This window comes from Talpa europaea, assembly GCF_964194135.1.
Source record: "Talpa europaea genome assembly, chromosome: 6".
In the NCBI taxonomy this organism is placed as follows: Eukaryota; Metazoa; Chordata; class Mammalia; order Eulipotyphla; family Talpidae; genus Talpa; species Talpa europaea.
Window position 1 is genome coordinate 69,547,242 of NC_140072.1, and position 70,968 is coordinate 69,618,209.

Genomic DNA, 70,968 nt, shown 5'->3' on the forward strand with positions numbered 1-70,968 from the left:
AATTTGCAGCAACATGGATGGAGGTGGAAGGGATCATGCTCAGTGATATAAGCCAGAAAGAAAAAGAAAAATACTGGATGGTCTCACTCATATCAGGGATTTAGAAAACCTAAATAAGAGACTAGGAAAAAGACTAATTATAATAAAGTAAAAATCAAAATCGACAAGCAACTATAAACCAGAGACACACTATGGGGAGGGAGAGAGGGGAGGAGGGAGTAGGGTCAAAATAAGGGGGGTGGGAATTGTATGAAGAATATAACCAAGATGAAAATGCATACACTGTGCAAAAAATAAAAAATGATGTAAAAATTTATAAAATTAAATAAAATTTAAAAAAGAAAAGAAAAGGGGCTTGGGTTTCAATGGGCAAAAAATTGTGGGACAGGAAAAGTAAGTTATTTAGAAGGGGTGGCATGTTACAGGGCACAAGTGGTTCAGTTCACTTGGATATCAAATGAGAAGGAGGAAAGAAACCAGAACAATAAAAAGAAATTGCTGAAGCTAAATAGAAAAGGAAATGTTTATAGTTTAGATTTTACCCTATAAATTAAAGACTTAGGAATCCATTGAAGATACTTAATTAGGATAGACACAATTAGATCTGGTAGAGAGAAATCTCTCTTGAGTAGGCTACATTCTTCCAAGAGAAGAAATTCTCACAGACCCCGTGTGTCTGCTCATACTTTGCATTATAATGTTACTTAAATTTATACAAATATATAACAAGATATAAACTTATTATTGTAGCTCTTAGTAATGAAACTAAAACAGATGTGCACACTGTCTATATAAAACTGCAAACCAAGTTAATTTTTAAATAAGACTAAGTTAATGTGATTATGTTTTACTTAAATGAAATTGCTATTCAAAGTGTGCAGTGGTATTAACTCCTGATACAGTTCACTGGAATTTAAGAAAAGAGGAAAGGAGATCTGAGACACTTTGCTGGAGATTTAAACTGGATCACCTTTAACGTCCTTCAAAAGTCATAGGGAAAGAAATTTCCTTTAAATTATATTTTGACTGTGTAGTCTAGGTTGTAACTTCTAGATAGAACTGCATGGATCATAGCTTTGGTAGTCAAAACCACAAGAATTTATCAATAGATTCTATTTTTGTTTCTATAATTAAAATGTTTAATATAAATGTATTCTGCATCATTTGCATGTCTAACTCATAACAAGATCTAAGGGCCCCCAACAGCTCCTGAACCTACCTTTTATTTAGTGCTTTACACTGTGATAAATATTTTTTGTTCTCTATCACATTTTATCTTGACAAAAGCTCCATCAGATTCTAAATTATAGCATTCCTCAATTCTACAATTGAGGAAACAGATTCAGAAAAATAGGGTCACATAGCTAGTAAGTAATAGAACCACGACTGGAACTACCCAGTACAAAGATTCTAGACAGACTGGATTAAGAGGTGGGAGAAATTTGCCTAATCACTAAAAATTTATCAAATTCCAATTTCAGGAACTTTTTTTCCTTTTCCAAAGCATTTTTCTAATACTACCGGCATTTTGCCTTATAGGGTTGGTTTAGAAAATATTAACATTTGACCAAAAATGTAGAGAAATGAATTGCTAAATATTAACAATGGAAATGAACATGAATTAGGTATGACGATAAAAATATCTAAAATTATGATATTGTTGAATGAGAAATGAAATCAACAGAAATAAATTAACACAAATCTTTAGAGTATCACATTTTTGTTATGAAGTTTATGAAATAAAAACCAGGGAGAGCGAGCTCAGTCCATTACCCACCACACAAATTCTCCCAATTCTCAGTTACATAAGTACCTTTACTACATGACTTATTAAACACGTTACTTTAGGACTTTCGTTTAATTACGACAGCAATTTTTAAAAAGCATTATTTTCGAATTGTCTTTCATTGACACGCTCAGAATAAAAAGTCGCTACCGCGTTCACATAGGTTTGGCCCTCTCTGCACTTCGTAGAAAGCGTCCCTGGCGTCCTCTGCCCCGGCGTTCTCCACGGCACCGCGGAAACGAAACTGCCGCAGACTCCGCCCATTCTCTATAGAGAGCCAATCAGGAAGCAGCCCGGGCTGGTCGCGTGCTCCGTGTCATGGCGGCTTGCAGGCATTGTTGCTCGCGCCTCCGGCTCCGGCCGCCGGGCGATCGTCCAGGCCGCCTGCCCGGGAGGGCGCGGGTGCTCACTCCCCTGCAAGTGCGAGCACTGTGGGGTAGCGGCGGCTCGCGCGCGGTGGCGGTGGAATTAGGTAGCAGGTAAGGAACGGCGTTCTCTGTATTTCAGAAGGCGTCTGGTCCGGCCAGCCCGAATGAATACATTCATCTCCTGGGGTAGGAATTCGGCAAAATTGGTCTCTCCCCCTTTCCCCGCCCTTCCCAGCTGTCCCATAATTCCCATTCGCGGTTTGGAGGTCGTCTTCTGGCGCCCCCTTCCCCTTCGCGCGCCGTGTCGGCCTCCTGCCCTTTGCTTCTTGGTCGTCACTCTTGCCCTGTTCGGGGCTTCGTTCTTCCAACTGATCCTGGCCACCTGACTTTTATTTCTCTCTACTTCAGATCTCTCTACTTTGCTCTTTTGGGTTCTAAAATAGGAAGCATTCTACCCGGATAATGAATTGACTCTGGATCCGATCCAGTTGATTGACCAGTATGACGCTGGATGGGAAGGGAAGGTTAAAAGTCGGCTTCTTGAACTCCGGCTATGAACTGTTAATAAGAGCAGTAAAAGCATTACTACCCCCATTTCATAGTTAAGATAATAAAGGCTCAGAAAAGGTTAAGTAACTTTTTCCGAGACAACAGAGCTCGTAGTAGTATATAAAACTAAGTGGATTTTGAGTTTATTTTTCTGTTATCAAAGCCTGTACTTTTCCCAGAAGTCTGTTTGCCAGAATTCATGTCTAAAATCACTTTTTAAAAATTTCTACTTGAATTTTTTAGAATAAATAAAACTGCTAATGCTTATTTTATACACACGTACACTTAATACGTGTACTTTAAAAGAATTGATCCTGGTTCATATAAAATTGAAAAATCTGGCTTTGAATCCATGCCTTCTTCCTTAATTTAGTGAATGATTGATATTGAACAAGTTACTTTTGTTGCTAAGTGAGAAGACAGAACTAGATCAAGCGTTTTGCAAAGGGCTACACATTGTGTGTCACATATTTGTGTGTTTACAAACCCTTCTAAAATGTGAAAAGCATTCTTAGCTGAAAGGCTGTACAGAAACAACCTATGGTTTGTTGACCCCGACTAAATGATCTCTGAGGAACTTTGCTACCTCTAACATTCCATGATTTTCGTTTTTCCAAGAGGATGTTGCTTTTTCAAGGATTGACCTGAGGAAATGTCCCAGAACATTTCATTCATTTTACAACCTACCATGTGCTAGGCACTCGGGACTCAAAGCAATAACATCAGCCCCTGCCCTCCAGACTTTCCATAAATAATGTACTCTGAATCTTTCATTTGTTAACCTGGACCACTTTTGGAAAACAGTGATTTTTTTAGACCTGTGTCTTATGTTGTAAGAACTAGATTCATAAATAACACACCTGCTGGGCAAATAAGTTCTTCAGTATTTGTCTTAAGTTTGTTGTTTGTATCATTTATTAACTGATTACTATGTAGCATTCCATTTAATTTGTTATATTCTTTACAACTGCTCTAGAACATTGTATCCTTATGTGGTAGGTGTTTTTCAAATTGTGTTTTTAATACAGTAACTCTTGAGACAATATTTAATTTTCATTTAAAGAAATTTTATGGGGCCTCCCCTGTGGTTGAGTGCCGTGCTGTTGAAGCTGTCCACAGCCTCTGCAACATGGGTTCAATTCCCAGCCAGCCAGGGAGAAACCTACATTGCGTGGCAGACCTCTCCTGCCTCACCCGCTGCCCCCCTCAGCAGTGTCTTCTGTCCCTCTGCCTGTTCTGCTCCCCGCTCTGTCTCTGGCAAATTCTCTCACCCTCCCTGGCCTCTGGCCTGTATCCCAGTTCTTGTATAAATAAATAAATCTTTTTAAAAAAAAAAAAGATTTTTATGGAACATCTACTATGTACGGGGCACTGGAGATACAGAATCTGTTAAGAGGGTAAGAACAACACATGTTTACTGGTGGTTCTCCACCAGTAAAAGTCATTGTGGAAGAGATTGGATAGGGTACCAAGGGAGTACAGAGGCTTATTTATCCTACCCTACAGCTTGCCATTGAAGGTGAATCTTGAAAGTCAAGAAGAAAGTCACAGAGAAAGTTGCAAGTGCAATTACAGAGAGGTGAGAGTCCTTTTGGGTAGCTACAAATAGCTTACTGTGTAGGGAGCAAAAGATGGCATGTGAATTTAGCAACAAAGACAAGGTCAAATGACATGAGCAGAGGCCAATATTATAAAGGTTGTTTTTACTTAATTGGTTTTTTTTTTTTTTTTGAGAGGCATGGTATTATTTATTTATTTGTTTGTTTTGTTTTGTTTGTTTATACAAGCACTGGGTACAGTCAGAAGCGCGGGAGGGTGAGAGAATTCACCAGAGCCAGAGTGGGGAGCAGAGCAGGCAGAAGGACCGAAGTACACTGCTGAGAGGAGCAGCTGCTGAGGGGAGCAGCGGGCTGCAGGAGAGGTCTGCGGGCCATGTGGGACCCTCCTCCGGTGGCTGGGGAGCAGCCGGGGATCGAACCGTCACCGCAGAGGCCGCGGGCAGCTTGGCAACCCAGCGCTCAATCGCTGCACCACTGGGGGGTTGTTTTTTTTTTTTTTTAAGTTTTATGTTACTGAATATTTCTTGGTGGAAGTTGAAGGAAAGTAGTTATATTCTGTTTCATTCTGCAAATGTTTCTAAAGATGTTCTTTAAGCATCTCTACTCCCTGTGACAAAGGATTTCTTCCTCAGTTATCTCTTCCCATTTTTCTCTGCACTAATAGGGTCTGTGTATCCACTTTATTACTTTTTGTCCAAAGGTATTTTTTGAGTAAGTATCACTCACATGCATTTTGAAAGTAAAAAAATTTTTACAAAGTTCAATGGCCACCCAGTTCCAAAGGCTGGAGACCACTGATGTGTTGTCAGTCTTGTATTTATTTTATGTATAAAATATTGTAGAGAAAATTGGTAAGAGGTAAAATCAACTATTGATAACATGAATAATTACAGGTTTGTACCAAAAACAGAACTAAAAATACCTGGACAAGAAAAAATTACATAGGTCAGTGTTGACACCAGCTGAAATCATGAGATAGGAAATTAACCCCCTGGTTCACTGCATAATATAAATTACGCACACGTGCGTAAAAAAGTAGTTTGAATTAGGTCAAGCACCAAGGCATGGCCATAGGACTATCTGGTGGATAGCCAGTGTAGGACCTTTACAGAAGAAACAGGGTAGACTAAACAGACATGAAGAAAGCAGAAGCATTTGGTGTTTGAATAAATATCTAAATCCAAGCATGCACATTTGAGAATATCTGGGGTACTACAGACCTGTTGTTTTGTTCCCCCCTCACTGATTCGATCAGTCCCAACTGTAGCTATGTTTGGAAGCCTTATAACCTCCCTGGCTCCATTTCTCAGCCTATTGATACAATTGGGGGAACTGGTTCTTAGCACCCCTTGACTCATGTCTGTGGTGCATGTGCTCTCTTCTTTAGCATACTACTGGTACCTACATCCAGGTGGAGCTATAGGACTGGTTTTCACCGGAGAAATGAGAAATCATGTTATCTGTGTGCTGAAATGGTCCCTTTCCAATGAAATCTACTATTACTCAGAGAAAACCTATGTTTTTAACCTTTGTACTCTGGTACCTTCTCTTGGACTCCTTTATAAATCATATAATCCACCATTAAAGAATAACGATTAGCTATCTCTTAAAATATTCTACAGAACATTTCAACAAAGGCAGTCTCCAAAATTCTGGGGCAATATCCCCATTAGCAAAATAGAACTATAAACTTTTACAGCTCTGTGTCTTGGACCCACTTAGATCTGTCTAAAAATACTTCCATCCCTTTACAGGGTTTGCTCGGGTCCTTATTTGCAGGGAAAGATTTCTAAGACCTGCAGTAGATGCCTGAAAATGGATAGTACCGTAACTTGTATATACACTATGTTTTATGACAAAGTTTAACTTTTGTATTAGGCACAGTAAGAGATTAGCAATAGTAATAAATGAGACAATTATTATGCTGTAATAAAATTACAAGGATGATTTTTCTCTGACAAAGTATCTTACTGGACCTAATATTCTTTTTTTTAAAATTTATTTATTTATTTATGCATACAAGAACTAGGATATAGGCCAGAGATGTGTGGGGTGAGAGGATTCACCAGAAACAGAGTAGGGAACAGAACAGGCACACTGACTGAAATACACTGCTGAGGGGAGCAGCAGGTGAGGTAGCAGAGGTCTGCTGCCCCATATGGGTAGCTCCTGGCCGGCCGGGGATCGAACTCATGCAGCAGAGGCTGCAGATAGCTTCACAGTGTGGTGCTTAACCCCTTGCGCCACCAGGGAGCTAATATTTTCTAACTCAAACAGAAAACTGAAGCTGCAGAAAGCAAAACAGTGGATGGGGGACACTGCTATAACCAGAATTCACATTAGTAGATGAAATGCCAATATTTCTTGAGAAGTATTTGTAGCATAGTGTTATTCAGGATTAAACAAAGCTTAAAGGTCATAAATTTACATTTTTCCAGATAAAATGTTAATACTGATTTCAGGTTTGGGTTGGTGGGGGTTTGCTTGATACTGTGGAGTACTACCTATTTCGACTATCATATTTTCTCCACCTACTATTCCAATTCCAGCCTCATCTCTGTACCTCATTATTTCTTCTGTCAGGGGAAACCTGTTTTATTAAACATTGTCATCATAACATCTACATTAAGCAATAACCCAAGTAGATTTTCTCAATATTTCATATAGTTAAAAGAAATCCTTATAATATTTTAAGGTTACAGTTAATAGTACAGATATTCTTGCTTTTTTGTAACTTTTCAAATTTAACAAAAAGAAGCCTCTGGTGAAAGTATTTAATGGGTAGAAATATTAAAGATTATCTTTTCATCCGCTGACATATGAAGGACAAACTGTCATCACTTAGGGCAGGGATGTGTGTGTGTGTGTGTGTGTGTGTGTGTGTGTGTGTGTGTGTGTGGCTGCTATTTTTCCAGCAATAAACTTTGATAGAGTGTTTTTGAGACTGAACTTATAGAACATAAGATCTCAGTATCTTCAAGAGTCACTAAATGAGCCTCATACCCTTTCATGAATCTTGGGCTCTTAGAAAAAAAGTTTTGCTGGTCTGTTTCATGCCCTCAATAAATTCTTTTTCACTTTCACAGAAACTGGGAATAAGACTGACAGTGATGTGTATTTAATAATATATATCAACTTATTAGATTATAGTTCATATGCTACTTAGAATGTATAATTTAATGATTATTAAATTATAATTCATACACTTAGAATGTGCAATTCAATGTTTTTTAATATAGTCACAGAGTTTTGCAAGTATTATCACTATCAATTTTAGAACATTTTTATCACTCCAAAAGGAATCCTGGGACCCATTAATAATTACTTTCCATGTCTTCATCTTCCATAGCCCAGGCAATTACTAATCTACTCTCTGTCTTTGGGTTTGTCTATTCTGTGCATTTCTTATAAATGGAGCATAAGAAATGTGGCCTTTTGTGATTGACTTCTGTCACTCACCATGTTTCCAAGACTTCACTATGTTGTAACTTATATCAGTACATCACTCTCTCTGATGGCTGAGTAATATTCCATTGTATGGATTACACCAAATTCTGTATATTCATTCATCAGTCAACAGACCTTTTCGATTGTTTTCACTTGGGGGTTGTTTTGAATAGTGCTACTATGAATATTCATATACAAATTTTTGCATGGACTTTTCATTTCTTAGGTATACAACCAAGTGTGGAATTGCTGGGTAATAAGGTACTTCTTTGTTTATCCTTTTGAAGGAAGAATTATCAGATTATTTCCCAAAGAAATTTACCCCTTTGACATTGCCATCAATAGTGATGTGGTTCCAATTTTTTTGCACCTTCATCCATACTTGTTTTTTTTTTTTTTTTAAGATTTATTTATTTAAACAAGAACTGGGGTACAGTCAGAGGTGCAGGAGGGTGAGAGGATTCACCAGAGCCAGAGTGGGGAGCAGAACAGGCAGACGGACTGAAGACACTGCTGAGGGGAGCAGCGGGCGAGACTGGAGAGGTCTGCTGTGCCATGTGGGAATCTCCCTGGCCAGCCGGAAATCGAACCCTCGCTGCAGAGCCTGCAGACAGCTTCGCAGTGCTGCGCACAAACACTGCGCCACCAGGGAGGCCCCAGTACTTGTTATTATCAGTATTTTTTGTTATCACTTTTTAGTTATGAACTAATATTTCATTATTATTTTGATTTGCATTTTCCCGGTAGCCTATTTCCATGTATTTATTGGCCATTTTTAGTTCTTCTTTGGAGAGACATCTATTCAAGTCCTTTGCAAAATTTTTTTTATTGGGTTAGTTGTCCTTTTGTTGTTGAATTGTAAGAATTCTTTACATAAGCTAGATATCAGTCCTTTATTAGATATATATCTTGTAAATATTTTCTCCTGTAGGTTTTCTTTTACTTTCTATGAAGTATGAAAGTTTTTAATTTGATGGTTCAATTTATATTTTTGTCACCTATGCTTTTGATGTCATAAATAAGACTTCATCTCACTCAAGTTTATGAAGATTTACTCATCTGTTTTTTCCTAAAAATTTTATTGTTTTAAACTTACCGTTAGGTCAATAATCCACTGAGTTAATTTTCATTAATATGAGGAAGAGGCTCAGATGTATTAATTTTTTTCTATATCTTGTTGTCCAAGCACTATTAAAAAGATTCTTCTTGGGCCTCCCCTGGTGGTGCAGCAGTTGAGCGCTGGGCTGTGAGGCTGCCTGCAGCCTCTGCAGCGCCGGTTCGTTCCCCGGCCACCGGCAAGGGTCCCACCAAAAAAAATAAATAAATAAAAGATTCTTCTTTCCCCCATTCACTTGTCTTAGCACCATTATTGAACTTGGCAATAATATTTAGTTGTTTATATTTTGTCCTGAAAGCATCAGGGTAATTTTAGAGGATTTTACTTATTTATTTTTTTAAAGATTTACTCATCTATGCATACAAGAACTGGGGTACAGGCCAGAGATGTGGGGGATGAGAGGATTCACCAGAGACAGAGTGGGGAAGAGAACAGGTAGACCGACTGAAAAATACTGCTGAGGGGAGCAGCAGGCGAGACAGGAGAGGTCTGCCTCGCCATGTGTGTGGCTCCCTGGCTGGCCGGGGACCGAACTCGTGCTGCAGAAGCTGTGGAAACTCATGCTGCAGAGGCTGCAGATTGCTTTATAGTGCGGTGCTCAACCCCTTGCGCCACCAACGAGGCCCTTTAGAGGATTTTAAATGGAGAAAGAATTTAGCTTATTTGTTAAAATGTGACTTTAGTCAGCAAAGCAACTTGTCAGTGAAAAACAGCATTTAAGAAGACAGATTCTGCACCCCCAAAATAGTTTTGTCTCTCATTTGTATTAATGCTGTGCCTTCTTTCTCTTTTTCCTTAAGTGCTCTTAATTTCTCTTTGTACTTTGCATAGTGGCTGTAAATTTCTTTCTTTTTTTCTTTTTTTGCTGGGTGGAAATCTGGGGGGCTTACTGACCTTTTGCTCTTATATTAGAATCCCTGATTATTTTTACTAAACTGGCAATTGTACTGATGATCTAAGTCCATTTATATTGATTTTTTTATTTTTAAACAGAAAATTAGAACTATCCTCTGGAAAACTGGCCAGATTTGCAGATGGCTCTGCTGTAGTACAGGTAAAAAGAAATCCTGGTTTTAAATTTTTCATCTTAAACAATATGGAGACTGGTATTAAGTGTCTTTATAAAATATGTAACTTCTTAGAATTGTGGAGCTAGAAATTAATTCAGACCATTATTCTTGTCAGAACCATTCCAGACAACCAGGGGAGTCAAAGAACTGGATATATTAAATGATGTTTAAGAGTTCTTCCAAACGAGGGTTCTGATTTATTCTGTTAATAAATTCTATAATGCTTATCTAAAGTGTCTTACTATTTTCTTTAATCAGATATTTATCTTTATATACTACCTAAATTTCCTCATTAAAAAAATAGAAAATATAATTGGATGTGATTAAACTATATCAGTGAACATTTTATTTTATTTCTATTGCCTTTAAAAAGCTCAGTGACACAGACTGGTGAAGGACTTTGGGTGTTTCTGTGGTGGGAGTGCAATAGTGATTACACGAGGGGAAAAACCCTATACTGTGAAAACACTAGCAAGGATGTAAAATATGATATTTCAATAACAATTAAAAATAAATAAAAATTAAAAGCTCCATGAATATTCTTACACAGATAAGGATCAAGAAGAAGAAACCAAGATTGGACAGCTATGAATAATTATTGTCATTGTATCATGGAATAACAGTTCTCTTTTCTTGGATTTCACTGCAATAAGGAGTCTTTTCTGTTACTACATACGTGTTAATATCTGATTTTAAAGAAATTTACCTTTGTTGTTTATGTTTAAGTCAGGTGATACTGCAGTAATGGTCACAGCAGTCAGTAAAACAAAACCTTCACCTTCTCAGTTCATGCCTTTGGTGGTAAGTATTTGCTGACTTATCTCAACTATAACATAGCATAAATGTAGAATTTGTGATGTTTTTGTCCACTGTCTAGTGGGTGCAAATGTAAACTTCGCACTACAAAAATTTTCTTTAGTAGTGTGATACTAAGTCATCAGCAGATCTTAAACTGATCTCTTTGTAACCAATTCTAGCAGTAGTTAGCATACTTGAGGATATCTGGTTGTATAAGCTGACAAAAACAGCAACTGTATGTGATTACTTTAATGTTAAATTATCATAACTTACTGCTTTCATAGTTTTCCTTCAATGAAAATCTGCAGGTATATGTTTAGTGAAGAGTTCCCTAGGATTTTGTAGTTTCTTTCTCCTATGAAAAGGAAAATACAATTACCCCTAACAGTGTTGATACCCAAAAAAAAGCAATGTTTGACTTGACTAGAATAAGCTATTATGTAAAATAGTAAGGCTTGGTAGTAACCTGACAGCTAAGTAGGAGACTTTTTAAAATCAACATGTGGGGCCTCCCTGGTGGCGCAGGCGGTTGAGTGCTGCGCTGTGAAGCTGTCTGCAGCCTCTGCAGTGCCGGTTCGATCCCCGCCAGCCTCGGAGCAACCCACATGGCAATTAGACTTCTCCTGTCTCACCCGTGGCTCCCCTCAGCAGTGTATTTCGGTCCTTCTGACTGTTCTGTTCCCTGCTCTGTCTCTGGTGAATCCTCACCCTCCCATGCATCTGGCCTGTACCCCGGTTCTTGTATAAATAAAATAAATCTTTAAAAAATAAATAAAATAAAATAAATATGTGGAAACATATCTACCAGTTCTTTCTCCAAGAGATATAAAACACTGAAAATAAATAAAATGCTCTCTACTTCGTCTGGAATATGTTGTTAGCAACCTCACAAGAATGAGTATATATAATAGTTCTTGAGAAGTAGTTGCTACAAAAACAATTCTAACAAATTTCATTTTTATCCCTGCTTCCTCAGGTTGACTATAGACAGAAGGCCGCTGCAGCAGGTAGAATTCCCACAAACTATCTTAGAAGAGAGATTGGTTCTTCTGATAAAGAAATTCTTACTAGTCGTGTAATAGGTAAGATTAACCCAGAAGCGTTAACCCTCTCTGATAGGCTGGTGTTAGCATCTTTCTCTCTCATATGGCTTATACAGTTTCTTCAGATTTCCTTTGTGGCATTTATGCCTCCTGAGTGTAGTTACTTTCTGTAGCCCCTCACTCAAATGTGGGCTCCATGAGTGTAAAACTTTTTTGTTTGTTTACTGAATCCCCTATACCTGTTATACTGACCAGCACATAATCAGAATTCAATTTGTTGACTAAATGAGTAAATTGCAGTTCCATGGCCCATGATCCCATTATTGAATCTGTTCATAGTATTTTTCATTTTCATGTTCAGCATAGTAATTCCTGAAAGTATTATATTCATCAACTATTGATCTATCTATATTTAAAATCTTTCATGTCCTAATATATTACAGGATTGTTTATAGTTTATAGCTCTTCTACCCAGAAATTAGTAGTTTATGTATATTATATGCATTCATCATGTTCAGAATCCTCAGGAAAAGTTTTCTTTTGGTCTGTTCTCAGTCTTAAGTCTAATTCCTCTGCTTATCTATGTAAGTAAAGCCTGTGGGAAAAGAATGAAATGTTGCCTCCCAATTTCAGACTTGTGTGCTCCTACCTTGCTAATTTTTGTTAGGGCGTGATGTGTAATAATTAAAGCATTAACATTTGTCTATGTTGGGCCTCCCCGGTGGCGCAGCAGGTTGAGTGCAGCGCTGTGAAGCTGTCCGCAGCCTCTGCAGCGCGGGTTCGATTCCCGGCCAGCCAAGGAGATTCCCTCATGGCTCGGCAGATCTCTCCTCTCTGGCCCGCTGCTCCCCTCAGCAGTGTATTTCAGTTAGTCTGCCAGTTCTGTTCCCCACTCTGGTGAATCCTCTCACCGCACTCCCGCCTCTGGCCTGTACCCCCATTCTTGTATGCATAAATAAATCTTTTTAAAAAAAAATTGTCTATGTCCCTCTCGGTAAATCAGTCCAAGGGGAATTCTTTTCTTTTTTTGACATATTGAACAACTAGCAATATCAGTTTTTCAGCCTGATGTTTAATTGGGAAAAGCTTTTGAACTGTAAAGCAACTACTCTCTGTGCTGTTTAATGTCGTTGTTTCTGTTTTTTTTTTTCCTCTCTTTTGACAGATCGTTCAATTAGACCTCTCTTTCCAGCTGGCTACTTTTATGATACACAGGTAAGTTCTGCAGTAGATGGGTTTTTTTTTGTTTTTTTTTTTTAATTTTTAGATCAAGTGAAAATTATTTATTGGATCACTATTGTACTTCCTAAGCTAAACATAAAGAATACCAAAAAAATTCTTTTATGATGCTGTTGCATTTTACATTAATTTTAAGTGATGATGATAATAATCTTTAAAAGCTAACATTTATTCCATGTCATTTGAGCTGATAACTGAATTATAAGTAGGAGTTAACCAACCTAGGAATATGGGGGAAGCATTTCAGGTAATGGAATAGGAAGCACAAAAGCCTTGAGGCAGGAAAGAAATTGATGATTTTGAAAGATTAGAGTGATTGAGGTAGATGAAAACAGCTCAGGCTTGGCCTTATAACTGACTCTAGGACAATCAATACAACTAATCTTTATTACCTATTATATTACTAAGTCTTCTAAACCCCCATTATATTTCAGTACTTTCTGAATTTTTTTTTTTCAGAATAATTACCCATTACTTAAACAAGTAAACATTTTTATTTATTTGATAAAAATTAAAATGCCTTCCAAATATGCCTTTGCAAGGATGTCATAACCTCACAGGTTATTTTCCTTAGTACATAATATAGCCATTTTATTGCACTTTAAGGCAATTCATTGGTTTGTTTTGTCTATGCTTACAAACAAAAAACTGTTTTTATGTAATAGAAATAACTAATATTTACTGAATACTTTGAGCATGCTTAGTATTGTAAATGCTTCACATAGTATTTCCTGTAGTTTTCATATGAATCTTTTAAAGATGCTATTGTTTTTCTCTTTTAAAGATGAAAAAAATAAGTGCTTTGAATTTCCCTCCTATCAGGTCCTTTGTAATTTATTAGCAGTTGATGGTGTTAATGAGCCTGACATTCTAGCAATTAATGGTGGTAAGCATAATAATAAGGATTAAAATTATCACTTGATCTTTTTAAAGCAATGAAATATTTTTATTTCAGCGCTTATTTTTTTTTTCTTTTTTTAAGCTTCTGTAGCGCTCTCATTATCAGATATTCCTTGGAATGGACCTGTTGGTAAGTTAGGATTTGAAAATTAAAAACAGGTTTTTTGAGGACATACTAGTGAGCATTCTATAGCAATGGCATAGATTTACTGGCTCCTATTTATTACCTCTTAGGAAGTTGAATTAGGTTAACATTCTAAGACTGCTTTCAGGTCTATCAGACATTTTCATCCTTGTCTTAGGTTTTGTTTCTGATAGCAATATATTATGGTGTTAGAAACTTTATATCCCAAGGTATTTTGAATTCTTAGTTGCTTGTGCTTCAATTTTTGTTTTTCTTTTTAGACTGGGAGATCGTTATACATAATCTTTCAGGATAGAACAAATATATTTGTTACGTACAGCTCTTGTAAGTTTTAATCATGCGTTATAAAAAGGATTCATTAAGAAAATAATTGAGTGTCACTCAGTAATCTAGACACTGAAGGAACAAAAGTACTTAAAGAGTTATAGTCACTGGCAACAAAGATAAATGAGATAATTCTTGCTTTCAGCATAAGTAAGGGAAACAATTATTTATGAAGTATTATAAAGGTGTTCCCAAAATGCTAAGAAAATGATATGAAGGGTAGGCTAAGTTTTGTGAGGTCAGGGTGTCATAGAGTGCTTCGCAAAATACAGATGTGGGTCACTTAACTGTGAGGATATGTTTGGAGAAGTGTTTCAGTAGGTGATTTCATAATTGTGTGAAGTCATAGAATATATTTACACAAGCCTAAATGGTATGGCCTATTATACACATAGGCTATATGATTTAATGTATTGGATCTTTGTTGTATATGTGGCCCCTTGTTGGCTGAAATGTCATTAAGTGCACATAAGTATATTCAGATTTTAAGGTGAACCGTAGTAATATCAAATGGTAAGCATTTGCCTGGGAGAAAATAGAGTATAGACCAGGAGAAAAGCTTGAGTATGATCTTAAGTATGAAGAAATTATTTATTTAAGCAACCCAGAGTGGTCCATTGAGGCCAGAAGGTAGAGTGGAGTAGATAATCTCTGAGCCTTAAATTATCCATAGAAATATGGATTTTATGACAATCACAGTTGAAGATACGGGATTGAAGCCATTAGGAATAATGTCTTGAAAACTGACAGTTATATTAAACAATTGCCAATATTTTAATATATTTTAGGGGCAGTACGAATAGGAATGATTGATGGAGAATGTGTTGTTAACCCAACACGAAAAGAAATATCTTCTAGTACTTTAAATTTAGTGGTTGCTGGAGCACCTAGAAGTCAGATTGGTAAGTAATTTAAGTACTTACCAGTAATTTATTCTGGATTTTACTTATAAATTCTGGCTTCTTAAAAATGAGTTTAAATGTTTTTTTAATATAAGTATCTTTTTGCTAGCCATAAAGATTGTTTTGATTTATTGCTGCTCTATTTCTTACTTCATATTAGATGGTATTAAAATTATAGAATGTTATACAACTTCAATTGAAATATACAAAAATCTGTATTTATCAAGATAATTCTAGTAATTATTTTACTAATAAGGTAGCCTAAAAATTCAAGTTCTAAATCTGGTGATAAATGGCTTTTTTAGTTTATGTTAATATTGCTAATTCAGTCATTCTAAGCCTGCTTGATATACTCTTGAGAATGGGACAACCTATTTTGGTAGGTAAGAAACAATAAAGTCGAAGAAATGCACTGACCATGTGTCACCTTTATTCCTTGGAACAAAAATGTCATAATTGCATGAATGTAAATCAAGTCCTGGTTCTGCTTTAAGCAGCCAGAATAACTTGAGTTTGAAACCGAGCATGTATCACACAATTAGCCATGTGGCCTTGGACAAAGTAAGGTCTCATCATCAGTTTGTAATGCTACACATCATTTGATATCTGTGGCTGTGTGTGTGTGTGTGTGTGTCAGTGTATGTGTGACTTGCAACCTTCTGATATGGGAATATTTTGATGAAATGTAAACTAATAAATTTTTAATGCTTTTTTGTACAAATGTGTAAAACACCTCATTTCTAGTTTCTGCTTTTGGAATATTGGTCAGTACTGGACTTAGAGTTAAGTACTTTGTGGTAGGGGCCTCCATGGTAGCACAAGGGGTTAAGTCGCAGCCCTATGAAGCTATTGGCAGCCACTACAGCAGGACTTCAATCCCTGGCCAGGGAGCTAATCCACATGATCTCTCCTGTCTCTCCCCCTGCTCCCCTCAGCAGTGTATTTCAATCAGTCCACCTATTCTGTTCCCACTCTGTCTCTGGTGAATCCTCTCACCCCCACACCTTTTGCCTACACCCCAGTTCTTCTATGCATAAATAAATAAAATAAATCTTTAAAAAAAGAGAAGTACTCTATGGTGGACAAAGCACAAAAAAATTTGTATGTTATCAAAATAGATTTAAGGATTATGTTGTTTAATAACAAGGTCCAAACAGGATGGGAATTTAATTTTCTCTCAGATCAAAGAAATTCAGAGATGGTGAATCTGGGACAGTCCACGTCTATGATTATGATATCTTGATAAATCTAAATTCCTTCTAGCTTTTTTGCTTCTCTAGTCTTAAGATGTTGCCCTCATTTTCATGCTTATGAACTGGCTACTGAAGCTTTCGCCAATTTATCTGACCTATAGGCTACCTAAGTAGCAGCTGAGTGAGTCACCTTCTTATTTTCAGAAATCTCCATACAGCAGTTTCCACTTAATCTCATTGGGCAGGATTGTGAAATATGATGAGAGACGCAAGGAAATGGTTTTTGGATTCTACCTCCAGGATTCATACTTTAGGGAACTCTCATGATATAAAGAGAGTATTCCAGGGCCTCCCCTAGCAACGCAGAGGTTGAGCGCTGGGTTGCAAAGCTGCCCGCTGCCTCTGCAGCGCCGGTTCAGTCCCCAGCCACTGAGTGAGGGTCCCACATGGCTTGCAGACCTCTCCTGCAGCCTGCTGCTCCCCTCAGCAGTGTACTTCTTCAGTCTGCCTGCTCTGCTCTCCGCTCTGACTCTGGTGCATTCTGTCACCCTCCTGCATTTCTGACTGTACCCAGTGCTTGTATAAATAAATAAATAAATCTTTTTTTAAAAAAAATAGAGTATTCCAAAGATTTAGAGAAGTTATAAAAAACAGATGACCCTATTATCATATTTGAGCATCTCAGAAAAGGCCAAGTACTGGTTTCTATTTAAATTTCACTTGGTCAGCATCTGAATTTTCTTTTTCCTGAAGTTACAGTGTTCATTTATTTTCAATTAGTAAATTAATTGACTGCTTTACAGGATTGTGAAGATTAAGACACAGAAATGAACTTGTCTCTGGTCATATAACATCTATCATCCTTAGAATTCAAACTCTAAAGTAGACATTGAAAGAATAAACTAAGGAGCTTTATAGAATCTGTGGCATACCCTAGAAATTTCCAGATGGTTCTTCTCTAGATGGAAGAATGACACTAGATACTACATAAACCATTAGACAGTAGTCTTAGGGAGACTGAGAGTGATTCAGCACCAGCCTTTAAAGAGGCAGGTTTCAGAAATTACCAGCTTCCACTTTATGACTTTTGTATCACTTTTTCCATGAAGATACTCAACTTTTTGTATGTTAGTAAAGGTGCACTAAATATATGCTTTACCCTATGTTCATGTGTTAAAATTAATTTTGGGCCCATGTCAAACATAGAACCTCTGGGCTACAATATTCAAAAAAGTAATTGCCACCATTTCATTATTAAAATACATGGTGATATGAATCTTTAAAGTATGACCATTTAGGACAAGAATAATTTCATTGTGGGCCTCCCCCGTGGCTCCGCGGTTGAGCGCTGGGTTGCAAAGCTGCCCGCAGCCTCTGCAGCGCCGGTTCAATCCCCAGCCGCCAGGCAAGGGTCCCACATGGTGTCCAGACCTCTCCTGTCGCCCACTGCTCCCCTCAGCAGTGTACTTCGTCAGTCTGCCTGTTCTACTCTCCGCTCTGGCTCTGGTGAATTCTCTCACCCTCCCGTGCCTCTGACTGTACCCAGTGCTTGTATAAATAAATAAATAAATCTTTTTTAAAAAAAGAATAATTTCATTGTGCTATTAGATGTTAGATTACTTCAGCAATATTCTGCAGTGTCATTTATATCATTCATCTTTCTAGTAATAATGGGGGTATACCAGTGACAATTGTATCTAGAATTTGATACATTTGTATCTAGAATTGATAACATGAGCTAATCTCAGAATTCTTTATCTTCAACTACTAAAAATGGCTAAGAGTTTAGAGCAATCACTTGATAAGCTTTCGGTTTAAATTTTTAGCCTCAGTGTCAGTACTGTCTAGTAGAACTCTGCAGTTAAGAAAATGTTTTATATCTAAATATGTGGCTATTGTGTACTTTATGTACACAATAGATATGGCTAGAGTGACTGAGGAACTGAATTTTATTATTTTAAATAATTTTTAATTATTTAAAATCAAATAGCCAAATGAGGTTAGTAGTTCCATAGTGGACTACACAGGTCTTTACATTCAAAACTATAAGGAATTTTCTTATACAGCATTTTCAAAAAAATGAAATGCTTTGAATGAATAGGTGAAAAGTTTATTTGAATAATATTTTCCTTTTTTTTTAAGATTTATTTTTATTTTTATTTATACAAGCGCTGGGTACAGAAGTGCGGGAGGGTGAGAGAATTCACCAGAGCCAGAGCAGGGAGCAGAGCAGGCAGAAGGACCGAAGTACACTGCTGAGGGGAGCAGCGGGCGGCAGGAGAGGTCTGCCTGCCATGTGGGACCCTCTTCTGGGGTCGGGGAACAGCCGGGGATCGAACCAGCGCTGCAGAGGCTGCGGGCAGCTTCGCAACCCAGCGCTGCAGAGGCTGCTGGCAGCTTTGCAACCCAGCGCTCAACCGCTGTGCCACCAGGGAGGCCCTGAATAATATTTTCTTTACAATATTTTCATCTTTTTAAAATCAGTTTATTGAGGTATAATTTGCATACATTAGATACTTTTTTTTCTTAAATATCCAATTCAGTTTAATTTTGTAAAAGTGAAAGAGGATGTCATGGGAATACAGAAGAAAAAAGAATATAACCATCTCAGTATTATCAAAGGAAGCTTCTTGCTTCTTGTGAACTATTAAAACCTAACTCACTTGAAATATTAAAACCTAACTCTCTTCTTTTATGTTTTAATATTCTACACTTAGAACCATAATAGTTTTGCTTCAACCATCAAACCTAATTTAGAAAACTCAAGAGAAGGCAAGCATATTGAATTTATCCATATTTTTACTTAACATGTTCTTTTCCTTCCTTATCTTACATGGTTTCTTCCTTTGTTACTGTCTTTCTGTTTAGAGAACTGGCCATACTTTCAGGGTATGGGTGAGTGACCAATTTTCTTAGTTCCCCTTTGTCTAGAAGTCTTCATTTCTTCTTTATTCCTAAATATTTTCACTGGGTATAAGATTCTGGGTTGACAGATCTTTTCAGCATATGAAATCTGTTATGCCACTTCCTGGACATGCCATGATTTCTCCTAATCTGCTAATAGTAAATTGTTATTCCCTTGAAGTAAGGTGTTTTTCTCTGGGTGTTCCCAACTTTTTTTTAAGTTTAATTACTATATATCTTTCTTTGGTTTACTTGATACCTTGAATCTATAGATTTATGTTTCTGCCAAATTTGGGGAATTTTTAGGTATTTTTTTCCTTACTGCTTTTCTACCTTGCTGCCTTTCTCTTCTCTTTCCAGAACTCCAATGACAAATATGTTGTACCTTTTGTTGTTACAGTTTCACAGATCTACTTCATTTGGCAATGTAATTATCACATATAAAATACATAATGGGGGCCTCTCCGGTGGCGCAGCGGTTGAGCGCTGGGTTGCGAAGCTGCCAGCGACCTCTGCGGCGCAGCGGTTCGATCCCCAGCTGCTCCCTGGCCACCGGAGGAGGGTCCCACATGGCGTGCAGACCTCTCCTGCCGCCCGCTGCTCCCCTCAGCAGTGTATTTCGTCAGTCTGCCTGCTCTGCTCTCCGCTCTGACTCTGGTGAATTCTCTCGCCCTCCCGCGCTTCTGACTGTACCCAGTGCATGTATAAACAAAACAAACAAACAAATAAATAAATAAAAACATGCCTCTATAAATAAAAAAAAAATACATAATGGGATTTTTTTCTTCATTTTTATTTTTTTTAATATTCTTTTTTTTTAAATAATAAATTTTATTTTTATATTCCCCATACAATTGCAGCCCCCCCCCCATTCTGACTCCAATCCCTCCCCTCCCGCCCCCGCCCCCGCCCCCCTAAAAGTGTCTCTGGTTCATAGTTTTTTGTTGATTTTGATTTTCACTTTCTTATAGTTATTCATTTTCCTGGTCCCTTATTTAAGTTTTCTAGATTCCTGCTATGAGTGAGACCATCGGTATTTTTCTTTTTCTTTTTGGCTTATTTCGCTGAGCATGATCCCTTCCAGCGCCATCCATGTTGCTGCAAATTGCATGTGTTTATCTTTTTTGAATGCTGAGTAATATTCCATGGTATATATGTACCACATCTTCTTGATCCAGTCATCTATTTTTGGGCATTTGGGTTGTTTCCAAAGCTTAGCTATTGTAAACAGTGCTGCTATAAACATAGGGGTGCAGGTGTTCTTTGGAATTGATGTTTCTGTGTCCTTTGGGTAAATACCTAGGAGTGGAATTGCTGGATCTTTTTCTTCATTTTTAGATTACACCTAGAAGCCTTAGAAATGACAATCTAGATAATAATCTTAATGACAGCATAATGATCAAACTTGTCAGATATAATGGTAACTTAACGCATTCACATGATCTTCAACTTTGTACAAGTTGAAAAATGACACACAAATGAGCAGGAGTCTATCTTTTCAGCCTTGCAGAAAACAAAAAACAAAGCAGAATTGCAGATTTTATTAGATACCATGCTAGAACCCCTAATTTGTATCTTCCCTGCTTTACACAGCAGATTTACTAGTACAGAACCATAAAAGCAACTTTTTTTATGGTGGTAGATAAGGCTCTTGAGTTGGCTTACTTGAAACAGGATCACTTAAAAAGGTTACCCCACCTATGCAAGAATTAGACAACATGATGAGTCAGATTTAGGTGGGAGATCGTATAATTGTTAATCAGGAAACACTGGAAACCTACTGTGTTGCTTTTTTTTTTTTTTTTTGTATTTTTTTAAAAGATTTATTTATTTATTTATACAAGCACTGGGTACAGTCAGAAGCGCGGGAGGGTGAGAGAATTCGCCAGAGCAGGGAGCAGAACAGGCAGACGGACGAAGTACACTGCTGAGGGGAGCAGCGAGCGGCAGGAAAGGTCTGTGCACCATGTGGGACCCTCGCCCAGCAGCTGGGGATCGAACCGGTGCTGCAGAGGCTGCGGGCAGCTTCGCAACCCAGGGCTCAACCCCTGTGCCACTGGGGAGGCCCTGTTGCATTTTTTTTTAGTATCATAATAAAAACAATCTTATTTGAAAAAAGTCATTGCTCTTCAAGATGTAAATGTGCCTTTCTTTTATATTCTGATTTTATTTTTTTGTAAATTATTTTATATAATTCTTACATCATTTTTCACTTTTGCATAATGTATGCATTTTCATTTTGGTTATATTCCCCAAACAATTCCCACCCCCTTTTTCTGACCCTAATCTTTCTTTTCCTCACCCCATCCCCCACTGTAGTGTGTCTTTGGGTCTATAGTTGCTTGTTGATTTTTGATTTTTACTTTATTGTAATTAGTCTTTTTCCTGGCCCCTTATTTAGGCTTTCTAAATTGTGTTGCATATTTTTTTATTTCACTTATAGTACATATTACAAAGAAATATAGTTGTATAATTTAAGAGGTGAAATTTGTGGTATTTGAAATAATATCTCAATAAAACTGTTAACAAAACATAAGTATGCATGGTTTGTTTTTTTCATTTCTTAGAGAAATCCCTGATTTAAGAATTTAATAATAATAATCAAATTGCAGATATCAAGGTTTTATTCATTTACTGTTGTTTACATTTTGGAAGTGTTTCTGAGGAAAGAAATCAAAGAGACGTTGTGTATACTACTAGTAAATAAAATTGACTCATAGTATGTTTGTCATGTCATAGTATTTGAAAATGCTATATTGGTCAGTGGTTTCGATGGAAATCCTTTTTTTCTTTTTCTCTTTAAATAGTTATGTTGGAAGCCTCTGCAGAGAATATTTTACAGCAGGACTTTTGCCACGCTATCAAAGTGGGAGTGAAATATACCCAACAAATAATTCAGGGCATCCAGCAGTTGGTAAAAGAAATTGGTGTTACCAAGAGGACACCTCAGAAGTTATTTATCCCTTCACCAGAGATCATAAAACACACTCATAAGTAAGAATATATGTACAAAAAAAAATTGAAATTGTCATCACTTTTAATTTACTCTCAGAAAATTTTCCATGAAAACACAATTCATGCATTACTTCATAAATAACACCTCTCTGTTTGAAGAATCATTAACATCAATATTAATCTAATGCTTTAAAAAGGGTAAACCTGGGCCTCCCCTGGTGGCGCAACTGTTGAGCTCTGGGCTGCGAAGCTGCCCGTAGCCTCTGCAGCGCCAGTTCGATCCCCGGCTGCCGGTGAGGGTCCCACGTGGTGCGCAGACTTCTCCTGCCACCCGTTGCTCCCCTCAGCAGTGTATCATCACTCTGCCTGTTCTGTTTCCCACTCTGTCTCTGGTGAATTCTCTCACCCTCCTGCACTTCTGACTGTACCCAGTGCTTGTATAAATAAATAAATAAATAAATCTTTAAAAAAATAAAAAGGATAAACCTGCATACCTCTCAAGGGCCTAAGTTAGTTTTCAAATGAAAGAAAGAATGAATTTATTGGTCAAGATTCAGATAATCCACATATAGCTGTATGGCAGGGAAAGAGGATAAAGTATAAGATATTTGAATATCTAAGGAATCCGTTGAGGTTCTCAAAAAGAAATCAAATATAAACACTATACTGTATGCCCAGTGCTTAGAATACTGCCTGCACATGAGCAGGCACTTAGTAAATGTGAGTCCCCTGGAAATTACTATATTTGAAATATATTGAAAAAGTTTGTATTTTCCTTCAGTGTTAGTCTCATAACCATCAGTCAGAGATTAAATAAATATAAAAATAATTATAATTATTAAAATAATTATAAATTGCTCCCAGCAAAAGCATTTCCTATATAACAAAATGTATAAGACAAAAACAAGAAGTTTAAAGTATATGTGAGAAAAATCTGAAGTGAAATTAATTGAACAATTAAAACAAGAAGGGCCGACATAATACTGTGTGTAATTCCCCTGAGAAGTGGAGAGGAAGAAATTTGTGTCTTGTATCATAAATAGTAAACAGATTAGCAGTCTTTAGGAGCTATAAATACATATTTTTAATTTTTTATGAAATGTTTATAATAAATATTTTAGGTTATTATTAGATATTTCAAATTTATTTGTAATAGAAACTGCTTCCAGATACTGTTATACTGACATTTATTTTGTGTTTAAAATAGGCTCGCCATGGAAAGACTCTATGCAGTTTTTACAGATTATGAACATGATAAAGTAAGTATTCCTGAATTTTGTCTTAGATAATTGTTCTGGACATTCTTTTTTGTCACAACTCATGTAATTTTGTTTATAAATTAATCCCATTCTAATGAAAAATCTTTAAACAAAAAGTTTAAAAATATTTGCTTCTCTATTCTCTTTTTGTTCATTAATACAAATTATAGGAATGTGTGTAAACACATTGAATATTTTTTTTATAAGATTTATTTATTTATACAAGCACTGGGTACAGTCAGAAACGCGGGAGGGTGAGAAAATTCACCAGAGCCAGAGTGGGGAACAGAACAGGCAGACCAATGAAATACACTGCTGAGGGGAGCAGCAGGCGTGGCAGGAGAGGTCTGCACACCATGTGGGCCTCTCGCCAGCGGCCAGGGATCGAATCGGCATTGCAGAGACTGCAGGCAGCTTCGGGGCCCAGCGCTTAACCACTGCGCCACCAGGGGAGACCCTAAATACATTGAATTTAACAAGTAATTTTTTTGTGAATCAATGAACAGTTCTAGTCTTTAAAAAATAGCACCATTAGAGAAATCTCAGTATTCTTTTTTTTTATATTTTTTTAAATATTTATTTATTTATATTTATTTATTTATTTATACAAACACTGGGTACAGTCAGAAGCGCAGGAGGGTGAGAGAATTCACCAGAGCCAGAGCGGGGAGCAGAGCAGGCAGAAGGACCGAAGTACACTGCTGAGGGGAGCAGCGGGCGGCAGGAGAGGTCTGCGCGCCATGTGGGACCCTCCTCCGGTGGGCGGGGAGCAGCCGGGGATCGAATGGGCGCTGAAGAGGCTGCAGGCAACTTCGCAACCCAGCGCTCAACCGCTGCTCCACCGGACAGGCCCGAAATCTCAGTGTTCTTAAAATGTATTAATTGTGTAGTAATTTAAAAATAGAAGTGTTAAGTGTTGCTACCTATGTATAACTGTGTCTCAACTTTCTTTTAGATTTCCAGAGATGAAGCTGTTAACAAAATAAGATTAGATACAGAGGAACAGTTAAAAGGTAGCTTTTTTCTAATTTAAAAAGATTTAAAAGAAATAATATATTTTTAAACATTTCAGTTGTAAGAACTTACAGAAAACATTTTATTCTCTTTGCTCCTTAATATTCTTACTAAACTTGTGGTAATTTAGCACTAACTTGGGATGTATCACTAACTTCTATAAAATGTTTAAGTACTGTTCCTGACACACAGGGTGGTTGCTGGCCAATGTAGAATGTGAAATATTCCTGATCTTTTCTGTATTAGACTTTTACCTTCTAAGATGGGTAACGTTATAGGCTGTTATTTGAAAACATTAAAGATATTTTGTATTTTATTTTTGAGCTCTTAATCTGAGAAACTGCAGTAATCATGTGCTTGGCACATACAAAGTGTTCAGTTGCTGTTAATTGATGCTGTTCTTATTAATATCATGTGAAACTGTAAAATTTAGATTTTAGAGAATTTACCTCTCTAGAAATTATTAAGCAAAAGATTTTATTATATAATATCAATCACACAAACTGCATGTATACCAAGCCTGACATCAAATTCTTGTTATAACATTTTTCTAATAAACAAATACCTTTTCGGGCCTCCCTGGTGGCGCAGGCAGTTGAGCACTGCACTGTGAAGCTGTCCGCAGCCTCTGCAGTGCTGGTTCAATCCCAGCCGGCCAGGGAGAAGCCCACATGGTGAAGCAGACCTCTCCTGTCTCACCCACTACTCCCCTCAGCAGTGTATTTCTTCAGTATGCCTGTTCTGTTCCCATCTGTCTCTGGTGAATCCTCTCACCCTCCCACGCATCTGGCCTGTACCCGGGTTCTTGTATAAAATAAATAAATCTTTAAAAAAATAATATAATAAAAATACCTTCTCATCTGAGTACCTTAAGATTAAAAACTCTGCTTATTAGCATTGATATTAAGTCTGTAATAGCCACTGAAGAAAATTAATATTGTCATCATATTTCATCCAATTTATTAAGAATGAAAAGTCATGTAATATCTGTTGCCCTGCTTAAGAAAAGTGACTTTGTATTATACATAGTAAAAAATATAAGCTCTCTGCATTCATAAAATATTTTCATATTCCAGGTGCAACCCAGCTAAAAGCATAAAAGTTCATGTTAAAGTGTAATATTAAAAGTTATTCTTATCTGACAATGATACAGTATTTTATTATCTCTTTCATGGCCCTTATGGAAAGCTAATTTTAAAGCACTCTTGTTCCAGTAGAAAGTAAACTAAGTTCTCAGTAACAATCTCTTTGAAGTATTAAATACTTGGTGTGCCTCTCCTACTTGAGAACATTTGACTTAACTACATTGTTTTCCTGAGGACTAAATGTTCAGAATCAATTCCTTTGGTTTATCCCCCTAGTTAATTTATTTGATATTGTGAACTTAAGAGAAATCATCTCTTCCAGAGAAAAACCTTCATTTTTGTTCTTTCTTCCATAGAAAAATTTCCAGAGGCTGAACCATATGAAATAATAGAATCCTTCAATGTTGTTGCAAAGGAGGTTTTTAGAAGTATTATTTTGAATGAATACAAAAGGTAAACATGCACCTTTTTGATGGAATTAAACATATGCTCTCGCTGTAGTTTGCTATCAAAGTGGCAACTTGCTCAAAGCAAGAAACTGGCTTTTTTTCCAGTGACTGGTGAAGAATTATAACACTTATTTTATAAATGTGCACATATTGAAGAGTATGTGTATTGTGTGGAAGTGTGTGTGTCTCTGTATGGGCCTTGTGGGTAGAGTAATATTTTATATTGGGTTGTCGGAAAAGTCATGACTTTTTATGTTTTTTAAGGAAAAATGCCTCATGATTTTTCCAACGACCCAGTATATCTTTAACTGCACGTCAGAATTACCTGCAGAGCTTTTAAACAATACAGGTATATGGGTTACAGCCCTGGAATTCTGACTCAGTGAGACTTACCTTGAGGCCCATGTGTTTATATTATGATATGTAACGAGAGTTAATATGCAGTTTTTCTGATTTCCAACACTGCTTTAAATATTTATTTCCTTTATAGGTGTGATGGGCGGGATTTGACTTCACTTAGAAATATAAATTGTGAGGTAGACATGTTTAAAATTCTTCATGGATCAGCATTATTTCAAAGGGGACAAACACAGGTAATGTAAAAAAAACAATTATTTGCTGATTCTGGGTTGCTTAATTAGATCAAATATTGTATAACTGCTATAGGTTTTTATATGGAATGTATTATCTATTCACATTAATATTTGATACTTCAAAATATATTAATAGCTTTATTAAAGTATGACTGTCCTACAGAATACTACAAATATTTTTAAAGAGTCGATTTGATAAATGATCATGTGTGTACAATTGGCAAACTATCACCATAGTCAAGATAATGAGCATAACTATCATCCCCCAAAAGTTTCCTCATGCTCTGTAATTCCTTTTTTATGCCCCTTCCTTTTCCTCAGTCAACTATTGATCTGCTTTAGTCATTATAAACTAGTTTGCATTTTCTAGTGTTAGCTTGCTTTTTATTACATTATTCTTTAGTCTCAGGTACACAAAAATGAGTCAGTCATACTCCTCAGCTTATGGCATATTGTCATTGTTGGTCTATTTAAGGTACCCGTTTGTTTTCTCCATGTAGCCTGTACCTCAGTCCTTTTCCCTACGTAGTCACCACTTTGTTGTATTTAATATATATGTGTATCCATTGTTTTGTGTATAGTATTATACTCTATGCCTCTTTCTTTTTTATTCATTTTCTGAATCCGATTAGTATAAATTCGTGCATTATTGCTTTAATTTTTATTTCCCTGATCACTAGTGAAATTGAGCATCTCTTTATATAATAGCCAATCAAAATTGTCACTGGATATACAAACCATACCCTGGGAGACAGCACACCCCCAGAGCACTATTTTCATGTAAGGTGGTATCTCCTGGAATTCTATACTGTGATAGTGCTGGTTCAAGCTTGCTTTTTTGTGAATAACTGTACATATGCTTTGCCCAATTTTTTTTCTCTTTTTTTTTTTTTCCAGAGTCTCCAGCATTTTATTTATTTATTTTTTTTATAAATTTTATAGTTATATTCCCCATACAATTGCAGCCCCCCCCATTCTGACCCCAATCCCTCCCCTCCCGCCCCCGCCCCCCTAAAAGTGTCTCTGGTTCATAGTTTTTGTTGATTTTGATTTTTCACTTTCTTATATTCATTTTCCTGGTCCCTTATTTAAGTTTTCTAGATTGCTGCTATGAGTGAGACCATCCGGTATTTTTCTTTTTCTTTTTGGCTTATTTCGCTGAGCATGATCCCTTCCAGCGCCATCCATGTTGCTGCAAATTGCATGTCTTTATCTTTTTTGAATGCTGAGTAATATTCCATGGTATATATGTACCACATCTTCTTGATCCAGTCATCTATTTTTGGGCATTTGGGTTGTTTCCAAAGCTTAGCTATTGTAAACAGTGCTGCTATAAACATAGGGGTGCAGGTGTTCCTTGGAATTGATGTTTCTGTGTCCTTTGGGTAAATACCTAGGAGTGGAATTGCTGGATTCTATGTTTAGTACGTCCAGAAAGCTCCACACAGCTTTCCACAGTGGTTGGACCAGTTTGCACTCCCACCAACAGTGCAGAAGAGTTGCTTTTTCTCCACACCCTCGCCAACATTTGTTGTTGCTAGTTTTTTTAATATGTGCCATTCTCACTGGTGTAAGATGGTATCTCATGGTAGTTTTGATTTGCATTTCCCTGATGACAAGTGATGTTGAACATTTTTTCATATGCCTGTTGGCCATTTGCATTTCCTCTTCAGAGAAGTTTCTTTTTAGCTCTTCTGCCCATTTTTTGACTGGGTTATTTTCTTTGTTGTTGTTGAGTCTCATCAGCTCTTTGCAGATTTTTGTGATCAGTCCTTTATCATTAGTGTTGGGTGCAAAAATGTTCTCCCAGTTGGTGGGGTTTCTCTTTGTTTTTGTTATTGTCTCTTTTGCTGTGCAAAAGCTTTTTAATTTGATGTAGTCCCAGCTGTTTATCTTTGCCTTCACTATCACTGCTTTGGGTGATGTGTCTGTAAAGATGTCTTTCGGGTGCATGTCATGTAGTGTTTTGCCTATATTTCCTTCTATATATTTTATGGTTTCAGGTCTTATGTCTAGTTCTTTAATCCATTTTGAGTTGATTTTTGTGTATGGTGTGAGGTAGTGGTCAAGCTTCATTCTTTTGCATGTAGCGACCCAGTTTTCCCAGCACCATTTATTGAACAAACTTTCTTTGCTCCAATGCATATTCTTTGCTCCTTTGTCAAAGATTAGTTGACCATGAATCTGTGGGTTTATTTCTGGATTTTCTATTCGATTCCATTGGTCTGTATGTCTGTTCTTGTTCCAATACCATGCAGTTTTGATGATTATGGCTTTGTAGTATAGTTTGAAGTCTGGGAGTGTGATGCCTCCATTCCCTTCTTTTTTTTTCAGGAGAGCTTTGGCTATTCGGGGTTTTTTGTGATTCCATATGAATTTCATCAATAATTGTTCTATTTCTTTGAAGAATGACATTGAAATTTTGATTGGAATAGCATTGAATCTGTATATTGCTTTTGGAAGGATGGCCATTTTAATAATGTTTATTCTTCCAATCCATGAGCAGGGGATGTCTCTCCATTTCTTTGTGTCTTCTTCTATTTCTTTTAACAGTGTTTTATAGTTTTCTTTGTATAGGTCCTTTACCTCTTTTGTTAGATTTATTCCCAAATATTTGATTTTTTTTGTTTCAATAACAAAAGGGATGGCTTTTTTGATTTCTTCTTCTTCAGATTTATTGTTTGTGTATAGGAAGGCTACTGACTTTTGCGTGTTGATTTTGTATCCTGCCACTTTACTGAACTGATTGATGAGTTGAATTAGCTTTTCTGTGGAGTTTTTGGGGTTCTCTATGTATAATATCATATCGTCTGCAAATAGTGATAGTTTGACTTCTTCTTTTCCTATTTGGATTCCTTGGATGTCTATCTCTTGTCTTATTGCCCTGGCTAGGACTTTCAGTATTATATTGAACAGCAGTGGTGAGAGTGGACATCCTTGTCTTGTTCCAGATCTTAATGGAATTGCTTTCAGCTTTTCACCATTGAGAATGATACTGGCTGTTGGCTTGTCATAGATGGCCTTTATGATGTTGAGGTTTATTCCTTGTATCCCAAGAATTTCAAGGGCTTTTATCATGAATGGGTGTTGCACTTTGTCGAAAGCTTTCTCAGCATCTATTGATATTATCATATGGTTTTTATATTTCTTTTTGTTGATGTGTTGGATAACGTTGATTGATTTTCGGATGTTAAACCATCCTTGTGTCCCTGGAATGAATCCTACTTGGTCGTGGTGAATTATCTTATTGATACGTTGTTGGATTCTGATAGCTAAAATTTTATTGAGGATTTTTGCATCAGTGTTCATTAAGGAGATTGGCCTGTAGTTTTCCTTTTTTTGTGTTGTCCTTGTTCGGTTTTGGTATTAGTGTAATGTTGGCTTCATAAAACGTGTTTGGTATTGTCCCTTCCTTCTCAATTTTTTGGAAGAGTTTGTGAAGGATAGGCACTAATTCGTCTCTGAATGTTTGGTAGAATTCATTTGTAAATCCATCAGGTCCTGGGCTTTTGTTTTTGGGGAGGTTTTTGATTACCATTTCAATTTTGCTGCTTTTAATTGGTCTGTTTAGGTGTTCTATTTCGTCTTTATCTAGCTTTGGGTGATTGTAGAGTTGTAGGAATTTGTCCATCTCCTCTAGATTGTTAAACTTGTTTCCATATAACTGTTCATAGTAGTTACTGATTATTCTTTTGATTTCTGCTGTGTCCGTTGTGATTTCTCCTCTTTCATTGATGATCCTGTTTATTTGTGCTTTCTCCCTTTTTTCCTTTGTGAGCCTGGCTAGGGGTTTGTCTATTTTATTGATTTTTTCAAAGAACCAGCTCTTGGTTTCATTGATCTTTTGGATTGTTTTTTTAGTTTCAATTTCATTTATTTCTGCTTTGTTTTTTATTATTTCTTTTCTTCTACTGGTTTTGGGGTTTTTTTGTTGTTCTTTTTCTAGATCTTTGAGCTTCGAGTTTAGGTTGTTTTTTTGCGTTCTTTCTTGTTTCTTGATGTGAGCTTCTATTGCTATATATTTTCCTCTTATTACTGCTTTTGCTGCATCCCATACATTTAGGATATTGGTGTCCTCCTTGTCGTTCAATTCAAAAAATTTTTTAATTTCTTCTTTGATCTCCTCATTAGTCCAATGGTCTTCCAGTACTGTGGTTTTTAATCTCCATGAGGTAGGAAAGTTCCTTGCCTTCTTTTTATGGTTTATTTCTAGTTTGATGCCTTCATGGTCAGAAAAGATGGTTGATTTGATTTCAATCTTGGTGAATCTGTTGATGTTTGTCTTGTGCCCCAGTATGTGATCGATCCTGGAGAATGATCCGTGTGCGCTTGAGAAAAATGTGTACTCAGTTTTTTTGGGGTTTAGTGTTCTATAGATGTCTGTTAAGCCCAATTGCTCTAGGTCCTTATTTAGAGCTTTGGTTTCTTTACTTATTTTTTGTCTTGTTGATCTATCCATCGTTGATAGTGGTGTGTTGAAGTCTCCCACTATGTATGTGTTTTCTCTGATGTCTGTTTTCAGAGAGGACAACAGTTGTCTGATATATTTTGGTGCTCCTTCGTTTGGTGAGTATATGTTAATGAGTGTTATTTCTTTTTGAAGTATTGTCCCCTTGATCATAATGTAGTGACCATTGGGGTCTCTTTTTATCTTTTTGAGTTTGAAATCTGTTTTATCTGATATAAGTATAGCTGTTCCTGCTTTCTTTTTTGGTCCATTTGCTTGTAGGATTGTTTTCCATCCTTTAACTTTGAGCCTATTTTTATCTTTTGTAGCTAAATGTGTTTCCTGGAGACAGCAAAAGGTTGGGTTTTGTTTCTTAATCCAGGCTGCAACTCTGTGTCTTTTTATTGAAGAGTTTAGTCCATTTACATTTAGAGTTAATATTGATATGTTAACATCTGTATTTGCCATTGTGTTTGTCTTTCCTTTGATTTTATTTATTTATTCTTTTAATAACTTTTTTTTTTTTTTGGCCTTCTTTCATTGTTATTCGTCCCTCTGAGGTTCTGGCTTTAGGACTCCTTGTAGTATTTTTTGGAGTGGGGTTTAGTTGCAATGAAATTCCGGAGTTTCTGTTTGTCTGGGAAGGTCCATATTCTTTCTTCAAAGAGGAAGGAGAGCTTTGCGGGATAGAGTATTCTTGGTTGGCATCTGTTTTCTTGGAATCTGTTGACTATGTCCCTCCATTCTCTCCTTGCCCGTAGTGTTTCTTCGGAGAAGTCTGATGTCAGCCTGATTGGCTTTCCTTTGAATGTTATCTGTTTCTTCCCTCTTGCCAGCTTCATTATTTTTTCCTTGTCCTGGATTCTTGGGAGCTTTACTATTATGTGTCTTGCTGTATTTTTCCTTTCGTCGTGGAAGTTTGGCGTTCTTCTTGCTTCTTGTATATCAATTTTCAGCTCCTTCTTCACATTTGGGAAGTTCTCTTCAATTATCTCTTTGAATATTTTCTCTGTTCCTACATCTCTCTCCTCTCCTTCTGGTATTCCTATAACTCTTATATTTCCTTTCCTCATGGAGTCAGATAGTTCCCGAAGTCTTTCCTCGTTCTTTTTCCTTCGTGCTTCTCTTTCCTTTTCTGTTTTGGTTCTTTTTATTTCTGTGTCTTCAAGATTACTTATTCGTTCTTCCATTTCATCTATTCTGCTTTCATTGCTTTTCCCAGAATTCTTTAGTTCTTCCATTAATTCTTTGATCTCCTGCATTTCTTTTACTTCCCTCTTTAGGGACTCAATTTCTTTCTTCTGACCATTGTTTTCCCTCTCTAGGGACTCAATTGCATTCTTCTGATCGTTGATTATTTTTCCCTTATCATTGTTTTCCTTTATGACTTCTGTCAGTTTTTTAATCACGGCAATTTTAAATTCTCTTTCTGGAAGGCTCAGAAATTCTTCCAAGTTATTGTCGTTGCAATCTGGGGGCTGGTTTTCTTTTTGTGGTGTGCTTTTTCTCTGGAGAGTTGCTAGGTTGCATGTGGTTCTTCTCCTCCCTACCGTCTGTTTTCTAATTTGCCGTATGCGTTGGGACACTGTGTTGTTGGGACTGGCCGGCATCTTGGGTGGGCTTCTCTGCTCCCCTCTGGTTCCTCCATGAGTCATCTGTCAGTTTCAAGCAGTCTTTACTGGAGAAAGGTCCCTGTTCTAAAATGCCGATGTGGGGACACACTCCCCTGTGCGCCTGGTCTGCCCCGGCCGTGGGTTTCTGCTCCCCCTCTGGGCTTGGACTGCAGGCCAGAGGGGGTCTGGCGTGGGCGAACTTCCCCCGCTCACCTCTGCCTCCTGAGGAAGCCTTCTGCAGGTAGTCTTTACTGAAGAAATGTCCCTGTTCTAAAATGGTGATGTGGGACACACTCCCTGCGCGTCTGGTCTCAGGCACACTCTTCTGCGCGCCTGGTCTGCCCCGGCTGTGGGTGCTCGCTCTCCCTGTGGGCTCAGACTACTTGTTCGGAAGGGGCCCGGTGTGGGCTAACCCCCCAGCTGGCCACTGGCTCCTTCAGGAGCCTCTGCTGGCTTCAAGTCGCTAGGTGGCGCCAGAGATCTCTCCTAGAGCCCTTGGGGAGCTGATTTTCCACCCCGTGGGACAGGGAGCAGAGCGGGGATGGTAGGGTACACCTCAACGGCTTTGGTGTGCTGTGTCTGCCTTGTGCCCCACCGTCGTGGGGAACCCACGCCCCTAATTTCGTGCCCCGGGTCTCTGTTCCAAAGCCCTCAGTTCCAGGACGCGGGCTGTAGCCCAGATCAGTGGCGCGGGAATGGCGCCTTTTGAATCCCACTTCCCTGCCTGGGTGCCTTGTTCCTGCTCACTCAGGGAGGGCCTCCGCGGTCTCCCCGCAAGCCGGATCAGCGCAGCTTTCTGCGCAAGCTTACCGGGCGGCCGGGGCTGTGTGCTGGTGCTGGTCTCCTCCTGGGGGGCGGGGCTCTCTTTAATGGCGCCTGGAGCTCACCTCCGTGGCGGATCCTGCAGGGTTCTCCACAGCTCCCGTTCACGGGGTGTGGTGGCTGAAATAGTTCCTTTCCACTCACAGTCCCACTTGCTGCGTCCGTTTTTTTGTTGGCCGTTTTTGGTTTGTTGTTTCCCTCCTCTCTGCCGGTTGGAGAGTGCCGACTTTGTGGGCGGGGGAGGGGAGCAGGGTTCTGCGCTTCCCTCCCTTCTGGTCCTCTTTTATGGCAACTTTCTTCTTTGGGCAGTTTGCTGGAGTCGTCCGTTTATCTTCCGTGTCCCAGTTCTCACTGGGACCTGCCGCTTTTCCTCCCTATTAACATTTTTTAATGGGAGATCTTACTCGCAGCGTCTCCTCGCCGCCATGTTGCTCCGCCCCTTTCTCTTTTTTCTCTTTTGACATTTACTTTTTCCTTCAGTTTTCTAGTAAATTCGTAGTGCTTTAAAATTAATTCTTTTCAGTAACCACTCATAGTATGTGTCATCTTCTTTGACATAATGCATTTTAACTTTGCTTATAGTGGCCTCCTGTATATCTAGAGTGAATCTGAAATTTTTTATTTTTATGGAGTAAATCCTTCCCGTTTTTATGTTTGTTTTGTAAAGTCTTATTTAAGAACGCCTCCCTTGCCCCAAAGTCACAAAATTATGCACCTTTTTCTTTTTTCTATTAACTTCCTAACTTTAATTGTCAAAATTGGGTCATTATCAATCTTGGAATTAATTCCTGTACATGATGGCAAAGTGGGAACCACCATGTTATACAAGACTATTTATACAATAAATACTGTTATACAATAGTTATACAATACTATTGAATAATTCGTTTTTCCATTGACTTTTGTTACCACCACATAAATAAACTATAAATTTTTTATCTATACTCTCCCGTTGTTCTATGAGTTTTCTGGGTCATTTTCAAACTTCTAATGTGTTTTTGGGGTATGAATAATCTGAGAAGCAAATCCCCTTCCCATCCCATCACCCCCAAATTGTCCTGATTATTCTGGTATATTTGTCCCATCATTTGAATTTTTCATGTTCTTTAACATACCCTTCTGGGATGTTAGATTATAATTTCCCTGAATTTGTAGATTAATTTGAGAGAAAAATGGTATTTTTAAAATTTTGATCACAGTTTTTACAATACCTATAGTCTATCTCACCTTTAATTCCAGCACAGAGCATTATCCTGGGGTGTTTGCTCCTGTGCTATAGGTGTTTAAACTCAAACTTAAGAAAGTGTTCATTTATTATTTGGTTTTAGCCTTTGTGTGAGAAATGACTAGTGTTTTGACTATTCCAGCCTTGGCCCAAATATATAGTAGCTTCTATAAATCTCTTATATGTTGTTTATATATACAACTTGTTTCTCCTTACTGAATGAGACTCTAGCTGTTCTATTTTGAAAGCCTCAAAAAGCAAGTAGTCCTTGCTGTGAACCTCCATCCCTGCAGCTCTCCAACAATGTACCCTGTATCTTTTGTACCAACTCTGTGCACCCTCTTATCCAGTGCTGTACTAGGTCTTAGGAATCCTAGATAGGGCCTCCCTGGTGGCTCAAGGGGTTAAGACGCAACCTATAAAGCTATCCGCAGCCGCTGCAACATGTGTTCATCCCAGCCAGGGAGCTACCCACATGTCACAGCAGACCTCTCCTGACTCTCCCACTGCTCCCCTCAGCAGTGTATTTCAGTCACTCTGCCTTTTCTGTTCCCCATTCTATCTCTGGTGAATCCTCTTACCGCCCACAATTCTGGCCTGTACGTATGCATAAATAAATAAATCTTAGAAAAAAAAGAATCCTAGATATTGGCATATGCCTGAGTGAATAAGAATAAGGGTTCTATACTGCAAAAGCCCCTTTTGTGGATTGTACTGCCACGGTGTCTGTACAAACACAGTTCACTTAAAAGTTTTTCCAACTCCCTTCCACCAGACCATTGCTCCTAGTGTGTGCTGTGGGCATCTGTTTTTCCTTCAAGGATTTTTCCCTTTGTTCTGCTGCAATCTAGTTGTCATTTCATGGAGGAGGCAAGCCTGGTGTCTTCACTCTGCTGCCATCTTCCTGTAGGTACTTTTAAGACTTTTGTCTTTGGTTTTCACCAGTATGGCTATGAAAGTATTTTTTTAGTATTTATCTAGTAAGAATTTCCTGCGTTTGAATGTGTAGATTTGTTTCTTTCATCAAACCTAAGAAATTTTAGCCATAATTTCTTCAGATATGTTTTGAGTACAATTATAATAGCTCGCAAAAGTCCTTTACTGTTAATCCAACATCTGAATCGACTGAGAGTCTTTCTCTTGAGGGAGGGTCCTATTTCCTGCTTATAGATTGTATCCTGGACTTTGTGAATGATACATTGGCGAGTCTCTGGTTTAGGCTATATCACCAAAAAAAATACAGAACATTTTAAGCAGGCAGTTTTACTGGTCAAACCTTTATTGAGGCCTCCTTTATGGTCAGTTTTTATAAAACTCCACTCCTGCCCTCTTTCCCCAGCACTCCTAATACAGTCTTTTATATCAATATATGTTAGATGTTTTGATTACTGAGGTTTATATATAACACTAATATTTGTAGAATGAATAAATATTTACTGTATTAAGTTACTACCAGGACAAGCTATGTATAAAATAGACTTACCATATTCCTTTAAGAGCTAATGGGGTTCTTTAAATATTTTTCGTTTTCATCTTTGTAAAATAGAGGTAAATAGAAGCCTAAAGAGGTTTTTTTTCCTTCTTTTTTAGGTGCTTTGTACTGTTACATTTGATTCATTAGAATCCAGTATTAAGTCAGACCGAATTATAACAGCTATAAAGTAAGTTATGTTTTTTATTTGTGATGTTCCAGTATCTAAATGAAAGTCATATGGTAATTATTCATTATTAATTTTTTAAACCTGTATCTGTGTATTTAATTACTGTTTACATAGTAAATAGGAATTTTATTATTTTAAGGGATTATTTGAGTGATATTTTTTATTATTGGTTGGAACACATTTTGATAAAGCTTATAAATTTTTAATGTAGGGACATTTAGTTTTTTCTCTGTCTCTAGAACCATTCTTCAGGACAAATTTTGCTAGGTAGTATTGAGTAGATAACTTTATTATAAAGAGAGCTATATAAATAATGTATTATTTAATATATATTAATAAATAAGAGTTTCAGCTGCTGAAAAGAACCTGGAGAGTATTAACGAATGAAAGAAAATCGCATCTATTTTCAAGTTACATTTAAGTTTGTGTTCAGAAATACTTGAGTCTCTTCCTTTATTCCTAAAAAGTTAGCAATTAACTCATTTGATCAATTTTAGATTATGAAAATGTGTATTACAGTCCCCACCAGTATTATGGCATCAGAATCCTATGACTCACAGCTACAATTTCCTTGGTACCTAATAGAGTTGCTTCCCTTTCCCTGGTTAAGGGTCTCAGAAGACCACTGAACTTGCCTTCCTCTTCTGCTCAATTAATGAGGATAATTCCCAGTATCTTCTAGATAGACTCACTGATTGCTTATTACATATCTGATGAAACTGACCTTGCATATTTGTATATAAGGCTGGGCTGCTCATGTTAATCATAATCGCTTTTCTAGGAGTTCTCATACTTTCTTTGTGTTCCTGCCGTGGACAAAACTTGGTTGCCATACCATTCTTCACTTTGATTCCTTTCTCTACTAGAGCACTGGGGTTGGCCAGGACAATTCTTTACATTCTAGTCTTAGATTTATAATCTGTATAATTAAAGGGACACACATCACTCAATCTTGCTGGCCATCGGTTTCCTTATCTTGTGAATATGGGTAGTGATCTGAGCTAGTGATCTCTCCTCTCTAGTTTCCAAAATCAATGATTCTTTAGTTTTCTGAAAGAGTCTGCTTTTTAGATTTCTTTCCCCATGTTTTTAGTTAATGGTTATGCAAATTGATCTCTAGCCAAGGACTATCCTCTGCACAAAGAGGTACCTTCTGTAATTTCAAGCAAAGGGGACACTGTTTATGCTAAGACCCCATATGTTCCTATCTTTTCCAGATGAAATTGATTTCCTACTTCTAGAAATTGTATTCTTCCCATTCATCTCCTGCCCTCCACTATGGCTCTAAATACAGCCAGAGCAGTTCCCTTTTCAGACCCTGAAAAGATCTTTCCTCTCAAATTTTTTTGATTAATATATAATTGTTTCGGCTATATCATATCAATTGCTGATCTTAATTTCATATGTTGAGTAGGAAAAAAAAATCCTAATCCTGTTGTTTACCAAATGTGTTTATGACATTTAGGATTCTCAGTAGTTAGTAATGCTTGAAATGTAAGTCAACTGTCTGAGTATTCAAATGTGTATATTTAAGTTCTAGTTGAAGTAAAGTTGTTTTCTGAAATCTGTGATGAAGTCATTCATAAGCCCCAGGAAAAATTTCTGGTTTTGACATTCATCCTTCTGATTCTTAGAGTTTTGAATTTCAGACCAATTGTTTAAAAAAAAAAAAAAAATCTTTATATTTTGTTAAGTAGAATAAATTAGTATATGTATGATTTTTTTGTATGTTTTTTTTCTTACAGTGGGATAAAAGATAAAAATTTCATGCTGCACTATGAGGTAAGGTGAACTTTCCTCATACATAAAAGTGAACAATGTAGTAGACTGTTTTAGTCAAGAAAGACTTGTGCCTGTTCACATGTGTCAGACAAAATGGGGTTTTTGAAATATCTCAAATAATAAATCACCTTTTCCCTTTAGTTCATTTAAATGTTCATATTTTCATTCAATTTATTAGTAATAAAAAGACTGAGGAATTTAATATTAAACTACTTTACGTGAAAATATAGTACTTTTGGGCCTCCCCGGTGGCGCAGCGGTTGAGCGCTGGGTTGCGAAGCTGCCCGCGGCCTCTGCGGCGCCGGTTCGATCCCCGACTGCTCCCCGGCCACCGGAGGAGGGTCCCACATGGCGCGCAGACCTCTCCTGCCACCCGCTGCTCCCCTCAACAGTGTACTTCGGTCCTTCTGCCTGCTCTGCTCCCCGCTCTGGCTCTGGTGAATTCTCTCACCCTCCCGCGCTTCTGACTGTACCCAATGCTTGTATAAACAAAACAAACAAACAAATAAATAAAAAACATGCCTCTATAAAAAAAAAAAAAGAAAAAATAAAATAAAATAAAAAAAAAGAAAATATAGTACTTTTAATTTCAGTATTTGAAGCCTCTATCTTGAAAGACTAGTGTAAGATAGAAAGTCGCTTCACTTTTGAATGACCCTTTTTGCCTGCTTAGAATTCCAATATATCAATTTTGTTGAATCTGCTATAATTAATAGAGAATATTTCTGCTAGAAAATATAGATCCATGAACTGGAAATTCTCTCAGATCTTGAGTCTCTTATAAATAACTTGTTCCTGATATACCTATATGCTGTAGAAGCCAGAGAGGAGGAGTAATTGAGTAAAACACATTCTTTATCATGAGCGGAAGAACACAGCAATTGTTAAAAAAGGACAGCTGTAAAAAAAAATGCTGATTATTAGGAAAAAAGGTGAGGGGTTCTGATCAACAGAGAGATATGGCCTGTTAACTCATATCATCTCATTTTTCAGAATCTTTTTATTGTGAAATAAAATTCGGATACTGAAAACCATGTAAAGGGAAGCATGGCTTAAAGAGTTTTTAAGAGGCACCATGTAAGTCAGAGTATTTTTAGAATGTTGCCAGTCACTGCAGACACCCCTTCCATGTTTTTATCCAGTCTCAACATGCTTCTTCCCCTAAAAGTAACTACTCTCCTAAGGATTATAATGACCACTTCCTTGTGTTTCTAATATACACCCCAAATACTCTAGTTTTGTCCAGTTTTTAAAATTTGATAATACATTTTAAGTCTCTTTTAATATTTAGGTTCTCCTCCATCAGATTCTTTTCTTTACAGTCTATCTGTTAAAGTCCCATACCCATTTAACCTATGGAGTTCCCCACAATCTGGGTTTTGCTGATTGCATATTCATAGTGCTTTCAACATGTTCCTCTGGCCTTTTCTATCTTACAAATTGACTGGTAGATCAGAGATTTGATCAAATTCACCTTCCATTGCTTCTTTAATAAAATATTTTGTTAAAGAAACTGGAGTTCCAGTTTTCTATGGGAAATTTCTCAATTTTTCAAATGATCTTAATTTATATTCCTTTAAGACAATATATTGGTCAAATAAAACAGTTTGCAACTTCTGGTTAAAGTGGAAACTTCATTACTTTACATTCTTCAATGTATATCTCTTTAATATATATATTTTCTTATTACAAAAATGTAATATTTTGTTATTTGTTAATAGTTTAGAACAGAAATCTATGGTGAATCCCAATCACCATTGACTTCCCACTTCATAATTTACATACACACTAGAATTAGCAACTTTAGTGATAGATTTGGTACATATTTTAGATATCCAGGCATTGTGTGTGTATGTGTATAATTTGTTTTTTTATTTTAGTGTTATATCTTGAATATCTTTCCATATTAATTATATATGTGTATGTTTTATTTTGGTTTCTTAGTTTCCTCCTTATGCAACAAATGAAATTGGCAAAGTAACTGGTATAAATAGAAGAGAACTTGGGCATGGTAAGTACAAACCTGTAAATTTATATGGTGTTTTTATAGACAGTGCATTTTTTCCTATTGTCTTCTGTTATTTTCTATTCTGATTTAGGTGCACTTGCTGAGAAAGCTTTGTATCCTGTTATTCCCAAAGATTTTCCTTTCACCATAAGAGTCACTTCTGAAGTGCTAGAGTCAAATGGTATGGTACTGAAATACATTAATCTCAAAAAGACATACTCTCTGTTATATTAACTTTCAAAGAGAAAAACGTTTAATCATATATTTGTCTAAAATAGTTTTTAGCTGATGAGTTGTTTTAAAAGCAACATAAAGCAAATGTTTCTTAGGTATCTGTTAAAATACATAAATTTTAGGTTATTCGTTTCTTTATTTTTACAAACAAACTCTAGAGCAAGGCTTGGGGTGAGGAAGAAGAAAATAGGATGATCCTGTTAGGCCAGGGACAACACCTGTCATATAGCATAAATAATTAAGCAGACAACACAGAGGAAGACTGAGCTAAAATGTCATATTTCTGAGCTAAAATGTCATATTTAAAATAAAAAATCAGTCTTTATATCTAGGCAGGTATAGCCACTGGAGGCAGAAAAGGCACAGTTTTCAAAGATGTTGCTGACATAGAGCAGATGATCATAGATATTAAAGAAAAAATAATAAAGTAGACTCAGAATTTAACCCAGAGACATTATGTTCTCCACTGCATGTAACTAGACTATAGCTGTGACCCAATGAGAAAGCCAGAGCCCAGAGTCTTTAGCTATCTTCTGATTAAGCAACTCTTAAAGAGGCATGCTGATCTTTCTAGGGAGTGTCTTAGAATCAGACTCTCTACAGTAGTGCTATTCAATAGAACTTAATGTGATATAAGAAATTCTGTATCTGTATCTGAGCTAGTCAGCCACTTGTGACCAATAGCTAGCATACTGGTCTGGTAGCACTGGTTTGTAGTAAAGGAGAAATTGCCCTAAGTGCTTGCTAAAATGAAAAAAGGAATAGGGAATATTTATATTATTATTGAATATTCATAAGGAAACACCAATAATAACAATTTTCTGTAGTTAAGAAAATTAGTATATTGTAAAGCAAGTATTTTTCTTTCTATAGGGTCCTCTTCTATGGCGTCTGCATGTGGCGGCAGTTTAGCATTAATGGATGCAGGTAAAAGAATTACGTCTCAAAACTGTTAATACCTTATATACACTGATTCTTACATTATGAAAGATTTCTTTAAAATTAGATTTTAATAAAATTTTGAAGTCAGATTATAAATTACCAAACCACAGGCAAAATGGTTACAAAGTGCAGTTTCAATTTCACATACATCTGCTGGAATTCTTACTTTTGGCTAAAAGCAGTACACTAAATTTAGCTATCTACTTGATTTAGTGACCCAGCAAACTTTCTTACCTTCTAAAAGGTAAGAATTGATTCTAATCACCCAAAGAAGTTTGGATACTCTGCATAAGTATAATGACCATGAAGAAATTAAAATCTTCCATTCAATTTATTCAAGGCACAAAAAGAGCACACCACTCATAGAAGTGTATGCAGAATTTTTTTTTTTTAAAGATTTATTTATTTATTTATACAAACATTGGGCACAGTCAGAAGCTTGGGAGGGTGAGAGAATTCACCAGAGACAGAGTAGGGATCAGAACAGGCAGACTGACGAAGAACACTGCTGAGGGGAGCAGTGGGCGGCAGGAGAGGTCTGCGCGCCATGTGGGACCCTCACCCGGCAGCTGGGGATCGAACCGGCGCGGCAGAGGCTGTGGGCAGCTTCACAACCCAGTACTCAACCACTGCACCACCGGGGAGGCCCAGTGTATGCAGAATTTTAGGAAGACTGCAAGTGGCTCAACATAATAATCCATGGTCTGAAAAACCAGAAAGGAGTCAACCTGTTGAGACTCTGAAAACAGTTTCTGCCAGTCACCAATGATGCTATTCAAGAAAACATTGAAAACATTCAAGAGGTCTCACCAAGAGTTCCCTGAAAAGTTCACACATTTACATTACTGTTATGAAAGATACAAAGGACAGCGTGATCAAGGATGAAATGAAAAAATGGTGTGAATACATAGCATTATTTAGAAAAATTAAAACTTAGCCCAAAGCACAAAAGATACTTCTTTAGTTTTGTTCAGTGGAAGGAATTTGATATTTAAGGTAGCTGGTAAAATGCTGCTCCTGCCATATATATACCAAGCACTGACCTAAGCTCTTGGAACATAGTGGTAAAACATGGGCCCTGGTCTCATTGATTTTGTACTCATCAGTCTTCTCTTTTTGTTTTGGAAAATACTCCACCAAATCTTGAAAATCATGAACTGAAAGATAAAGAAATCATAAGAGAGTCTTTAACTGCTTTAAATTAATCCAGATCTTGTGGTATAGATAAATACCCATTCTAAGTAATCATGAGAACTTAAGGATGATATAATTGAACCATGTTCACAGTGTTTAAGAAATCATGGAAATTGGCATACTAAAGACAGAGTTCTTATGAAAGATAAGAAACATATTTTCTGTAAAGTATGACTCAGTAAACTTGATAGTGACCCTTTGGAAAACTTTTTAACATGTCATTAAAAAGTATATTAGGGGCCTCCCTGGTGGTGCAAGGGGTTAAGCACAGCACTATGAAGCTATCACAGCCTGTGCAGCACAATTTTGATCCCCAGTCAGCCACATGGCACAACAGACCTCTCCTGACTCACCCACTGCTCCCCTCAGCCCTGTATTTCAGTCAATCTGCCTGTTCTGTTCCCCACTCTGTCTCTGCTGAATCCTCTCACCCCACGCACCTCTGGCTTGTACCCCAGTTCTTGTATGCATAAATCTTTAAAAAAAAAAAAAAGTTCCAGTTTGATTGTTTCTATTCCATCTATTAAAAAAAAAAGTATATTAGGGGGCCTCCCTGGTGGTGCTAGGGGTTAAATCTCAGCACTATGAAGCTGTACACAGCCACTGCAACACGAGTTCAATCCCTGGCCAGGGAGGTGACCCACATGGTGCAGCAGACCTCTCCTGTCTTGCCCACTGCTCCCCTCAGCAGTGTATTTCAGTCAAATCCACCCATTCTGCTCCCCACTCTGTACCTGGTGAATTCTCTCACCTTCTGCACCTCTGGCCTGTACCCCAGTTCTTCTATGCATAAATAAATCTTTTTTTTTTTAAAAAAGTATATTAGAAAGGATGCTGTGGAGAGGAGCCAGAAAGGATATACTTAGGATATACTTAAAATAAGTTGTATCATAGCAAGCTTTCTGGTTTTGTAAATATACTAGATTAGGAGGTGGATGTAGTTGTTGATATCGTATTAAGAGTTCAGCATGGGGGGGCCTCCCCTGGTGGCGCAGCTGTGGAGTGCTGGGTTGCGAAGCTGCCCGCAGTCTCTGCAGCGCCAGTTCAATCCCTGGCCACCGGCGAGGGTCCCACATGGCGCGACAGACCTCTCCTGTCTCGCCCACTGCTCCCCTCAGCAGTGTGTTTCGTCAGTCTGCCTATTCTGTTCCCCGCTCTGGCTCTGGTGAATCCTCTCACACTCCCGCGCTTCTGACTGTACCCAGTGCTTGTATAAATAAAGAAATAAATTTAAAAAAAAAAAAAAGAGTTCAGCATGGCAGTTCATGATACTGACAAATACAGATGGGTAACTGAAATGCTAAGTGACAGTTTTGATCTCTAAAAAATGTTAACAGGATTAAAAAATATGTATGGAACCGAATAGAAAAAAATTAAATTTGACAAGATTGATTGTCAAGTTCCATGGGAAAAGCTCACAATGAGTATGCAATTCAGTTCAAACACAAGTGCTTAACCCTCTGTCAGGCGCTGTCCTGTGCTTCAGGGATACAAATTGGTGCCTACAACTTACAGGTGCAAAAGATACTAACAGATCAAAGAGGGAAAACAGATATATACAAAGCATACTATGTACAATATGGATGGAAAAAACTAGGGTGAAGGTAATTGGTTATAGAGACAGCTATAGTTCATCTGATTTTAAAGGTTGAGTAGCTATTGATCAGACATATTAGGAGCAGGGCCTATATTTAATGCTTAAGGAATAGCATGTGCAAAGTTATAAAAGAGTGTAGTGTGTTTCTGAAATGTATTTGAAAAAAAGTGATGAAATAATAAATTGGACCATATTTATTATGGTCTTAAGCTAAGAAGGTTGAACTTAAAGCTGGTATTTCCCAACTCAGGATGTTGATTATTGTATATCATGAAAAAAATTATTCTGTTCTAAAGTATGTTTGAGCAGAGATAATCAGGTTTATTTAATATGGGTTAAATAGACTTTGATATGCTAGTGTGGCTATTATATGCTAATTCTCTAGAAACAGAATGTAATATTACCCAGACTTTTTTGACCACAGAACATGACTACAAATTTCCTAAAAGTAGATAATGGGTATCATCAACCTCTACATAGATAGTAGAAATTGTCCCCTTTTTCCTCTCTTCCTCCCTCTCCTGCTGAAGGAAATCCAGCAGAACAAATCACAAGGACCTGTAGGAGCAGAGGCGCTTCTCAGGATCTATGTCTGTAGAAACTATGGTCATCTTTCCCCTTGGCTTGCAGTAATAGTATAGAGGCATCCAAACTCTGTTTTTCTATATGAGAGACACACTGAGATAGATACTGTAGAGAAAAAACCCTTATTTCTGGGTGAAGAAAAACGAAAGATTCTCCAAAGGCAGTGCTACTGGCAGAATCTTTGCGAGACTTATTTCTTTCCACTCTTTTCTTGGTGATCCTCAATAAAATCAATGAGGGCTGTCCGACTTCTCTTGCAAATTTAAGAATGTCAGTGTCACCTTACTCTATTCTTAGTTTCTGATTCCTTCTTTCTCTTCTTAACCCATGACTTTTGGTTATTTTCTCAAGTGTAGGGAAACTCATTGTAAAAAACATGTAGCTAAGTTGCTTAGCCCATGACCTTTTGGCTTGAGAGTTGGCATTTTATTTTTATTTCTAGTTTTTCATTATGTAACTCATCTTTAGTTAGTCATCCTCATCAGAATGCTTATCTTTATCTGAATTTGCCATTTTAATGAAAAAGATAACCTTAAGCAGACATAGAATTTCTGCAAATGCTCTGTGTGATGTTAAATGTCAATATCCAAGATATGTTAAGTAGGGGGAAAAATCAAGATGCTAAATAGTGAATGCAATTACTATGCTCCCATGAGTACACTAAATAAAAATAACACTTATAAATTTATAATTGTGTACAGAAACTTTCTAGGAAGATACATAAAACACCTAATGCTGGCTATCATGAAGAGGTGGATTGAGGGGTTCAAACTGGAAGGATCTACTAAATACATGGTTACTACCATGACCCCACAAGAAGAAAAAGGCAGGGCCTCCCCGGTAGCACAGCAGGTTGAGCGCTGTGCTGTGAAGCTGCCCACAGCCTCTGCAGCACAGGTTTGATTCCCGGCCAACCAGGGAGATTCCCACATGGCACAGCAGACCTCTCCTGATTCGCCTGCTGCTCTGCTCAGCAGTATATTTCTGTCGTCTGCCTGTTCCACTCCCCGTTCTGCCTCTGGTGAATCCTCTCACCCTCCGGCGCCCCTGGCCTGTACCCCAGCTCTTGTATAAAAAATAAAGCTTTAAAAAAAAAGAAGAAGAAGAAAAAGGCAGCAGCAAAAAAAGCAAAATGGTAAACTGATTATGAGTTGTTTGCTATTACTAACAAAGATTTTTGCTGAGAATAATGATTACTTGTTTTTCTTTTATGTGACTTTATCTGTTTAAGAAGAAATGATGTATTCAGGTGGTATAGAAGACCTTTCCAACTTAGTTTTGGTGATTGTCAATTTAGAACATCGTCTACTTATATTTACGTAAATATCAATAGAACTAAAAATATGTGTATTATCCTGATGTACATATTACACACAAGTTTTTTTCCTCAATTATAGGGGTTCCAATTTCATCAGCTGTTGCAGGTGTGGCAATAGGATTGGTTACCAAAAATAATCCTGACAAGGGTGAAATAGAAGATTATCGTTTGCTGACAGATATTCTGGCAAGTATATTCACATTTTCAAATATTTAATGGAGACAACCATGCATACCTTACAAGCATCATATGCTTAGGAGAATGATATTACTTAAGCAATAGTGGTCCTTGTTTAACTTTCCTCCTCTGTTTGTCTTAGATTTGATAGGGTGTGAGTTTAAAATATAAACAGTATGAATATCCATATTGGCTCATGTTGAGATGATTATAAGTTAATCTTTATGCATTTAAGGAGGGAAACATTTAAAAATCAAGTTGTATTTCTGATTAAATATTTGTGTCTTAAAAAGTCACAAATTGGAAGCAATAGCTATGTAGAAAATTTTTCTTTGTGTTTAATCTTAAAGAACATGGCTTACTTCTAAAGCTGTTTTTTTTTTTTTTTCAACTCATCCACAATAGTCATGGGTGAATTTTGTTTTTATTTTAAATTATATCACAATTTCTGCCCAAAGGGAATAGAAGATTATAATGGTGACATGGATTTCAAAATAGCTGGCACTAATAAGGGAATAACTGCATTACAGGTATTTTTAAACCTATTTTGGTTGATTTTTTTTATAACATTTAAGTAATGTTATTAATCAGTATTTATATAATTTTGGGGCTTTTCCACATTAGGCTGATATTAAATTACCGGGAATACCGTTAAAAATCGTAATGGAGGCCATTCAGCAAGCCTCAGGTAAGCCAAACTAGTATGCCTGATTCTCCTTTCATTCATTGCTTAGTTAATGGTAATAAAAATTCCTATTAGGCTTATAAAAAATGGGCTTCTTGGGACCTCCCTGGTGGCGCAGGAGTTAAAGTCTCAGCACTATCAAGCTATCAATAGCCACTGCTCCATGAGTTCAATCCCCGGCCAGGGAGCTAACCCATATGGTGCAGCAGACCTCTCCTGTCTTGCCCGCTGTCGCCCTCAGCAGTGTATTTCAGTATTTCTGCTCTCCACTGTCTCTGGTTAACCCTCTTACTCCCTGTACCTCTGGCCTACATCCCAGTTCTTGTATGCACAAATAAAAATAAGTCTTTTTAAAAAAACAAGCTTATTATAAAATATTGCTTTAAAGTAAATTTATTATGAAATATAAAGTTATTGGGAACATGACTAAACACAAGTTTAAAACCAAAATTATAAATTATGTAATTCTAAGATAGGATTTATGGAGAAGGGAATATGAGTAGAGCTGTCAAGGTAATCAGAATGTGAAAAGCTTTAATTATTAATCTAAAGAGTTTGGATTATACTCCATGAAAACTAAAAATGCTGATATATCTGATCATGTTTATGTAGTTACAAATTTTATTTTGTTTATATTTTTTCTAGTGGCAAAGAAGGAAATACTACAGATTATGAACAAAACTATTTCAAAACCTCGGTCCTCTAGAAAAGAAAATGGACCTGTTGTAGGTAATATTTTAAAATGCTTACTGATTTTATGATAAAGTAAACATAAATATTTGAAAATATATATTACAATGTTAAAAATGTTTTTAACACCATACACAAAAAATAGTCTATATATATTTGTAGCTAAAATACTTTAAATTTGGTGGAATATTCTGCGATACTATAACTTTACATAATTTTAGTCAAATACCAAGCTTTTTCTATTTCTCACTAAAATAGATTACATGTGTTTAGGCGGAAAAAAAAAATCTTGAGTGACTATGTCATGTTTTAGGTTCATACGTGTATTTAAACTTGTCTGTATTACATTTCAGAAGCCATTCAGGTTCCATTATCAAAAAGAGCCAAATTTATTGGACCAGGTGGATATCATTTAAAAAAACTTCAGGCTGAAACTGGTAAGAGTTGTATGAACTTTGGAAGTTCTTTATTTAATGCTAGGCTATGTAATGATGAATGAAATGGTAATTTCATTTCTATTGTGTTGCTCCAAAAATATGTATGAGGAATGAAAGCCCAAGAGAAGGGATATAGCAGAATATAACATTGACGTATCTACTGTAAGTTTTCTGTATGTATGCCAATTAATAAATCACCAGACATCCTTAACTATTTTCAGGAAAACAACCTAGAATTCATCAGGATTTTGGGGGCAACATTTTAAAATCAAACATCTAGAAAAATATTTCGTTTTTTCCTTTTTTTTTTTTTTTTTTTTTTTGTGGGACCCTCGCCACCGCCCGGGGAACAAACCCGCGCTACAGAGGCTGCAGGCAGCCTCGCAGCCCAGTGCTCAACCGCTGCGCCACCAGGGGAGGCCCTCGTTTTTTACTTTAGAGGAGTTTTGCTTTAATTTTCTTTTACCATTACTTCTGCTATGTTCATTTACTTAAACTTCTATTTACTCTCTTTAGAATATGTGTAGAAATTGTATGGTTTAAACTTGTTTTTTTCTGGAAGCAGTTTTGGGGTTACATAGTACTTACCAGCTTTGAGGTTACCAAAGCAGAGAGAGTAGCAGAATTGCCTTAGCCAAGAGCCATTTCTTAAGATTCAGAAACTGACATGATTTGATCCCTCATCATATGTTTGCCATAATAAAGGGTAAGAGAGAAAGAAGGTGAGGAAAGAGTTCTAGTCTAGTTTCTACTACTGTTAATTAAGAGAGAAAAACAAACCCTAAAATTAGAACTTAATATGATTTGTCCCACTAGACTGTGAACTCCAAGAAAGCGGGACATTGGCTCATTGCTATATCCTCAGGGCCTACAACAATGCTGGATACATAGCATGTGTGAAATATGTATTTGTTGATGAATTAATCCCTCATTCCTAAAGCAGTGATTAAACACAGACAACCCTGCCTAGCTACTTCTAGGTCATTCTCTGCATCCATATCTACTTTTAAGGCTAATCTCCACTGAAATGAGCAAATTAACTTTAATATGTTAAATTATATTTTTTAAAGGAGTAACTATTAGCCAGGTGGATGAAGAAACGTTTTCTGTATTTGCACCAACACCTAGTGCTATGCATGAAGCAAGAGACTACATTAGTGAAATCTGCAAAGATGATGTAAGCATAGATCTTGTAATAGTTACGTGTTTCTTTTTTGTTGTTGCGTTTTCTTTATTAATCTTATGGCTTCTTTTACATTTACAGCAAGAGCAACAGTTAGAATTTGGAGCAGTGTATACTGCCACAATAACTGAAATCAGGTAACACCAAGTAATATGCTATACTAGTTTTTATAAGATTTTTATTACAAGCCTGTGTTGATGTCAACTGTTTATTTTATTTACTGTGAATTATCAGGCATTTACATTATATGTTGTTTATCATATAATCGTTTTTGTTAAACTCTTTAATAAATTGGTATTTTATCAGTTTAAATTTTCAATAATACAGTTTTGTGATTACAATCATACTAGTAGAGCCTTCTAAATAAATTGTTTCTAAATGATTTGTTTTCTTTAACCAAACCTTGTACCATTTTATTTACTTTTTCTTTTTTCTTGTTTTTTGGTAGTTTCTTACTGGTTTGTTTTAAATATAGTAATATTTAATGCCTAAATAGTGTATTTTGTTAAATGCCAGCTTCAACTTCACATCTTTTTTTACCAGCTAAAAAGATTGTATTAAATTTTCAGAATTAGAAAAATCTTCCTTTTAGGAAAAAATCTATCATATGTAACAAGAATCTCCAAAACTATTCAATGAAAAATGCAGAAAAAAAACTATTTGAAATTAATAATAAAACGCAGGGGACTAATTTGCTTAATACCTCAGGTGAAAACTAAAAATAGATGACTTATTTTAGTAAAGAAAAAAAATTTTTTTTATTTGTTTTATGCAAGAACTGGGGTATAGGCCAGAGGCACCGGAGGGTAAGAGGATTCACCAGAGACAGAGCGGGGAACAGAACAGGTAGACTGATTGAAATACACTGCTGAGGGGAGCAGTGGGCGAGACAGGAGAGGTCTGCTGCACCATGTGGGTATCTCCCTGGTGACTGGGAAGCAAACCAGTGCTGCAGAGGCTGTGGACAGCTTCACAGCACTGTGCTCAACCCGCTGCACCACCAGGGAGGCCCCCAAGAAAAAAATTTTAATGAGACTTGTATCACGTTCTATCCAGTCCCATTCCTTAAATCTCTACTTATTTGGTTGATAATTCTTCACTATTTTAAAATATTTACTATCTTTTCAAAATTTTATGAAAATAATATGAAGAGAAATATAAAACTATATATTCTAAAAAAATATTCACTGCACGTTTTCTTTTTTCTTTGTTCTTTATTTCACAATACCTAAATATGGGATGTACTTTCAATAGAAAAATAAATATCCTAGTAAATCATATATTTTATAATTATAAACATATGAGTAGGAGTGATTTTTATTACTTTGTTCTTGTTTGAAAACATAATCACACTTTGATTGTCAGTAGATATTTATTGTTTTAACCAGGCTTATTTCCTTTTTATAGAGACTCTGGAGTGATGGTTAAACTATATCCAAATATGACTGCCGTACTACTTCATAACACACAACTTGATCAACGAAAGGTAAAAAATAAGATTTATTTTTAAAACTGCCTTAAAAGAACCATAGTAAAATTACCTAGGTCAATAGGATTGTACACTTTGTCCATTATTAGCCTAATGCAGAAAACCCAAAATGAGACAGGTACTGCTGACAAAAGGTTTTACATTGTTTATCACAGATATTTATATTTCCCCTTCCATGATGGAATTAAATTTTGAAGTAGAATAACATCTAGAGTTTACACATAGCAGTTACTAAAAATATTTAGCTATAAAACCTGTTTTCCCAAATTTGTTATAGTTCATATATTTGGAAGACTAAAATATGAGACTATTCAAGAAAACTATTAGGGCAAGGAATAGTAAGAATGTCTGTTTTGCCATATATTAAAATATAAAGCTATAGGGAATCAAACTATTATTACTAGCTCTTAATAGACAATCCATGCAACAGAAAATGGAGACCAGAAATAAACCAATTAATATACAAGTGAATATACATGCTGAAAGTTACAGTTCAGTCAGTGAAGAAGTAAAAATTATTCAGTCAATTGTATTGATACAGCTGGTTATCATAACAAATGATCTGTATTAAGGAACGGAATGTCAAAAAAATTTTTAAGGTGGTGACGGGGCCTCCCCGGTGGCGCAGTGGTTGAGCGCTGGGTTGCGAAGCTGCCCGCAGCCTCTGCAGTGCTGGTTCGATCCCCAGCTGCTCCCTGGCCACCGGGTGAGGGTCCCACATGGCGCGCAGACCTCTCCTGCCGCCTGCTGCTCCCCTCAGCAGTATACTTTGGTCCTTCTGCCTGCTCTGCTTCCCGCTCTGGCTCTGGTGAATTCTCTCACCCTCCCGCGCTTCTGACTGTACCCAGTGCTTGTATAAATAAATCGAAAAAAAGGAAAAAAAGAAAAAAAATTTTAAGGTGGTGAGGGGAAGAAAAGGAAAACCTGGGTTATGAGGGCAGTAGTAGGGAATTTGGAGTTTGAGAGAGGACACTAGAGGAAAATATGGATATTTTAATAATCTTGGGACTTGGGAAGTCTTTCTCAGCATAAAATTCTCCCAAAAATGTTAACACGTTGATAAAATTTGACCTCATAGTTTTTTAAATTACATGACAACTTTTAATGAAGTTGAAAGGCAAGCAGCAACTTAGGAGAAAAACCCCTATCATGTCAGAGGCTTAATATAAGAAAGTAAATATCAAAATCAGCAGACAGCTATGAACCAGAGACACTCTATGGAGGGTAGGGGTGGAGAAAGGAGGGATTAGGGTCAAAATAAGGGAGTATAGAAATAAAATTAAAAAAATAAATAAATCGTATGTTTGCAATTCAAAAAAATAGTAGGAAGTTTAATGGATTACCATAAGAAATTTGTTTCTTAAATGTCTTGTTCTTTGTTACTTTGAGAAGCAGGAAACAAATTAAAATTTAAAGTATCTAAAGATGTGTTTCAGCAAGGAAGAACAACGAGAAAATAATATACCTTTTCTTTTTATACTTTTTCCCCCAGTCTGAAGAATTTGATGGTTTACTAATGAATAGATAGAAATGTATTCACATTTTTAAAAGTTCCTCACTGTACTCAAATTAGACAATGAGCTCTTAATGTTAAGTAGGTAGAGGGTGAATGAGTGAAGCATGTGCACATATGAAGGGGTAAAGTTGGACTCCCAAAATTATATAGTTATGTAAATGATTGGTAAATCAATAAAATTTGAAGGAAAAAATATATGTACATAGGGTATGTGTAGATCAATCAGAAAAATAAATGCCAATGTGAAAATGGGCAAAGAGCACAGATAAATCAGCTTTTTCTGTTTTAAATGAACCAAGATATTCAGCATCAACAATTGCATTAATGCAAATGAAACCAAGATTTTATTTTTAAACTTTTCCAGATAGTTGAAAATGCCCATTATGGAGAAAAAAAAAAATTCTAATAGCCTATTGATTGGAGTGTAAATTGGGACAAATTTTTTGGAGACTGGTAAATGTGTGTGAATACCTTTGTACCTAAACGTTACATGTTTTAGGACTTTGTTCTGAGAAGACAAGATGAATATATAATCATTGCAACACTGAAATATATTTTTTCTCAACATTTTGGAAAATTTTCAACCTACAGTAAAATTGAATAATAGTACACCGAACATCCATATTACCTTTCACCAAAATTTGCCAGTTATAACATTTACAACATTAGAATGTAAAACAAACTGACTGTCTTTAGGGGATTGTTTAAACAAATTATATAGTTTGAATACTCAACAGTTATTTTTCGTTTATTGAAATGAAAAGATTTTCCTCCACATATTACTGAATGAAAAATTGACACATTATAAAACAATAACTGAGTAAGGCCCACTTTTACAAGTACAGTATACCATACTGAATAGATATTTGAGGTAGTTATCTTTAAGTAGAAGGGTTATGGATGATTTTTACTGTCATCTAAATATTTCAGTATTATTTCAAATCCTTACAATTAAACAGCAAAACCAATAAAACTTTTCTACTTGAAAAGAGCATGTACTATGCTGAGTATTATATAATTGTGCATGACAACTAATAGATTGTTCTCTCTTCTTTTAGATTAAACATCCTACTGCCCTAGGTTTAGAAGTTGGTCAAGAAATTCAGGTACTTATATTCAACCTTTTGACCTTAAAGTAAATTGTACTTGATGTTTCAAATACTTGTTTTAAAAAGTAAGCTGAAGAAATTGAATTAAACCCTGTGATTTTCATTTATATGCACCCTTAGGGTTACTTAATTGCTCATTCTGGATTATAGACCCAGTTCTCTCTTGTCAAGGTACTTACAGTTATAGTTGGTATAGTACCCTCTAGAACATTTTAAAAATACATGGGGGCGTCAGTGATGGCTATGCCGAGTCAATGATTTAGAGACAGCAGGTGAGAATACTAAGAATGTAACTTTGTTCAAGACTTTGAATGTCATATTTGAGGAATTGAAGGTTTTAAATGTCATATTTGAGGAGTAGAGACTTTAATTTCTTCTCCATTTCTTGAGGCTGAATGTTTTTGAGCTTGATGAAAGCCATGTTGTTTAGTTATAGAATTCTGATAACACAAGTGACTTTTTTTTATAGTCCTAGATGAAGGAAGTCACTGTCAGTATGGTTTTTTGATGGCACCACATTCTTTTCAAGTTATACCTAACACTCATGCCTGAGTAACTAAAGCTTCTAGTTTATTCACAAACTATAGTCCCATTATTCACATAGACTCTAGGGAAAGATAAGAACTAAAACTTCTCTCTGTATAAAATTGTTTTTGTTTTACATAATGAGGAACTTAAAAACCACATTCCCTCCTGACTTGCATTGGCTATAGTTGAGCTAAATAACCTCCAATGTGATGATCCTTTGAGCAGAAGTCTGAGTGTAATTCTGTATAGTTTATAGCAAAATTAGGTGCAGGCAGCCCCTGTCTATAATCATTCACCAGGGCTTTGACTGTTTTTCCAGGATAGGGACCTGTCCTACAGAGAAATCAGATGGGCACAGATCATTCTAACGGATTTTAATTGGGTACCTAAATGCCCTTGACTTATTTTTTGTAATCACTACTTAACCAAATGATATTTACAAACATACACCTCCACTTAGTATTGAGTTATGCTTTCACTGAACAAGTTAAAACACTGCCTTATTTGGACCATGTAAATTTAAATATGTTCTCATTTGAATATCAATCATTGTACTGAACTGAATTTCTTTAACGAAGGTGAAATACTTTGGACGTGATCCTGCTGATGGAAGAATGAGGCTTTCCCGTAAAGTGCTCCAGTCTCCAGCTACAACTGTTGTCAAAACTCTAAATGACAGAAGCAGTATTGTGATGGGAGAATCCATTTCACAAAGATCTAATTCTTCCCCATGAATTTTTTAAAAAGAATTCTAGTGCTATTCTGTAGAGCAAAATTCTAGTAGTGTCTTCAATGTGCAAATTTATATATAGTATAAATATGTTCTAATTATTTGTATTAAATGCTTATTTTACATGTGCCATGTTTTATTTCAAGAGTGACTTATATTCTTATTTATACAATAAATCAGTATTTATTATTAAAAGTAAGCCATTTGTACATCTTAGAAAAGGTTACCCTTTAGGTTGTGATTTTTAAATATCTGAAAAGTATAGAAATAGATTACCTTTGCTGCTACTGTAATGGGTGTCTTCCTACATACCTTTTCTTTTTTATATGTAGTAATAACATTTTACTCTTAGTCAGCTAATGGCCCACTTCTTTGCTCAAGTTTTACTTGCCTACAACTATTTCACAAACTGGAACTTGCCATATTCAAAACCAGAGACTGTTTCTTCAGTACCAGATTTAATAAGGAATTGAGGGGGCTAATTTGATTTGTTTTTGAAGATATATACCACCTTTCAAATTGGTCGAAACCATAAATGAAGTAAATACTATAAATAGGATCCTAGCAAGAATGAAGCAGTACATTTTCAAAATTTAGAATATACTTTTAAAATGTAGAAAAATCATTTTCTCATCAAATAGATTAGGATCATTTTTTTTATTTGATTTTTTTGGTATCCATCCTCTTGGTTTGAGGAATCATGATTTTCAGTTAATTCATGAAACAGTCATGTATACAGGCTGTTGATGTAATGATTAGTAATAGCTGTCAAATGTTCATTTCTATCATTTAATATATCATGTTATAATTCAACAAAAAAGTAACTACAGTAGTCATAATTTAGAATATGCAGTCCTACCGAGCTCAAAATGTTTCTAAATTTATAATTCAGGGCTGACCAGTTCATAAAAAGCTAGAAATTTCGCTGGCCAAAGATTTTTAAAATGTGTAATTAAGTCAGTAAACATTGATTATGTATCTATTGTGTATAAGTAACATATCAGGCAATGTAAATATATTTTCTGAAATATGACTCATTGAAAATGAAAGATTAAATTTAAACTATGCTTTATATTTTTGATTTTTTTAATTTTTTTTTTTTTAAGATTTATTTATTCATACAAGCTCTGGGTACAGTCAGAAGCGCGGGAGGGTGAGAGAATTCACCAGAGCCAGAGCAGGATGCAGAACAGGCAGAAGGACCGAAGTACACTGCTGAGGGGAGCAGCAGGCAGCAGGAGAGGTCTGCGCGCCATGTGGGACCCTCCTCTGGTGGCCGGGGAGCAGCCGGGGATCGAACCGGCACTGCAGAGGCTGCGGGCAGCTTCGCAACCCAGCGCTCAACCGTTGCGCCACCGGGGAGGCCCTATATTTTTGATTTTTCTATTTAACAGTGACAAAAATTTTCTTCACTACATTCTAAGACATAATTCTTAAATGGTAATATTTTAAAATTTTAACTTATGTCCTATTTTCTTCTTCAAAGGGATTCCCTACTGTTGATAATATAGAACAATAAAGGTAGTTTTTAAAATCTAGTGTTCCATAGTGGCACAAAGTGACCGGTTACTAAATACAAACCACCAAAATGACCCCATTTCCATTTCAACCAACAGGGTTTTTTTAATCTTCATTCAAACTTGGCAGGTTTCCCCACTTTCTTATAAAAAAGTTTTTCTGTGAGGGCTATCGATGCTAAAAACTAATTTATAATGACTCAAATTGAGAGCCTTCTTTTGGAAGTTAGTGCTATGTGGATACTTAGCAAACTTTTTCCTTCATATTCTGTTGACATCCCCTATGAATTAGTTCTTATACATTTTTTTCTTCTTTTATAGAATACATTGCATTTCTGAATCTTAAGACACTAATATGAATGTCAATATTTTTTAAGTTCAGTTCAGCCAAGCATATCATTTATTTATTCAACACTTACTATGTGCCAGACACAATGTGTGCAGGAGGTGCATCAGCAAAGAAAAACAAAGCAAATAAAAGTTCCAGTGTTCACGTTTTAGGGGTTGGAAAGTGATAATTAGTATAAAAAATGAGAGATGATAGTAAGTGCTGTGAGGAAAGCATAATAATGAAAAAGTACTGCTTCTGAAACATGACCCAGACTGATCTTAATGAATAGGTAACATTTTAGAAGAACCCTGACGGGGAGGAAAATGTGTGGCTATTTAGGAAAAAAAAATTTAGATAAAGAATCCTAATAGCTGGCATTTTCAGTCCTTTATTCCTTAATCTATGCCTGTTCTTCACCAGAATTAGAAGGCAAATTTGATTAAATATTAGTCAGAAAGATATGGCCAGTTTAAGGTAACATTTTGACAGCATTAAGTCACACAATGAAATTACTTGTAAGGAAAAGGTAGACATCTAGATCACATGATAAATTCTAACAGACCTTTACATGATTTCAGGCCAATGAAAATTAAGACTAAAGTGTAGTCTGAGAAAATAGTACAGAAACACCTTGATATCAAGGGACAGAAACCAACCTAAGTTAAACTAAAGAAAAGGGAAATTTGGCACAGGGCCATGGATTTATTTCACAAGAAAATCACACTACCTGTAGAGGACTGGAACCAGGAATATCAAGTCATCAGGAACTAAGGCAGTCCTCTCTGTTTACCTGTGGAATCTCATGGCTTCCCATTTGTGCTGCTTTCCACAGAACAGCTTTATTATTCTGTGCATATGTATTTTCATAGCATGGCACAAAAATGGCAGTCCAGGGGAAGCGACCTCTGAACAATAGGCTCAGTTTAGAAAAGGAGTCAAAATTAGGATTTTCAGATAACAAGATGTGAAATGAAATTGGAGTTTTAAGTAAACATGTTCAATATAAGAATAGCTCTGCAATATTGGGATATACTTACACAAAAAGTGTTGTGTCACAAAATCATAGTGATAAATGAGTCGTGAAGTAGGTTGTAGGATGCAGGATGCTGCTCAAGACCAAGATCCTAGCCTTTTATTGACAGAGAAGGGTGGGTCAACCTGAACACTGGATTTTGGCTTTAGGGCGATGAGTCCACTGATACACACCTGACTCCTACCCATGGCTCCAATTTTATTAACAAGGCATTCCACTGATAAGTCCTTGGGGTGCAAAGCACATCAGTCACCTGGCCCCTGGGCATTCCCACTCATACATCAGGATGTATACCTGTCACCCCAGGGCAATCAAGCAGTCCTGCTCTTACCTAACTTAAAAGGACCCTTGTAGGCTACACCCACAAAAAAGTACTGTTGGGGAGAAAGGATGCCCTGAACAAACTCCACAAACACAGGTTTTATGAACCCCACCCCCACTCCAGACCAAAGAGATCCAAGACACCACAGAACTACAAATCCCATAATGCCATCACTGCGGAAGGGAGGATTGCTGGGAACTGAGGGTGGAGTTAAGCGGCCAGGTTTGGTATATAACTAGGCATGTGGGCCTTGGGGGTCTCTTGCTTCTTTGCTTTTCACTGGTTCTCAGTGTGCTATTGGGATTCCAGCTCAGTGGAAGTGGTAAGATGCATTCACCAATTTCTCTCCCTCTCTTTCTCCCTGAGTTATTCATTTCCCCTTCTTTTGTAAATAAACACTTTATTAACCTTTGTATGTGTGCCTGCATTTGAGTCCTATTATAAGTCCCTTTTAAGCTCACAGGTGAGGACCCACAGTCAGGCAACCCATTCATGTCAGGGTTGCCTTATAACAGTACTCCTTTAAGAAATTCAAATTTAACTAGATGTCCTGTATTTTTTGCTTGCAGAATCTGGTAACCATAAACCTTTCATAAACAACTAGTCAAATAATTGCTAAAGACCCATTCCTGGCAAGGAAGAATGTTCAGAAAATGAGGGCAGAGGCAATACCAAGATACTGCAGAGCAAGTATATGAAGAGAAAGTGAATATATTAAAATTAACTCAGAAGAAAATAATAGGTGGAATCTGGAGGGAAGAGAAAGAGACTGAGGATTTCAGTCATAAATATAAAAAGACAACTAACCTAACTAGTAAACCAAAATGTGCAAAATAGTTTGGAAGAGAAGTATGTCTGACTTAATCAGTATAAAGTCATCAACCAATATAAAGGTGAATACTATAGAAAGCAGTTGGGGAATAAATGACTTGTAGGGATAATACAGGAAACAATTCCAGTTATACCACCCTCACGAGCATATTTCAAATCAGTCTAACAGGTGACAAAATAACTCTGAAATTTAAAAATTAAAGGTAATGAAAACTACCTATTATGAAGAATGTAAAACTGTGGAATAGTATGTTTCCTCCTGGAATCTATAAATACAGAGCTATTAATTAAAAGGCAGACTGATGAAAAATGAAGTGGGAATGCATTAATTTTAACTTCAAGCAAAGGTGAAAGCATGTTTCCCCATACATTTATTCAGACCTTGGTACTTAGTGTTGTTTAAGTATTTATTTTCTTACATCATTGTTCTCCCTTCAGATGTAGTCCCCATAGTTCTCCCACCAACAGAGCAGCACCCATAAACCTTCACCACCATCCCTTGTGCTTTTCTGCCCCTTCTTTTGAACCCTCTTCCCCCCTCCCCTTGCCGTTTACCTCAAGTCTATGGTCACCTTACAAATTTTGTCTTTTTCCTGATCTTTTATTGGGTTTTCCTATGCTCCACCCATAAGTGAAACCATTCAATATTTTTATTTTTCTTTCTGACTTACTTTACTAAGCATATCCCTTTCCAGCTCCATCCATGTTGCTGCAAATGGAATGAGTTTCTCTTTTTTTGATCTCTGAGTAATATTCCATTGTGTATATATACCACATCTTCTTGATCTATTATCTGTTTAGCACATTAGAATGCTTCCATATCTTAGCTATTGTAAATGGAGCTGCAATGAACATAGGAGTGCAGGTTTCCTTTCAAATTAGTGTTTTTTTATCCTTTGGGTTGATTCTTACTAGCTGAATCACTAAAATATAAGGTATGCCCATTTTCAGTGTTTTGAGGGTCCTCCACACAGCTTTGCATAGTGGCTAGACCAGTTTTCATTCCCACCACAGTGTAAGAGGATTCCTTTTTCTACACATCCTCATCAGCATTTGTTGTTGCCAGTTTTGTTTTCTTTTATTTTGTTATGTGCCATTCTCAGCAGTGTGAGGTTATATCTCATTGTGGTCCCTGATTACAAGTGATGTTGAACATTTTCTCATATGCCTGTTGACCATTTGCATTTCTCCTTTGGTGAAGTGTCTTTTTAGTGAAGTGTCTTCCGCTCTTTGTTTTGACTGGGTTGTTTGCTTTGTTTTTTGCTGAGTAAGCTCTTTGTAGATCTTTGGTATCACTTCCATATCGGTTGTATGTTTTTACCCATCCAGTAGGATGTCTCTTTGTTTTGATTATTTTCTCTTTACTGTACAGAGACATTTTAATTTAATCCAGTCCCAGCTGTTTATCTTCTCTGTTTTTCTTGCTTCTGGGGGAGAATCCTCAAAGATGTTTCTGAGATGACTGTGATGGCGTGTTTTGCCTGTTTTCTTCTTGTATTTCAGGTCTTACATTTTTTTTTAAATAATAAATTTTATTTTTATATTCCCCATACAATTGCAACCCCCCCGTTCTGACCCCAATCCCTCCCCTCCCGCCCCCCACCCCCCAAAAAGTGTCTCTGTTTCATAGTTTTTGTTGATTTTGATTTTCACTTTATTATAGTTATTCATTTTCCTGGTCCCTTATTTAAGTTTTCTAGATTCCTGCTATGAGTAAGACCATCCGGTATTTTTCTTTTTCTTTCTGGCTTATTTCGCTGAGCATGATCCCTTCCAGCGCCATCCATGTTGCTGCAAATTGCATGTGTTTATCTTTTTTGAATGCTGAGTAATATTCCATGTGTATATGTACCACATCTTCTTGATCCAGTCATCTATTTTTGGGCATTTGGGCTGTTTCCAAAGCTTAGCTATTGTAAATAGTGCTGCTATAAACATAGGGGTGCAGGTGCTCTTTGGAATTGATGTTTCTGTGTCCTTTGGGTAAATACCTAGGAGTGGAATTGCTGGATCATATGGAAGCTCTATGTTTAGTAGGTCCAGAAATCTCCACACAGCTCTCCATAGTGGTTGGACCAGTTTGCACTCCCACCAACAGTGCAGAAGAGTTCCTTTTTCTCCACACCCTTGCCAACATTTGTTGTTGCTAGTTTTTTTAATATGTGCCATTCTCACTGGTGTAAGATGGTATCTCATGGTAGTTTTGATTTGCATTTCCCTGATGACAAGTGATGTTGAACATTTTTTCATATGCCTGTTGGCCATTTGCATTTCCTCTTCAGAGAAGTTTCTTTTTAGCTCTTCTGCTCAGGTCTTACATTTTTAAGTCTTTTATCCATTTTGTCCTTTTTTAAGTCTTTAATCCATCCAGTTTGTTTTTGTGTATGGGTAAGATAGTGTCTAGTTTCATTCTTTTGAATGCCGCAGTGGGTTTTCCCAGCACCATTTATTGAAGAGAATTTCTTTGTTCCGGTATATATTCTTTGCTCTTTTGTCATGGATTAGTTGACCACATATGTGCAGCTTTATTTCTGGGTTTTCAATTCAATTCCATTGTCTATGTGTCTGTTTTTGTTCCAGTACCATGCTGTTTTTATTACATGGCTTTGTAGTATAGCTTAAAATCTGGGAGTGCCACACTCAACATTTTCCCCTTTCAGTCAGGAAAACTTTGTCTAGTCAAGGTTTTTCATAATTCCATATACATTAACAATATTTGTTCCATTTCTTTGAAGAATGCCACTGAGATTTTATTAGAACTGCATTGAATTTGTATATTGCTTTTGGTAGGATGACCATTTTGATAATGTTAATTCTTCCAATCCAGGATCAGGGGATACCGTTCCATTTCTTTGTGTCTTCTATTTCTTTTAACAGTGTTTTTAAATTTTTCTTGTATAGGTCGTTCACCTGCTTTGTTAGGTTTATTCTCAGGATTTTTGTTTTGGGATTTTGTTGGGTTTTTTTTTTTTGGTACAACTGTAAATGGGATGGCTTTCTTAATTTCATTCTCTGCAGACTGTTTGCATATGGAAGGCTACTGATTTTTCTGTATTGACTTTGTAACTTGCTACTTTGTTAAACTGATTTGTTGTTTTAATTAGCTTTTCCATGGAGTTTTTAGGTTTCTCTCTATATATTATTATATCATCTACAAAAATTAATTTAGTACTTCTTTCCCTATATATATTCCTTGTATGTCTTTCTCTTCCCTAATTGCTCTAGCTATGACTTCCAGCATTATGTTGAAAAGCAGTGGTGAAGTGGACAACCATGTCTTGTTCCAGATCTTAAAGGGAAGGCTTTCATTTTTTCACCATTAAGAATGATGCTAGCTGTGGTTTTGTTGCACATGGCTTTTATAATGCTAAGGTATGTTCCTTTTATTTTGAGGGCCTTAATCATAAATGGATGTTGAACATTATCTAATGCTTTCTTGTGTCTATTGATACGATGACCTGGTTTTTATTTTTCTTTTTGTTGATGTATTGAATTACATTAATTTTCAGATGTTGTACCATCCTTCTGTCCCTGGGATAAGTCCTACTTGGTCATGGTATATAATCTTTTTTTTTTAAAGACTTATTTATGCATACAAGAATTGGGATACATGGGCCTCCCTGGTGGCTCAACCTATAATGCTATCTGCAGCCACTGCAGCATGAGTTCGACCCCCAGCCAGGGAGCTACCCACATGGCACAGCAGACCTCTCCTGTCTCGCCTGCTGCTCCCTTCAGCAGTGTATTTCAGTCTGCCTATTCTGCTCCCACTCTCTCTGGTGAATCCTCTCACCCTCCGCACTTCCAGCCTGTACCCCAGTTCTTGTATGCATAAATAAATAAATCTTTTTTTTAAAAAAAAAGAATGGGTGTACAGGCCAGAGGTGCAGGGGTTGAGAGGATTCCCCAGAGACAGAAAGGGGAATAGAACAGGCAGACTACCCGAAATACACTTCTGAGGGGAGCAGCAGGTGAGACCGGAGAGGTCTGCTGCGCCATATGGGTTAGCTCCCTTGCTGGGGATCAAACTCATGCTGTGGTGGCTGCCGATAGCAATAGCTTCATAATGCTATGACTTAACCCCTTGAGCCACCAGGGAGTGTATAATCTTTTTAATGCATTGTTGGATTCAGTTTGCTAAGATTTTATTGAGAATTTTTGCATCTGTGTTCATTAGGGAGATTGGTCTGGTGTTTTCTTTTTTGTATTGTCTTTGGTATTAATGTAATGTTGGCCTTGTCAAATGTATTTGGTAGTGTTCTTTCTTGATTTTTTGAAAGAGTTTTTGTAGCATAAGCACTAGTAGAACTCACTTGTGAAACCATGTAGTCCTAGGCTTTTTTTTTTGTTTTGTTTTGTTTTTTAAGATTTATTTTTATTTATTGAAGAACTGGGGTGTAGGCCAGAGGTGGGGGCAGGGGCGCTAAGAGGATTCACCAGAGACAGAGTGGGCAGAAGAATAGGCAGATCCGCTGAAATACACTGCTGAGGGGAGCAGCTGGTGAGACAGGAGAGATCTGCTGCGCCATATGTGGGTTCGCTCCCTGGCCAGGGATCAGACTCACACTGCAGCAGTGATAGCATGATAGCAGTGAGACTTAACCCCTATACCACCAGGGAGGCTCATTAGGATTTCTATTTCTTCTTTTTTTTTTTTTTTGTGGGACCCTCGCAGGCGCCCAGGAAACGAACCGGCGCTGTAGAGGCTGCAGGCAGCCTCGCAGCCCAGCGCTCAACCGCTGCGCCACCAGGGGAGGCCCACTCTATTTCTTCTTAATTCAGAGTTTGGTGATGGTTAGCTCTAAAAATTTGTCCATCTCATCTAGATTGTTGAACTTATTTGCATACAAATGTTCACTGTAATCTCTAATTAACCTCTGCATTTCTGCTGTGTGTAGTAATTTCTCTTTTCTTTTATGATCTTATTTATTTGAGTTTTCTCTCTATTTTTCTTTGTGAGCCTAGCTAGTAGTTTGTCTCTTTTTTAAAAAGATTTATTTATTTATGCATATTTATGCATACAAGATACTGGGATACAGGCCAGAAGTGTGGGGGTGTGAGAGGATTCACCAGAGACAGAGTGGGGAACAGAACAGGTGGATTGACTGAAGTACACTGCTGAGGGGAGCAGCGGGCAAGTCAGGAGAGGTCTGCTGTGCCATGTAGGTTGCTCCCTGGCCAGCCGGGGATCGAACTCGTGCTGCAGTGGCTGTGGATAGCTTCATATGCTGTGTCTTAACCCCTTGTGCCGCGAAGGAGGCCCTAGTTTGTCTATTTTGTTTACTTTTTCAAGAACCAGCTTTTGGGTTCACTCATCTTTTAAACATTTTATTTCTGTTTCATTTATTTCTGCTTTTATTTTTATTGTTGCCTTCTGGCTTTTGGGGAATTTTATTTTCTTTTTCTAGTTCTTTGAGGTGGGAGATTAGGTTGTTTCTTTGGGCTCCTTGTTTTTGTTTTTGTTTTGAAAGATTTATTTATTTATTCATAAAAGAACTGGGGTACAGGCCAGAGGTGTGGGGGTGGGGGATGAGAGGATTCACCTAAGAGAGTAGGGAACAGAACAGGCGGATTGGCCAAAACACACTGCTGAGGGGAGCAGCAGGTGAGGCAAGAGAGGTCTGCTGTACCCTGTGGGTTATCTCCCAGGCCGGGGATAGAACTTGTGCTATAGTGGCTGCGGATAGGCTCAGTGCTGCGACTTAACTCCTTGTGCCACAGGGAGGCCCTCCTTATTTCTCGATGTTGTGCTACAAACTTTCCTAGTCTCTTTATTGCTCATTAGATGTTCAAAAATGTGTAAGCTTTATTTCGGGGCTCTCAAGACTGTTCCATTCATCTGTGTGCCCACTTTTATCAAATACTGTGCTGTTTGATTTCTTTTTTTTTTAAGATTTATTTTTATTTATTTGTTTGTGTGTGTGTGTATGTATGTATGTATGTATGTATGTATGTATGTATGTATTTATTTATGCATACAAGCACTGGGTACAGTCATAAGCGCTGGAGGGTGAGAAAATTCACCAGAGCAGGGAGCAGAGCAGGCAGAAGGACCGAAGTACACTGCTGAGGGGAGCAGCGGGCAGCAGGAGAGTTCTTCATGCCATGTGGGACCCTCCTCTGGTGGCCGGGGAGCAGCAGGGTATGGAATCGGCGCTGCAGAGGCTGCGGGCAGCTTCACAACCCAGCACTCAACCGCTGCTCCACCGGGGAGGCCCTGTGCTGTTTGATTTCTATCACTTTATAGTATAGTTTGAAATTGGTGAACATAATACTTCCATTTTTGGTTATTTTTCTTCTCAGGATTGTTTTGGGTATTTGGGGTCTTCAGTAGTTCCAAATAAACTTTATGATTATCTTGTATTTCTGTGGAGAATATATTGGGATCATGATAGGGGCTGCATTGAATTTCTATATTCCTTTGGTAATATGGTCATTTCAACAAGGTTAATACTTCCAATCCATGAACATGGAATATCTTTCCATTTCTTTGTGTCTCTTTCAGCAATGCCTTATGGTCCTCCTTGGTTAAATTTGCTCCTAGGTAGTCAAAACAGGAATTGTTTTTCTGATTTTTCTTTCTGCTAGTTCATTATTTGCATATAGAAATGCAACAGATGTTTGTATATTAATTTTTTTGCCATTTTACTGTATTTGCTTATTTCTAATAGCTTTTTTACTGAATTCTCGGGGAATTTTCAATGTACTTTTTTAATCCAAAAAAATGGATTAGCATTGATTATAAACATTTCATGAATGATGACAATGAATTTCTAACTATGAGAGATCAATGGCTATCCCTTATAGTTAATATTTACTACTAAATGGACAGCAAATTTTATTTATTAAAATAAAACTTCTACCAATTTTATTTATTAAAAACAATCTATATTTACTGGTTTCATGTAAAACCATGACTATTGCTCTGACTAGGAATGAGTACCTACTGGTATATGTATAAAAAATCTACATAATTGGAATGTAACCCTATGTTTAGTATCATGTCATCTTTACTGACAGCTTTATTTCTTCATTTCCTATTTGGATACCTTTTAATTTCTTGTTTAATTACTTTGGCTAGGACTTCAAATACTATATTGAACAGTAATAAGAGTAGATATCCTTGTCTTGTTCCAATCTTAGAGGACAGTCTTTTTAGCTTTTCAGCAATGAGTATGACATTGGCTGTGGGTTTGTCATATATGGCCTTTATTTGGGTACATTCCTTTTATACCAATTTTGTTTAGGTATTTTTTCTTACTATAAATGGATGTTGAATCTTGTCAAATGCTTTTTCTTCATCTATTGAGATGATCATGGTTTGTGCACTTCCTTTGACTACTGTGGTATATATCACATTGATTTGTGTATGTTGAACTATCCTCACATGCCTGTAATTAAACACATTTGATCATAATGTGTGATTCTTTGAATGTATTGTTGCATTTAGTTTGCTAGTATTTTGTTAAGGATTTTTGCATCTACATTCATCTGAGTTATTAGTCTGTAGTTTTCTTTTTCACAATGCCCTTATCAGAAGCAGGATCATGTTGAATAAAATGTGTTTGGAAGTTTTCCCTCCTTTTCAGTTTTTTGGAAAACTTTGACAAGTATAGGTATTCATCTGAAAATGTGGAAGAATTCACTAATGAAATAATCTAGTACTAGGCCTTTGAGGGGTAGAGAGGCTTATATTGCTACTTTAATTTCTTAACTCATCACCAGTCTCTTTACATTGTCTATTTTCTCCTGATTCACGCTTAGAAAGCTGTATGTTTCTAAGAATTTCTCCATTTCTTATCGGTTGTTCAATTTGTTACCATATATAAATTCATAATACACATGATCTTTTGTATTTCTGTACTATCTAGTAACTTCTCTTTCATGGATCGCTATATTGATCTTTTGTATTATCTTTTGGATTTTTCTATTCTAATTTTTATTAATTCCTTCCTTCGACATCCTTTTGGCTATTTTAGTTCTTTTGGGTATAAGGTTAGATTTTTTTTTCATTTGTGATTTTTCTTATTTCCTCCTTCTATTACCAAAAACTTCCTTCTCTACTGCTTTTGCTGTATCAAATCAGCTCATTTAATTTGCATTTGTCTTCTGGTATTTTTTTTTTAACTTTGACTTTTTTTCTTCATTGACCCAAGAGTTGTTCAATAACAGTGTTTACTTTCCATATATTTGTGGTTCCTCTCCCTTTTGGGGATTGATTTCCCATTTCACACATTGTAACCCAAAAAGTGCTTGATATCATTTATATCTTCATGAATTTATTCACAATGGCTTTGTGGCCCAATATGTTGTCTTCAGAATGCATTCTTGAGAATGTTCCATTTGTAATTAACATCATCCACCTGTTGTTTGAGGGAGATGCTCTAATAATGTCTATTAGTTTCACCTCATGTAATTTGTCCTTTAAAGTCACTTTTCCTTGCTGATTTTATAGCTAGATGATCTGTCCATTACAGTAAATAGGTATAAAGTCCCCTACTGCTGTGTTGTTGTCAATGTGTCCCTTTAGGTCTATTAATACTTATTTTGGAGTTCCTATATTAGTTATATTAAAAAGTATCCTATGCATATTGTTATGTATTCTTGCTATATTGATGTCTTTTTCATTTTATTATGTCCATAATTGTCTCATCACATTTTTCTGGGCTGGTAATTTTATCTAAGTATAATGGTCCTACTTTTTAAAATTTTTTAATGGCTGTGAGTAGTAATATCCACCTCCTCACTTTGTCTCTATAGCTTAAATGAATCTCTTGTAGGTGTCATATAGTTGGGTCATTATTTTATCTAAGCCCTTGCATGATAATCCAAAATTATTGATATACTGATACTAAGGTATACAAAATTGCATCGCTATATATACATATTTTTTAAAGATTTATTTATTTACACAAGCACTGGGTACAGTCAGAAGTGCGGAAGGGTGAGAGAATTCACCAGAGTCAGAGCGGAGAGCAGAGCAAGCAGACTGACGAAGTACACTGCTGAGGGGAGCAGCAGGTGGCAGGAGAGGTCTGCGAGCCATGTGGGACCCTCACCTGGCGGCCTGAGATCAAAGCGGCGCTGCAGAAGCTGCGGGCAGCTTTGCAACCCAGCGCTCAACCGCTGCGCCACCGGGGAGGCCCTGCACTGCTATATTTAAATTAAGGTTATTAGTTTACATTTGGGTACCTTAAAGTAGTTTAACATTAGGTTGATCAATTTAAATAATGTGGCTCCCTGTTGGATAGACAAATAATCTTTATACCCAAAGAGTACTGCATACAAAGCAATAAGGCATTGTTAAATATAACAGCAAAAGTTATTTCAACTTAGGTCTTGTAACTGTTCGGGTGTGAAAGAAATTATTCATGCCCCTCTGGGTTCTTCTCAACTGAACATGTAATCAAAAGTACCAGACTGGTTAGCAAAGGAAAAACAATTTAATAAGCATACATAGGGGGAATTTACATGGTTGTAAATTCTAAAGAATAATGTATCAAACAAGGGATATTTATTCTATGCTTTGGGACTTAGGGTTTCAAGAACAGAGAGGAGACTTCACATGACAGAAAAGAAGCTAGTGAGCTCAATCCTTACTCTGACTGGAAAGATGAGATTCTGAAATAGAGAGAACATATTTACTGATAAACCTACAACTGGATGAGCCTCCCCCAAACTAATTTCTTCATAAGAAGAGCAATAATTGCTTCTTCAATTAAAAAAAAGGCATAAGGGGGCCTCCTTGGTGGCACAAGAGGTTAAGTCTCAGCACTATGAAGCTATCCTCAGCCACTGCAGCACGAGTTCGATCCCCAGCCAGGGAGCTAACCCACATGGCGTAGCCGACTTCTGTCTCACCTGCTGCCCCCCTCAGCAGTGTATTTCAGTCAATCTGCCTGTTCTGCTTCCCGCTTTGTCTTTGGTGAATCCTCTCACCCCCACAACAACTCTGGCCTGTACCCCAGTTCTTGTATGCATAAATAAATCTTTTTTTAAAAAAAGCAAAAGCTTAGGATATAATGATCTCTTCTTCAACTATACAAGGGTAAAGGAGTTAGGTAAGAAGAGATGCTTCTCCTAGTCTTCAGGACCCTTACAGCTCTCAGCATGAAACAATCTGTATTCTTCAAGTAATAGAAATAGACCTCCAAGTCTCACAGAGCCTTCCTTGACTGACCTCTAGTTTCCATACAAAGGTGACAGAAACCTACTCTAGGTCTATTGAGAAAAGCTTATACGTTTCACAATGTGAAATGATCACTAACAGGCAAAACACTAAGCCTGTATATTTGGAATTACAAATACATTTATGCATGAGCAAACAAAGGATTCACATTCAGAACTACAGTTGCAGAAGTCTAAAATGTCTTAAAAATTTGTTTGAAAATATACTTCTTGGGGCCTCCCCTGTTGGCGCAGGTAACTGAGTGCAGCGCTATGAAGCTGTCCACAGCCTCTACAGTGCCGGTTCGATCCCCACCGGCCGTGGAGATGCCCACATGGCGAGGCAGACCTCTTCTGTCTCTCGCGCTACTCCCCTCAGCAGTGTATTTGGTCAGTCTGCCTGTTCTGTTCCCCACTTTGTCTCTGGTGAGTCCTTTCAACATCCTGCACATCTGTCCTGTACCCTGGTTCTTGTATAAATAAATAAATCTTTAAAAATATATATATACTTCTTGTTGTAGACCCTCACACAACTATAAACATTATTCTGTTTATACAAAAAATGGAAACATCTGAGAGATTTTTAAAGTCTGGAAAATTGTCTTCAACTACTATCATTTTAAATACAAACTGCTCCACAGGTTTTTAAAACTACAACTGTGTTAAAGAACTTATTTGCACAAAACAATGGTCATGACCTTGAATTTCTTTTTAAAAATAATAAGATACCAGTATAAAGAAGCTATCCGGGACTATATGGGAGCTATTTATACCATCTTTAATTGTACTAAAATAGTACTTTTAGAGCTTACATTATTATACTCTCCAATACAAAATATGAGGTGTTTTAAAATATATTGTATACCACATCATACATGTATAACACTGGAGAACAAATATTGTCTTACCAATAATCCTGTATTGTGGCCTTCTAGGTTTCTGTTTTTGTGTTAATTAATTCATTCCCCCATTAGGTCTGCTCTGTTTCCATAGCTTACTATAACACTCTTGATGTCAATTATTGACTTCCTCCCTTCTTAAATCTGTTAGTTCCTTATTAATAACATCAATTCTCGCCTTCTGCTTGCTAATTTTATTCTTGAGCTCAAATTGCACTTCAAATTTGTCTTTGTATCTCTTTGAGTTGTTTCAGTGTAGCTCTTTTGAGTTCTCTATCCATCCAGTTGTGATTTTCCATATCTTTAAATCTGGTTCTTGGGCCTCCCCAGTGGTGCAGCGGTTGAGCGCTGGGTTGCGAAGCAGCCCGCAGCTTCTGCAGTGCCAGTTCGATCCCTGGCCGGCGAGTGAGGGTCCCACATGGCGCGAGGACCTCTCCTGCCGCCCGCTGCTCCCCTCAGCAGTGTACTTTGTCACTTTGCCTGCTCTACTCTCCGCTCTGACTCTAGTGAATTCTCTCACCCTCCCGCGCCTCTGACTGTACCCAGTGCTTGTATGTATAAATAAATAGATAAATAGATAAATAAATAAATCTTTAAAAAAATAAAAGAAAGAAAGAAATGGAGGAACCAAGAACATAAAATTTCTAAAAAAAATAAAATAAAATAAATAAATCTGGTTCTTGGAGAATTATCCTCTCTCCTTTTAACATCAAGTTGCTGGGTGTATTCCTGTATTGCACATTTGGCTTGGCTGCCACCTTTTCAATTATTCCATTTTTAAAAAGTTTTTTTAAAGAGTTATTTATGCATACAACAACTGAGTTACAGGCCAGAAGTGTGGGGGGTAAGAGTATTCATCAGAGTGGGGAACAGGACAGGCAGATTGACTGAAATACACTGCTGAGAGGAGCAACAGGCGAGTCAGGAGAGGTCTGCTATGCCATGTTGGTAGCTCCCTGGCCGGCCAGGGATAGAACTCATGCTGCAGTGGCTGCAGATAACTTCATAGGTTGCATCTTAACCCCTTGCGCCACCAGGGAGCCCTTTTTTCCTAATATTTTGAACTCTCTAGAAAATGTACATTGAATTTTATAAATTGCCTCTTTTGCATGTAGTAATCATATGGTTTTTCTCTTATCTCTATAATGAATTATAGTCTCATGCTTACCCATTCTTGCATTCCCACAGATACTTGGT

General features: G+C 36.9%; 1 protein-coding gene across 1 annotated transcript; it reads left to right on the plus strand.

Moving 5' to 3' along the window:
• Window positions 1-2,104: 2,104 nt before the first annotated feature.
• On the plus strand, window positions 2,105-54,675 carry PNPT1 (polyribonucleotide nucleotidyltransferase 1; the record flags this gene model as incomplete). The annotated part of the gene is made up of 28 exons (XM_084235064.1): window positions 2,105-2,265; window positions 9,820-9,880; window positions 10,623-10,697; window positions 11,671-11,776; window positions 12,903-12,952; window positions 13,799-13,862; window positions 13,959-14,006; window positions 15,134-15,247; window positions 22,152-22,338; window positions 23,507-23,558; window positions 24,514-24,571; window positions 26,014-26,110; window positions 26,597-26,699; window positions 36,397-36,467; window positions 38,213-38,249; window positions 40,194-40,260; window positions 40,349-40,438; window positions 41,365-41,418; window positions 46,207-46,313; window positions 46,763-46,834; window positions 46,929-46,992; window positions 47,635-47,718; window positions 48,033-48,116; window positions 49,187-49,293; window positions 49,381-49,436; window positions 50,707-50,785; window positions 53,363-53,410; window positions 54,520-54,675. 28 exons carry the CDS (start codon window positions 2,105-2,107, stop codon window positions 54,673-54,675), a joined length of 2,352 nt encoding a protein of 783 aa, XP_084091190.1.
• Window positions 54,676-70,968: the final 16,293 nt, after the last annotated feature.